The following is a 72,089-nucleotide window of genomic DNA, read 5'->3' as shown; positions in this document are numbered from 1 at the left end:
ATAAAATATTGAAAGAGTACATGTGTTGAATAAGTGAGTGAAAAATAGAGTAACAAATAATCAAATAGGATAAGATCATAAGTTCACTTTCCATTCTTTTTTGTTTACCAATTTAAGCTTACTGATTTTTCAATTTATTTACGAGAATTGGTGAAAGGAAAAATAATGAATCATAGAATAGTGTGATATATATCCATGATACAAAATTGCATTGATCATGCAGTAAATATCTTTTATATGTATCAAATCATATGATTCAAATTGTGAATCATAAGTGTACGAAAGGTAAAAATAGCAATTGTCCAGATTTGCATCTTTGAAACAATATTACAAAGAACATATCAACAACTATTGATATATGGACATAACTTACTAAAATTTGAATGAAATGCACAATATATATATATATATATATATATATATATATATATATATATATATATATATATGCACACAAGATATAACATGGGAATCTACCTTCTCACACTCTGAAAGCCTGTCCACTATTAGGTCTTGCCTTGGAGAATCCCAAAATTCCATCATTGATTTAGGAAACAAAATCCCATTGTCAGCAGCAACAAGGAGGTTACTCTCAGTTCCAACAGGCCCTGGGATGAAATGGTCCAAACCTTTGTGAGCAAATTTCAACAATATAAAACATCAAATTAATCTTCAAAAGAACCAAGAAACAATAGTCAAAGGTAGAAGGCCTACAGCTTATAGTCATCCAATACACAATATAACCAAGTTAGGAGGTAGACAAGCACAATAACAATCAGACTAGGAGGGTCAGCCACATGAATCAGTCAAAGCCAATAACATATATGAAAAAGAAAAATTCCTTTTAAAGGTTAAAAAGCTTGAGGATTGTTAGGAATGAGAAGAGTTGGATAGTTTATGAGAGAAGGAAGAGAAATTCTTAGTTAAGCAACCCAACTGCTTATTGCAGTTGGGAAGGGCGGGAATAACGGTTGTATAAATAGTGGAGGGGTTAGTAGTTAAAGGACTTTTGGTAGTTTGTTTGTTAACAGGATTAAGCCTATGAAAGCGGTTAAGCCCTTGTTCCTGTGATTGTACAGACAATACCTTTGTGAATAATATTCAGCTTTGTTTCCATTCTGGTATTCTTGGTGCCTAAGAGGTGTTTTAGAGGTTCTTGAATAGGTTTCTTAATCGGAAACCTATCAATTGGTCCGACCTGTCGGATCCCAATTGGAGGAGTGACGTGCACGCGTGATGGAGGGAAGAGTAGTGGCAGTTGAAGGTCAGTTAGAGGCGGTGGAGATCGCCGTGGCAGAGACAAAGGCAGATACGGGGGTTTTGAGACAAAACTACAAAGCAATGAGGCAGGATATCCAGGCGATCCTGAAGATGCTGGGGGATCGCAACCGCGATCCAAATGGAAATCGCCAAAGGGCCAGTGAGTTGTCCGTGAACGACAACAGTGGCGGAATCGAAGGAGATAGGGAGCGAAGAGGGGAAGGATATCAAGAAGGCCCTCCCAATTGGAGGAAACGGGTAGAATTACCGGGGTTTGAAGGGGCGACCCATTGATTTGGATAAGTAGAGCAGAGAAATTCTTTGAGGTGCAGAAGGTGGCCGAAGACGAGAAAGTACAGTTGGTGTTCATCAGTATGGAAGGGTATGCAGCGTACTGGTTTCGCTTTTGGAGAGAAAACACAAAGAACAGATCTTGGGAAGGGTTGAAGAGAGCGTTGGTGATCAAATTTGGAGAAGGAGGACGAGGGTCCGTCTACGAGAGATTGGTTAAACAAGTAGGGGCAGTGAACGAGTATGTTAGGGATTTCGAAGTGTTGGTGGGGCAGACGACGAGGATTCCGGAGGAACAACTCTTGGGTTACTTTATGGCAGGGCTGCAAGAGGAGGTGAGCGATCTAATGAGGCCCCATGACCCGCAAGATTTAATGACTGCTATGCGTATTGCTCGGGATGTACAAAAGTTGTGTTCCCAATCGAAGATCGGTGGTGGACAATCGACCAAGAATTCGAACGTTTGGGGAGGGACAGCGAGGGTGGCCACAAGAAGCGAACTCAGTCGCGAGGTACAGGGACGAGGGGGGACCGCGGAGAGTGTGGGGTCGATCAGGCGTGAGACGACCCAGGGAAGTGGTGTTGCCAGGCCTAATGTAGAGGGAAGAGGAAGAAGCATCCGAAACTTACCCTATTCGGAATTCATAAAAAGAAGGGAAGAGGGAAGGTGTTTCCGATGTGGGGGACCTTTTAGCCCAGGTCATTGATGTCCAGAAAGAGGATTAAGGATGTTGATTCTGGCAGAAGAAGAGGAGGAAGATGGGAGTGAAGCAACGGATGAGATGGACCAGTCCTAGATGGAGTTATCAGCTTTTTCAGCAGGGGGTTGACGTCCCCTAAAACAATGAAATTAAGAGGAAGCATAGGGGGTCGAGAAGTGCTGGTTCTCATTCACAGTGGAGCCAGTCACAACTTCATACGCCAGGAGTTAATGGAGGAAATGGGGATGACAATGGTTGATATCCAGCCTTACAGGGTCAGCTTGGGAGACGGCTATCAGAAAAAAAACACAGGGCTGCTGTGAGAAGGTGAAGATTGTGTTGGGCGAAGTGGAAGTGGTAGAGAGGTTCCACTTGTTTGAGCTAGGAGGGGTGGACGTAATATTAGGAGTGGAGTGGTTGGAGAAGTTAGGAGAAGTGACCCTGGACTGGAGTAAATTGACCATGGCGTACCAACAGCTAGGGAGGAAGGTAAGGATTCGGGGGGATACAACATTAGAAAGGAAGATGGTGGAACCGGGTGCTTTACTAAAAATGACCGAGGTAAAGATTTGGTTGTTGGTCTGGGAGTTTGGATCTTTAGATTCAAAGGAGGAAGGTGAGAACTGTCAGAGTTTAACAAGAGAACAAGGAAAAGAAATGGAGTTGTTGTTGAGCCAGTACAAGCGGGTGTCTGCGGATCCAGTGGGGCTACCTCCTGATCGTGGCATGGTGCATCACATACCTCTCAAAGAGGGCATGGATCCTGTAAATGTTAGGCCTTACAGGTACCCCCCATGTGATGAAGGGGGAGATAGAGCAGCAAGTAAAGGAAATGCTCAAAACAGGGGTGATTAGACCCAGCCATAGTCCCTACTCAAGTCCTGTCATCTTAGTGAAGAAGAAAGACGGCAGTTGGAGGTTTTCCGTCGACTATAGGGCGTTGAATCGTGCCACGGTGATAAATTCCCAATACCGGTAGTTGAGGAGCTATTGGATGAGTTGAGGGGGCTTGCTATTTTTTGAAGATTGATTTGAAAGCGGGTTATCATCAAATCCGTATGGGAGAGCAAGATGTCGAGAAGACGGCTTTTAGGACACACCAAGGGCATTATGAATTTATGGTAATGTCCTTCGGCCTTATGAACGCTCCAGCTACATTCCAAAATGCCATGAACAACCTTTTCCAGCCTTATCTAAGGAAATATGTTTTGGTGTTCTTCGACGATATATTGGTTTACAGCACCACATGGGGAGAGCACCTTGAACATGTTGCTATTGTGTTGGCTACTCTAGAGCAGAACATTTGGGTGGCAAACCGAAAGAAGTGTGAATTCGGGCAGACTCAGATTAAGTACTTGGGTCATGCTATATCCTGAGAAGGTGAGAGCTGTGACTGAATGGAGCAGGCCAAAAACGGTAAAAGTAGTGAGGGGATTTTTAGGTTTAACTGGTTATTATAGGAGGTTTGTTAAAGACTATGGGAAGATTGCTAAGCCCCTGACTGAGTTACTGAAGAAAGGAGAGTTCTTATGGAATGAAAGGGCTGAAGAAGCCTTGCAACAACTGAAGAGGGCTATCACGACAGCTCCGGTGTTATCTTTGCCAGACTTCCAACAACTATTTCACATAGAGTGTGATGCCTCGGGTGTGGGCGTGGGGCGGTTTTGACTTAGGGGGGAAGACCCATTGCCTATTTTAGTAAGGCGTTATCAGCAGGGACGTTGAGCAAATCAATTTATGAGAAGGAACTGATGGCTTTGGTATTGGCCATACAGCATTGGAGGCCTTACCTGTTGGGGCAAAGATTTGTGGTGCATACCGACCAGAGGAGCCTTCGCCACTTGTTAGAGCAGCGTATAACTACTCAAAACCAACAGAATTGGATTGCAAAACTATTGGGATACGATTTTGAGATAGTATACAAAGCAGGGGCTACCAACCGAGCGGCGGATGCCCTATCAAGGAGGGAGGAGGGAGACAAGGAGGTAAAAGAATTGGGAGTGATGGTCAGGCCATATTGGCAGGACTTTGGCGAGATCTTAAGAGAGGTGGAGGAAGATGACAGGTTGAAGAAAGTGATGGAGGATCTTAAGAGGGATCCAAATACCCATCCAGCGTATACCATTGAGCAGGACAGGTTACACTATAAAGGAAGGTTGGTTTTGTCAACCAATTCCACATGGATTCCCAGGTTGCTAGCGGAGTTCCATGTTACGCAGACGGGGGCATTCGGGTGTTTACAGAACATATCGGAGGTTGGCCAAATCCTTATATTGGATTGATATGAAGAAGAGGGTAACTGAGTATGTGGCGGGATGCTTGGTGTGTCAGCAGCACAAATACTTGTCCTCTTCTCCTCAAGGACTGCTGCAACCATTGCCAATTCCGAATGCCATTTGGGAAGAGTTAAGCATGGATTTTATAGTAAGGCTTCCAAAATCTCAGGGATTTGATGCTATACTAGTGGTAGTAGATCGCTTGAATAAATACGGTCATTTTCTACCACTCAAGCATCCTTATTCAGCTAAAATGGTAGCGGAGTTATTCATCAAGGAAATTGTTAGGTTGCATGGCATTCTGAAATCAATCGTGAGTGATCGAGACCCCCTCTTCCTAAGCATTTTTTGGCAGGAGCTATTTAAAGGGCAGGGTACACGATTGAAAATGAGTACCGCATATCACCTCGAGACAAACGGCCAAACGGAGGTTCTAAACCGTGTTTTGGAGGGATACCTTCGATGCTTCTGTTCAGAACAACCGAAAGGATGGATGACAGTCTTACCATGGACTGAGTATTGGTATAATACCAGTTATCAGGGAGCAATCCGGTGTACACCGTTTGAAGCGGTCTATGGGCGGCCACCTCCATCCCTGCAACGATTTATATCGAGAGAGTCATTGGTAGAAGCAGTGAATCAGGAGTTGCAGACACGAGATGAAGCTTTAAAGCAGATGAAGTTCCACTTGGAAAGGGCACAAGAGCTGATGGTAAAACAAGCCAACAAAAGGAGGAGACCCTGCAAATGTTGAAGTAGGTGATTGGGTATACTTGAAGATAAGACCCCATTGACAATCTTCCATGCCAACCAGACTTCACCCGAAATTAGCAGCCAGATTTTTTGGTCCATTTCAGGTGATTCAGAGAGTGGGAGCAGTGGCCTATAAACTTCAGTTACCGGAGACAGCACGCATACACCCTGTCTTTCATGTTTCACAATTAAAGAAGGCAATAGGGGAGCAGAGAGTGGAGAAGGAGTTGCCTCCAGACTTGCAGGCCGATGGACCCTCTTTTTGGCCGGGGGAGGAGAGTCACGCAGAGAGGGGAAGAGGACGTGTCACAGTTGTTAATTGAATGGCAGGAAGGAGGACAAGAAGGGGCAACGTGGGAAGATGAAGTTGCTATCAAAGAACAGTACTCTGATTTCAACCTTGGGGACAAGGTTGAACTTCAGGCAGAGGGCAATGTTAGGAATGAGAAGAGTTGGAGAGTTTATGAGAGAAGGAAGAGAAATGCTTAGTTAAGCAACCCAACTGCTTATTACAGTTGGGAAGGGTGGGAATAACGGTTGTATAAAGAGTGGAGGGGTTAGTAGTTAAAGGACTTTTGGTAGTTTGTTTGTTAACAGGATTAAGCCTGTGAAAGGGGTTAAGCCCTTGTTACTGTGATTGTACAGACAATACCTTTGTGAATAATATTCAGCTCTATTTCCCATTCTGGTTTTCTTGGTGCCTAAGAGGTGTTTTAGAGGTTCTTGAATAGGTTTCTTAATCGGAAACCTATCAAGGATGAAGATAAATTGATCAAAATGTCGCATTTAAATTTGTAAAGCCAAACAAAATATAAACTGGAAACTTTATACAACTGAAAGTTCCTCTTTGGATAAGGCATTTTACACAAGCAAAGTAACTCTAGACAGGACAATACAATGATAAATGCATAAAAGCAATGACTAAAGGATTTTCATTCATAAAGCAATTTCTAAATCTTTCCATTAATCCTATTGAACTCCTTTTAAATCCTTTCCCCTTCTCCACTTCTCAATCTCTGTCGCGCTCTTGTGTGTACCACACTTTCACAGACTCCTCCATTTTCAACTCTTCATTTTTTTTCCCTTGTCATGGTCAAATCCTCAAATATTATTACAGCTCTGCTACTGCCAAATTACTCTCTGCAAAGTTGAGTATTAATCGTTCAAAGCCAGAAAACCTTTTCGTTGTGACATCAGAATCTACCTTAAATATATAAAGAGTGCGCCAACCATACTTAGGCAAAAAAGTTAGTTCAAACAACTTAAAAGAGGCTAACAGACTGAAAACACTTTCGTTAACCTACTTTACAACAATTATAATGCCTATTGCACAGTCATCAACTGCCTAATAGGAGTCATAAAAGAATCCTTTCCTTGGGGCTAATGAGCACTTACCTACTCCAAGTGTAGAATTAACCTCTGAAGATGTAGAATTAACCTCTGAAGAATTCTGCTCCAAATTTTCACTCCAATTCTCTTCTTTCTCAGAAGAAGTTGATTCAAGCTCATCTCCAGATACGTTGTCAACTGTCACCAACTCGTCGTGTCCCATCTGACCAAGATCGTTCCTTTCGTTTGCAATCAAAACCTTCTAATGATTCTTTAGAGTTTGAACAAATATTCAATCCCATTACTAACCATCCCAGAATCTTGCCAAACGCATCATACACAAAAGATCAAATATGCATCACCATCTGAACACAACCAAATTTACCACAGAAAACCAAACCCTCCTAACCTCAAGCTCATAAAGATTTGTACCAGTTTCTCCTTTTAACTATTCATAAGCATGGCACATGGGCCTCTAAAAACCGAAACATCACTTAATAATTGAAAACTTTCTTAAAGAGCACACTTAGCCAGCTAGCAAAACCCACCAGTCATTTAAGCACAAAGAACGTTTGGTAAGCATAAAGTCAAAACTTTATGAATTATAACTAGACCCAGATGAAGTATCGAGCTTGATTTCACCTTCAACACAAGAACAAGCTCCAACTTTCAACCCACGGCAGAGAAAACCCAGAACAAGAGTAGTGGAAAGTGCCCAGAAAGGATTCACAGCAAATAAGGGGAATGACACCACAGAAAGTGAAGAGAAAATTAGAAGACCAAAGGAAGCACAATCACCTCGCTCACTCTTCACACCAACCGTGTCACTGCCACAGCTTCAACTCCAGTGGCAATTACACATTGAGATGTGAAAATTAGAAAAGAAAAATAGAATGATTGAGAAGTTATGTCAATAGGTTTGATGTATTTGGGAGAAGGAAGTTAGTATCTGACACATAACAACAAAAATGGACTGCGAAATCCCAGGGAATCCAAGCACGAGTAGTCATATAAAGAAAGTAACCTTTTATATTGGTGGAGGAAAAACAAAAAAATATCTCCGCAGAAAAGTAAAGAAAAGAAACAAAATTTTATTATTATGTCAAATCAAATTTGTTACTCTAACTTTTTAACACGCATTAATTCATACTCACTAAAAAAACACAGACATTGAACTATTTCTCGTATGTTCGACAGAGTCACTACAAATTCTTTTTTATCATATTGGGCATCCATGAGGGTTACATAACATGAAATTTAAATTTTTTTTTCAATTTTAAGTAATCTTAATTCAGTAAGATATATATTAAAATAATATTTTATGTTAATACAATTTTATTGGAGCACGTACCATTTCATTTTAAAGAAGGTAATTCATGTAGTTAAATAAAGTGTTTGTTAGGTGCTACTTAGTAATTATAACATTATCTTTTTTTACAGAAAAACAATTAATATTGAAGGAATGTTTTTTTCTTTTATCATTTGTGATTCTTAATGATTCTTTTAATGCTAATTAATATTGGTGTTTTAATTAACACATATATTAATTATTAAATATTAAATATTTAGTAATTATTAAACTGATTTCTTACCCCACATTTTTTTCTCCTAGATGTTTATTGATATTTAAAAAAATTTAAATAACTATAACATTACATAATTTGTGAAAAATCAATTATTTTTATTTAGTTCAAAAAATATCGCTAAAATAAGATATAGAAGGGGTGATGTTATATAATCGTATTATTCATTCGGAATTCGAATGTATTAGTTGTTTACAAAATAGTAGTTATGTTTAAAAACAAATAAAACATATAAATTATACATAAAATAATTAATTATACTTAAATTAAAATTAAAATGAATAATAAAACTTAAGTGTTAAAAGTACATATTTAATTTTCTTTATCATTTTATTTTTAAATCTTTAAAGGGTCAAAATGGCTCATTATACTGAATCTAAATCAAAAAATATGTAATAAAAACAATTTAAAGAGTTGGTCAAATCAATCAAATACAAACCTTTTCAATAACCGATTAAAAAATATTTACAAATAAAAATTCAGTAAAATATGATAATTTTAAAATATATTTTGCATTATCTCACTTAAACATTAATTCACTCAAGAATTAAAAATGTCTTCTTCACAAATATCTTAACTTGTAGATGAAGAAGTAAACACATGGACACCTAAGAAGAAGACACATCAAGACGCAAGAAAAGAATATCAAGAAAAATACAAATACTATAATCTTAATCATATATTTAACAAAACAAATATATTGGCAATGTTCATTTACAATATATCTTTGAAATTAGGATTATTTCACAAACAAAAATATCTAAACCTCAATTTTCTAGTTAATTTCACAAAGGAAAATGTCAGCAACAAATTTCATTTTCAATCTAATTTTGCATAGTCCATAAAAATATTCATCTTAATAAAATATAGTAATTTTCACTTAAGTATTATTAGTAGTAATAATTTTAAGATAAAAAAATATGATTAAGTTACGTGGTAAGTTAAACAAAAATTTACCGTAACTCAGATGTTAAATAACATGGATTCAACTCTAGTAGAAAACATTTCTTTAATTTATATTTTCATGAAATAAATAAATAAATAAAATATTAAAATAAAAGACAAAGAAACTGCAAGAAAGGAGTGTAGGAAGGAATTTCAGATTCGGGACGTTTATTCTTATATCTATTTTTCTTTTTATCTCCAGCTTTCGAGATAAACTTTGTGCATTACTTTTGGTTTCAAGCCTTCTTTGTTGGCTTGGCTTTGTGACTTGCTTTTGTTGAGTGCTTCAATTATAACTTCTATATTTATATATCATATTTTGTCACCAGATTCATCATTTCTGGTTTATTTAATCACTTCTATATTTACATATCATAATTTTTTTGTCTGTACATAAAATTTGATAAAATGAAAAGCATCCATAGGACTTTGAGGGTATTTCGTCACGTGAACTTTTTAATAAAAGGTCTTTTTAGTCTTGTAGACTTTTTAATCCCAATCTACATGGACTAGGTCAAATCCCATTATATGAGTCGGTCTACTTATGATTCATTTATATTTAAGAGGGGCCTCTGTATATCATATATATCTACAATATATTCAAACCACTTATTTAAAGTTTTTTCTTATATAGAGTAAAAAATCCTAAGATAACACGGGTGGATAGATTTCGAAAAAGTAGAAAGTTTTAAGACAGGTAAAAAGTTAATTAGTACTGTCGTTATTAAATCGTTGATTTTATGATTTTTTGCTTAATGATGGAAATGTATGATTTTGCAGGTAAACTTATCTTTGTTTGTTTGTTGTTGTATATTATATGTGTTTTTTATTATCTTGATTGATAATTTTTGTTTGATACATGTTTATATGATTATGTAATATTTGTATTGGGTTTTTTCTATAAATGTATTATTAATGTTTTTGTTGGTTATCCCAATAAATGGTTTGATGTTAAAGGAGAACAAAATTATGATGCTTAGAGGTTTCCATGCAAACATATATTGTAAGTGTTGGGTTATTGGATCCCTTGTGGATAATAGGACAAATAATATGGATACTATGTCTCACTTTGTTTTATTAGAGATGAGTCGGATTAGTACGACACATTAGAGTCATTTGAAGAGAGAAAAACCAAGTGAGAGAGAAAGGAAGAAAACAAACTTCATTCCCGCATAACATAAAACTTCTACTGATGTTTCTTTCGTTGTGAAGTCGTTCACAGTTGAATCGGCTGATTTTACCGTTGAACATTAAAAACAAGTTCATGTTTTTTTAAGGTTTAATCCTTTCGGATATCCCTATTTGTGTAGGTTTGTTTCAAATAGGTCCTCGTATTCTAAATGGTCTCAATTAGGTCCTTTATTGTGTAAAATTGAATCAATTTGGGTCTCTCCGTTAATTACGTTGGACGGCGTTAAAAATTGTGATTGATTGATTGGTGACTGAGCAAATTTTATTCACGTGGCAACATTTCAGCGCCTGAGCTGGATTTTATTTATTTACAGTTTTAAAAAACTTTATTTTAATCAAAACACAACGTTTAGTTAAGGAATACTGATTTAAAGTTAGGATTGGTGGTTTGATTATTGAGTGCGTTGGGGAAATTTAGGAAACCACAACAACCAAGCCTCGAAAAAACCACAACACCGTCATCCTCCATCGCCGCCACTACCTCGCACCACCACCACGCACACGCTGCCGCAAGGCCACCACCACCATTGTCGTGCTGCAAAGCCCTTTTCAGACTGTTGCCGCTGTAAGAATTGCGCCACTCAACATGAGAACCTACAACCACTGCACCGGAAACCTGTTCGAAACCCAAATGAAGTGAATCGCGTCTCCGCCATTCTCTAATCACCTTTACCTGCCACCTACATCACCACCATGAATCTTTATCTTCTCCAACAGAACCACCATGATTCCACCCTGAAACCCACAAAAAAATCCCAAACTGAAAGAACCCTAAAAACCTAAATCACCACCATGGCAACCTCTACATTCTCGCTCCTTGCCACCACCAGCAGTAACGCGAACCCATGCAACCATTCAAACCTTCATCTCGCCACCACAGTGCATCAGCAGCGCCGCGGAGGAGAAGAGGCGAAACCCTATCGCGAAGAGAGCCAAGGGTTTGAACCCTAACGCGACCTTCCTTGCCGCTGTCGCGCAACCTGCCTCCATCAACCTTCATCTTTGTGCTTCTCAACCATCAACAACCTGAACCTACAAGAAGAAACCCAGAGAAGAAACCCCCAATTTCCAACCACAACAACCAAGCCAAAAAAACCTTCTTCTTTTTTCGAATTTCCCTAATCTACGTATCAAACTACTAATCCCTAACTTTTAATTAGTTTCCCCTAAGTAAAATGTTGTTTTTTTATTAAAATAAAGTTTTTTAAAATTATAAATAAATAAAATTCAGCTAAGGTGTCCAAATGTTGTCACGTGAATAAAATTTATTGAGTCACCAAGTCACGAACCATAATTTTTAACGTCGTCCAGCGTAATTAACAGCGATTCAATTTTACATAATAAGAGAACTAATTAAGACCATTTAAAATAAAGGAATCTATTTGAGACAAACCTAGACAAATATTAAACCTTTTTTAACATATGAAGCTTATAGAATCCATAAAAAGTAAAACTGTTATTATTTATGAATAAAAACACAATTAACCTAAATATAATATTATGTAATACTTGAAATGACGAAAAGAATAGAATAGATGAATGAGTTACAAAAGTATTAAAAGGAAACATATAATCATTGATAAAATCTTACATTAATTCATACTTAATGTCAAAGTGGCCGTTAAATAAAGATGGTTATAGATTGCATTTCATTTTAGGATCTTAACTACCCACCCCAGGCCAACAAGGGATCATACAATTGTTTATTATAGGGTTAAATATGTTTTTGATCCCTTAACTTTCACTGAAAATTGGAATTAGTCCCTCTTCAAAATTTTGGACTAATTTAGTCCCCAAACTTTAGAAATGTATGAATTTAATCCTTTTAACCAAAATTTGTTAACTTTATTTGATGTTTCAAACGCATTTCTCAGTTAACATTGAAGCAAAAATGTGTCAAACGGTATAAACAACTCAAATGCTATCATGAAACGCACTTGAAACATCAAATAAAGTTAACAAAATTTGGTTAAAAGGACTAAATTCACACATTTATAAAGTTTGGGGACTAAATTAGGCCAAAGTTTTAAAGAGGGACTAATTTCAATTTTCACTAAAAGTTAAGGGACCAAAAACATATTTAACCCTTTATTATATTGTCTGTATTCCAGAATTTAAATTACATTTTATTTTCCTTCATGTCAACTCATTTCACTTAGTTTTCGTATGCATACATCATCTATTAGACTATAAGATTATATACCATCATCCACCAAATTATAAAATTACGTTACAGTTGAATTTGGTTTACGTTGGAATCCTGAACTGTTATAAGCTACTATAAATAGGAGATTATACTATAAATAGGAGACTAGAAAAAAAGAATGATGATGTATAAAATCATATATATCATATTGATTTATGACGGTGATGTAGTCATATAATAATTTTGACCAAAAAATTTATTTCAAATATATGTAAAAATGAAAGAAGAAAAAGGGGAATTGTGGATGTTTCCAGAGATAAGACTCTTACAATGTTTCCATAGATAAGACCCTTACAATGTTGCCCTTATCCAATAAAATTCAAAGTACTAGATTGGTTACACGTTACATGTACAAATATTCCAGCACCTTCCTCATCCTCATATTTTAATTTCAATATATTATATATGCTGAGATTTTCCTATTTGAGAATTTAATTGCACACATAACGGGATCTTTTTAAATTCTTTCAAAATTAATGATTTTTCTTTTATTTCTATACATTACATTGTAATAATTGTATTTTTATTTAAACACAATGTTTCATATTTTTTAATATAATCTTTTAGAGTTTATTGTTAAGGAAGTTGAAAATTTACCTTTTTTTTCTGGGCTTTTTCTTATGTTTTTAATAATTTTTATTTATTTCCATTATGCTATATTAAAGTAATATCTGTCTTTCTTGTTTTATTTTTAAATTAAATATTGAATAAAAATTTAGTTAAAAGTATAAAAAAATATTAAAAATGAATCATAGTATTACATATCAAGAATATACAATATTATATTATCCCTTGATTATAAATTATTTATAAAAATATCAAATTATGTTTTAAAGAAATCGTTGCTTTAATATAAATAAAAAATTATGAAATATATAATATAATATTTGACTTATTATAATATTCGTATATTTGAATTATGAGAGCTATTTTATTAATAATAAAGAAATAAATATCTATTTTAAAATTAGAGAGTATAAATTCCACAATTTTTTTAAGGAGAAAAATGACTACACTTTTCTCCATAACTAGATCATTTAATATTTTAATTCAAAAGTTATTTAATTGTTATAATGCAAAACTTTAGTTTTTAGTTTTCATATATTTTATTTGAAATTAATTCCTATGTTATTTTATGGAAAATGATTGATAAAGATGAAGTAAGAAAGTTTGGTTGTCATTTATTAAATATATAAAAGAAATGAATTGTTATTAAAAAATAAAGGGATTATTACAAATGAAATTAATGTGAGTGAAAGGAGAGAGGAGAAAAAGATTTGATATTTTCATATTCTTTAACGTCCTGACAATTTACAGGGAATATTGACTACCCTCACACATCAACACGAGGCTAAGTACGCTTAACCATGAAATTCTTATGGGTTAGGCTACCGAAAAGCAAATGCATTTTGGTGATATGAGTAGCCAAATCAATCTCTTTAAGCTATCCTTCAACTGTATAGTCCCATACCTATACAATCTCTAGATCTCTCTCATTCCGGTGTATGTTTGATTCATCCATGTGCCCCTTCCACTGGAAGCCTGTTAGGAGTCGTTCCTTGTTTGTACCCCTTACACTTCGTGCCTAGCACTGGCGATCACTCCCCGCCCTCGTCAGTGCCCGGGTGTCACATGCCCACCAGCTTCCGCTTGGTTCGTCCTCAAACCACACCGTACTGGGAGAGGCTAGGCTCTGATGAGTGTATATATTTTGTGTGGATGAACAGTTCAATGTATTATAAAGTATGAGAACATATAACATATTAGTTTAGATGTTAATTTTTTTTCTATTGGTTGATCATTCGTATAGATGTCGTCAACACCCCTTATGATTTTCAAATTAAATTGGAAGTCTCTAACCCCACCTAATTTTCAATTCTTTATGTATAATTGTCACATCTATGCACGATCTACTTAAAATTTTGTAATATTTCAGAAATTTGCACATATTCGAAATTTATTTGAAAATTCCCTAGTACAAAAATATACGTCATTTTTTTTGGCCTTTTATGTCGAATTGGAGATTGACATCATATCGGAAGACATTAAATTGACATCAATTCAACGTTAATCAAATTGAAATTGAATTTTGTTAATATTCGACATTAAACAATTTTTTTGTTTTTTTTAATTAATTGTAATCCTTTTTTACAACTCTATGAGACCTGAAAAGCAAAAAAACAACAAATTTTAATTTTTGGTATTTTATATAGCATGAACTATGAACGTGTAGTATGTAAGACCCTTTGAAAACTCAAAATTTACCAAGTTGTAAAAAGTTCAAGTTGTAATGCAAAATAGAATGCTATCAAAATTTGACATGGTTTACTATTTTACTTATAACTTTTTCTACATTTAAGATTTTGGGTTGATTCTTTTTCGATTAGAAAGTATACTCGAAGAGCTTCGATTCGAGTACTCATACGCATATTTTCGACCTCGGGAAGGGCCTCAACCAAATCAAACAAATCACGAAAAATGTTATTTTGAGTTTTTCGCTGGTTAATCGATTAACCACTGTAGTTAATCGATTAATACAGAGAGATTCGTGTTTTTGGCCTCTGAGCTCAAGTTAATCGATTAAAACTTGAGTTAATCGATTAACTACGTCAGATATGGAAACATAACAGCCTAGAACACGTTTTGTGAGCATGGAAAGGTGGGGCATCTTCCCACAAACCATTATTTCCGAATTTTGGGGCTGGAAAATGGATTAGGATGGCTAGATGTTGGTCCTTTATTACTAAATTACAAGAGCTTGGGTCCTTGCTTGTCTTGGAGCCATTTTCTTTTAATTCCAAATCATATTTGGAATTTTGGAGAGAGGAGAGAGCTTTTTGGTGTGAGGAGAACGAAACTCTAAGTGTGTAGAGGTGTTAGAGCTTGCTTGGTCTACCAAGGAAGGAAGGAGTTACTCTCACGGAAGAAGAAGTTAAAGTCTTCAAGAGGTAAGGGGAGCTAATCCATGTATTTTACCTTGTGGAAAATTTGTATGAATTGGATGAAATGTTTTAAGCATATGAAGATGATGTTAGATTTATCCTTGATCTTTATTTTTTTTTAATCTATGGATTTGTTATTATCAATATGGTAAGGGGAGATAATCAAATGATGGATTGAGAATTTTGAATATGAAAGAGGTTTGAAGGTAAGATTGTATATGCTTTGGTTGGTAAAAGTTTGCTCTATATTATGATGAATCTGTAATTTTATTGTAGACATGATGATGAGTTGAAGTTATGGATTTATGGAAAATTTGGATTTAAGTAGGATTGAATTCTAAATTTTTTTGAAAGCATGTGAGTTTTAGCCAAGTTTGTTGCTATGTACAAAAATCACATATTTTGGGGGGATGATTATATGAGAATGATGATTTCTTAGTTGGTAAGAGATGAGTAATGAGAATTACTCCTCACTTTGTTTTTCTAAGATTAGAGTTTGGTGTGGTATGAGTATGGAAGTAAGAGATGATTATTGGATGACAATGAAAATGTTGGATCTATGATGGACTTAAGTTTATTGATGTTTGAGGATTTATTATCATGAATATGAGAAGAGTCATGGTTGAGAGTGAAAGGATTCATAGTGTTGGCTTGAAAGGCATGTGTTGAAAAGTTTAAGGTTGGGTTGTTTAATCTTGATTTTTGTGATGTAAAGTGTTTGACAAATGTAGTTTTTGATGAAAAGAGGTTTTGGAATCATATTATATGTGGTTATGATGAAAACTTTTGGTTTTATACCACTATGAGAAAGATATTGCGAAAAATAGGAAGTCTTGGAGTCTTGTATGTTGTCTAGACGTGTTTCTGGGTAAATTACGAACAGTTAATCGATTAACCTGATAAGCTCACTTGATGAGTGGTAGGAGTTGCCCTGATAAGCTCTTTGAGTGGTGGGAATTGTCCTGATAAGCTCACTAGACGAGTGGTGGGAGGCAACACTACACATCGAGGAGGATGTGTAACGACCCTAATAAGCTCTTGTGTAGAGTGGTGGGAGTGACGCAGAGTGCTAGTATGGTGAAGCTTGTTATAACTGAGGTGGCGTTGTGATTCATGGCCCTGATAAGCTCTTGTATAGAGTGGTGGGAGTGACACTGAACATTGGTCTGCAAATGATTATGTTGTATTGAGGCGTATGTGACATGGTTTAATGTGATACATATTGGTGTATGTAGTGTGGTATGGTGTGCGATTCATACTAATGTATGTGGTTTGGTGTGCGATTCATACTAATGTATGTCGTTTGATCTGGCTAAGTTGCAAATAGTAGTATTTTGTGGTATATTGTGGTATATGAGACTTGTTGGGTGTGCAGTGTACTTGTAATATGAGTATGTTTATGATGTATGCTTATCGTATTTTCGTTAGCTTACCCTTGCTTGTGTGTGCATGTGAATGCGATGATCGTATAATGCGTGATGTTATACGAGAGCAGATGTTATTACAGATGTGATGGTTGATGCTTCTGAACATGCATAAAGGAAGATGAGAGAAGGGATAGATGTAAGACTTTTATACCTAGTATAGATAGAGCAAGTGTAAAAAATCAATTTTTTATACCTAATCAAGAACCGGTGTAAAAAAATGAAAACTTTTTATACCCCATGTTTCAATACCTACTCGAAAACCGGTGTAAAAAGCTTTTTTTAACAGGTATAAAAAACCTTTTTTGACATAGTGAAAGAAAAAAAATAATTAAAAAGGGGTTACGTTTTGGCTTCTAGCTGACAAATAATATGTCGAAGCCCTTATAAAATTTGACGTATTATTTGTTGTTTAAAAGGAAAAAGGAAAAAAAATTAAAAAGGGTGACTCTTTAGCTTCTAACTAACAAATATTACGTCCAACCCCTACTGGATTCGACATACTATTGGTGGTTTAAAAGAAAGAAGAAAGAGAATGACGCGCTGGTTTAAATAATTACCATCATAAAATGTCGAATTGAATGAGGCTTCGACGTTCTACAATTTCATTTATTTACAAAAATGTCACCGGTCATTTTTAACGTTGGCTATTCAGTGGTTGAAAGTTGAACGCGTGACATTATACGCTATTTTTGCACTAGAGACTGCCTAATTATAGTAAAAGAACCATTCATCAAATAATGTGTTCTTTTTAATAGTAGTTTATTCTTGGTCATGTTTAATAGTAGTTAATACTTCAAAGCGTTTTCTCTTCAATAACAACTTTCTTCAGCAATAACTTCTTACAAATGAACTTTATCATGTAGAACTTTATCAACTTCAGCTACAACTTTATCACAAAGAACTTCAACTTCAACTCCCTTTTGCTTTCTAGATAAAAGGATATACTTTTTCTATTTACTTACCACTAACCAAACTTTTCTTATGTGTTACTAATATTAATTCAATCAAAGTACCTAATATTTTCCTTGCATTATCATTACCCATACAACTTCTACATATGAAACTATTGTTGTTAATTGATGCATGCCTTCCTACTTAGCTTCATTTATCCTTGTCCATCCTTATTGGAATATGTTGTGAAAGATTATTATTTCAAAAGGTTCTCGTTTGAATCTTAACTGCATCGAAAAGTGGTGCCTTATCTTGTTAAGAAAATCTCACATTACACACACTTAAATATTTTTCTAAAAATGAGTCTACTATTCATTGATAATTGAAGGGCTTTAAATAACCGTGACACTTACAATATTACGGGAATAAAAATAAAAACTGAAAATAAAATAAAACTGAAAATATGCTTAATCTATCATAAAATAATATTGTATCTAGATAAACAGAAAATCATAAGTACATATCCTTATTTTATCTCTATCAAAATCAAACAAAATATTACTAGACCAAAAATAATGAAATAAGATTTAAACAAATATATTAATAAAATCCTAAAATTTAAGTTTATCCCAACAAACTCCCCCATAAACTTAAATTCTTCCTTCCTTCTGGCTTTCCGTGTGCATCATCCCACACCGGGTTTAATTCTTTCAACCAGATTTGACTTCTTCTTTTTCCTTATGGCCCTCCTATCTTTTACCTTGGTTGACCTCTTTGAGCTTTGACCGACTTTGTTATGCTCGCATTCTCAATAACTTCGACCTACTCGTTTTTGACCTTAGGTGATTTCTCAATAATCTCTGACGACTTCTTCATCGAGTTCTTCTCAACATCTTCCTCTTTGTCTGGTTGAAGAAGACTAGATGTTTTATCTTCCTTTTCAAGAGCCGCCTTCTTCAGCTCCCCAAGCTCAGCCTTTGTTTATTCACAATTTCATTAGCTTCATCCGGAAGCCTTCCTATTTGTTGAATTTCTTCATCTTTTTGTTTGAGTTCTTTCTCCAAGTTTTCCTTCTCCACAATTGTTGCATCCTTTACCGAGATCACTCCATCCATTGTTGGGATCGAGCTCTCCATGTCCACTGAATCCGAGCTCTTTGCCAGCAACAAGATTCCATATTCTTCTTTCGCATTTTTAGTAGGGAGATTCGTCTCCTCCTTTGTCTCGGTCTTGCAATACTTTGCAATATGGCCAGCCTTACCACAATTGTAGCACTTACTTGATCTACACTTGTTTGCATAGTAGTCGTACTTGCCACACTTAAAACACTCAACCTCTGATCGATCTCCTCGGCCTTTCCCTTGTCCTTGGTCACGCCAATTCTGCTGACCGGTTCGCTCTTCACTATCATTCTCAAAATTACCTCGCCTACGTCCACCTTGTCCTCAACCTCCTCGCCCTCTGTCGTAGGACCTCGGCTATAAGTAATTTGAGTTTTATTTGAGTTAAACTGTATCTGTAGTGCTTGATCATCGAGTTCAACCTGATCATCCAAACTCCCTCCTTCATTCATGGGCTTCTAATGACCCAGCAAGTTCATCCACTGTGAGAATCGGCAAGTCCTTCGATTCTTCGATGATGCACACGATACTTTCGAAATCTTTTGTAAGGGATCTCAAAATTTTTCCCACAACCCAGCTAGATGGCATTTGTTCTCCATTCCTGCCAAGTTGGTTGGCCACCTTCTCCACCTAAGTTATGTACTCAGTTATATGCTCTTTGGACTCCATCTTCAACTGTTCAAACTCTCCTTTGAGAGTTTGTATTCAAACTTGTCTAACGCGGTTGTCACCTTTATACGCACCTCCAATATCTCATAGGCTTCCTTTGTTGATTTAGCATTCGCTATTTTTTCGAATCTCGACTCGTCTACTGCATTATAGAAAAAAATACAATGTTGACTCATCTCTTGCATATGTTTTCTTCAATGTTGTCGTCTGTGCTACCATCTGATGTTCGTCCTTATCAAGTTCAACGTACTCGTCTTCCACCATATCCCAAACGTCTTAGGATGTCAATAACGCCTTCATCCGTAGGCACCAATTATTATAATTGGTTTTCCTTGTCAATTGTGGCACACGCATACCATTGACAACCTTTGTCATCTCTTTCACAAAAAAAAAAATCAAGCACTCACTTTTCTCTCACGATGTTTGACTCTCTCCTCTCTCTTTTTTTTGTCTCTCTGTCGGTATTCAGAGCATAAAACTCTGATACAACTATTAAGAAAATCTCATATTACACATTCATATATTTTTCTAAAATTAAGTCTACTATTCATTGATAATTGAAGGGCTTTAAATAGTCGTGTCACTGACAATATTAAGAAAATAAAAATAAAAAATAAAAAAAAAATATTAACTATCTTAAAAAGAAAATATACTTAATCTATCATAAAATAATATTATACCTAGATAAATAGAAAATAAAAAAATATTACTAGACGCAAATCTTTCTTGAAATTTGTTTTAAATATAAAAGTTGTGTTATAGGCTCGACTGCTCTTATGACGATTATATTATAAGCTTGAATCTTTTAAACAATAAGTAATAGACAAGATAAATATGTCATATTGCCCATTTATATAAAAGGGTGCCTTTTAGGGATTGACATCATTTTTGTCTATATGTTTGATTCCGATGTTCTAAAAAGGTTAAAAAAAATTTAACCATTTTCACACATCCCACGATCTATAACTTTTCAGTGTATTACAACAATAATATGAGAGACAGAGTCAACATCAAGCTCATTCTACGGTAGAGTATGGAATAAGTAGAAATAACAAGAGCTTATAAACTAGTTACCAACCGTATAGATTCAATGATATAAATTTGAACGAAAGCAAAGGAGAAGAAGGCAAAGTAAATTATCTTATCATTTATGGGTGATGTTACATCATTTAGAGATAAATAATATTATATAAATAAATGTAAATTTTATTTTAAATGTAAGTTTTATAAAATTGAATAAGTTTTGTAAAATTGAATTAAACAACTTTTTAAAATGACATGAAAATCATCCAACATCTTTATTAATGAAATTTATTGTTGGTCGAATCTATAATAACACAAAATAATAAAATAGAAAAAAATTAAAAAAATTGTGTATATTATAACACATATTTATTTAAAACCATTACTTTTTATAATATATTACGACAGTTAAATATTTATCACTTTTTACATATAAAATATATGATTTTTTTAACTGATATATAAAAATATGACATTTTTAACTATATTTTTATAATAAATTTCTATATTTTCTTTTCACTTTTCCCTCACTTTCCCTCTTAAATTAAATATGATTTTTTGATTTGTCCCAAAAATTTGAAATCTCGCGCTAACATGTAGAAACGAGCTGGAACCCGCCAACTGTGCACTCCGCTTCCGTCTAAGATCGCCACCGGCGAAGCTGGTTGCTCTTAGAGTAGTGGGTGGCACGGTCAGTGTCCCCTTTCCTTGTTGCGAGCGAAACCCCTTTCTTCTTCATGTTCTACAGATTGTGTGGTTGAGCCGCTGTGACTGGAAACCACAATTATAGAAGTTTCCTGCTAACATATGATGTGTTGTTTGTGTGAAATTGTAGGCTTCGAGATATTACATAAGACTATACTCCCATTTTTTTTTTTTTTTAAATTCTTGGGTGTTGCTCCCTACACCACCCCACTTTGCTCTATGTACCACTACATTTTTCTAAAATTTCAAAACTATCCTTTATATTTTAAAATATCCTACACCCCCACCTCTTTTCTTCAATGGATGTCAACATCCGAGGAAGAAAAAATTCTTCAACGGATGTGACACATCCGTTGAGTTTTTTATTTTTTTAATTTATTGTATTTTAAATTAATATATAAATATTATTTAATTTTTTTTAAAATTATTACGTAATTATTTATAATTTAATTTTATTTTATTTAATAAAATAATTATTATTAATTTTAATTTATGTATTATTATTCAAATAATAATTAAAAAATTTGTTATAAATATATTAAAATGGATGTGCCACATCCGTTAACGGATGTGGCGACATCCGTTGCATTTTTTTTTGGTTTTTAGTCTTTTTTTAAAATTTTTTTTATTTTAAATTAATGTATAAATATTATTTAATTATTTTAAAATTATTACTTAATTATTTATAAATTAATTTTATTTTATTTAATAAAATAATTATTATTAAATTTAATTTATGTATTATTATTTAAATAATAATTAAAAAATTTGTTATAAATATATTAAAACGGATGTGGCGACATCCATTAACGGATGTGGCCACATCCGTTGCCTTTTTTTGTTTTTTTGTTTTTAATTTTTTATATTTTAAATTAATATATAAATGTTATTTAATTTTTTAAAAATTATTATTTAATTATTTATAAATTAATTTTATTTTATTTAATAAAATAATTATTATTAATTTAATGTATATATTATTATTTAAATAATAAATAAAATACTTTTTAAAAATTTATTAAGCGGATGTCAACATCCGTTGAAGGTGAAACGGATGTTGACATCCGTTTTATAGAAGGGCAAATTAGGTATGGGGAGGTGCAGGGAGTAGTTGGTGGTGGTGGAGGGAGCAACTCCCTAAATTCTTTTATGCCATTCACGGAAGGCCCACACTTGCATCACATTCAAATCAAATTTGGGCTCAATCGCGTGACCTGATTCGGCAGCAACATTTCTATCCATACCCCTGTTCCATTGCACCCTCTTATTACGACTTCTCCTGTAGTCTGGCATTAATTTTTTTTTTCAAAAATATTAAAAATAAATAAAATTTTTAAAACTAAAAATATTCATCTACACTGAAATAGTTTTTTTTAAGAACTGTGATGATTTTCTACTGTAAATGAAGATATTTAAGAATGAGGTTAGAGTTTGCATTTAAAAAATAAAAGATTTTCAAAAATGTTTTCGGAATAGTTTTTTCAGTATTGTGTGGTTCTTAATTTTTCATTTTGATTGTAATTAAATGAGATTAATCCTTTTTGGACCTAAAATTTTAAAAGCAATATTCCTTAATGCAATTTTTTATTCTTATTTTTGGTGAAAATAAACATTTACAAAAATTACATATTTTTATATGCGTAATCGATTTTCAAATTCAAAATCCAGTTCTCACATATCATATCTTATTTTTCGGTTTTTTCTATAATTTTTAATAATAAACTAAAAATGGAAACTTCAAATCTCTGTTTCTGTTCTTAAATAATCAATTTTTTTTCTCCGTCCCATTACTATTTCCATTCTGAGATTCGATAATCAATATGTTTTATTAGTAGAATCATTCAAGTGTATTATTGTAAACCTATATAAAATTTTGTGTTGTTCTTCTAATTTTCTCTTTGACTTTATTTAGAAAAGCATTAATATGTTTTAGCGGGTTGTTTTGATGAAAAAAAAAAGATTTTGTTGTCTTTCTATGTAAATCTAATTAAAACATTACATTTGACATTATTTTAGTTAAAAGTCAAACTATATTTAATGATAAAAAATGAAGAGATTGTTGTCAATATCACCTTCCATGCATCTTCGTAGCATTGATTGAGTAAAGAAACAAATCATGGATATTGGAAGACAGGATGACCAATTGAGTTATGCACAAGTATTGCCCCACCTTAAAGGATGGTGAAGCTGCTATCGACAAAGATTGGATGATCGGCGAGGTGGGTTGAATGGCGGGGCACCTAGTCTCTTCCTTTCCTAGGTCTAAATTTAGTTTGATTATCAACTAAAATATTAATGTTACATGTCATGTTTTCATTGGATCTATAGAAGGACACCAAAATCATTTCTTTTAAAAGGACACAGGAGTAACACCCTTTTTTTTATCTCATAAATAAAAAATATATTATTACATATTTTTATGCTCTTTATAATCTTGTCATATCACATATGCATCTATTACTTCACTCTTCCATCTGTTTTTCCTCAAATGTATTATCACATAAAAATATTTCTTAAACAATTTCTTTTGAAAAATAAAAAGAAGTTTATTCTCCTCAGTTTCACCTTTAAGAAGCATCAGTTTAATCTTTAAGAAGTACTTTTATCTAATATAAATTAATCTTTAAGAAGTACTTTTATCTAATATAAATTAATCTCAGGTGAACTTTTAATAAATCTCTCACAAAAAGTTATATACATTTATTGTATAAGACTAGACATTAATGATAATTTGCGATAATGATTTTATAGTAAATAAAATAATAAATCAATAAACAACAAACTTTGTAGAATAAACTCTAGTTCATGATTCTTTAATACTATTTTAAAAAGTAGATTCTAAGTCTAATTCATCTTACAAAATTAATATGTAAGACGAGATTTGAATCTACTTATATGTTATAAATTAACCTTATCTTTAGTTGATATAAAACTTCCAATAAACAATAATATTCTATGTGAAAATATATAGAAACAAATTCTCCTAGAACAATTTATAAAACAATAAACTAATCTTAACCACATTGTACAATATTTTTTTTATCACATATACATGTCTAGATTCCAATGCCTTACGTTTCCATTTTTTCCATTTCCTTAGTGACCAAATCTCTTGATCGGTTAATCGTCACAAGGCACAAGCACGCATGCTCTTTGAGTTCTTCCACTTTTTTCCCAAATCCAGCATCACTTTTCCTAAGCTCCTTCACTATTTGCATAGATAATTTATCAATCTTCTTGTTCAAACAGAGCTGCATCATTGCCCTCACGTGTTCAATGTCATCGTAAAGCCGATCCACAAGTCTACTCATTGTATCAAAGTCTTTGTTTAATATATAAGATCCCTTAGCTGCCATATCAAGCTGCTCACAAACTTTACCAAGAAACCTTCTTGAAAACCTCAAGTGTGGAAGCTCCTTCTCAAGACTCTTACATGTAAATTTCAGAACCGTTGGCGTGACTACTGAAGTTAAAGCATGTGTTGTTACAGCAACCATGTCACACAGCACAGTAACACAACATGCTGACGTCTTCAAATATCTCTTTAGCTTGAAGTTTCTTTCCAGCGTTTTTCTCATTGATTTCAAACGATTCAACACTGATGAATTTTCATCACTGATGAGCTTGAAGTCATGATACTCGAGATTTGAAAAAGGGTTAGTCAAGATGAATGAGTTGAGCTCAAAAATGATAAGCTTCAACTTTTCTTTTGAGTCATCATCATCATTGTCCATGATTTGTAGAGCTCTTTGAATGAACTGGTAATTACAGTGAACTTGATTGATGTTTTTGAGAAGATGGCTGCAAATGAGGGAAGCCTCAGCACTGACGTGAAAGTAATCGAGAATGAGTTTCTTTAGTTCTGGTTTCTGTGAAAGGATCGTTGCATCAATGATGGTGTGTACAGTTTCTTGGTCTGGTTGAAGGAGGGTTTCTGAATATTTATTCTGGTTGGAATGAATGCAATGTTGGTGAGCAAGTAATTGAGCTTTGTCAAAGAAATCAACGTAGGATTTTGACCTTAAAGCCCTTAGATACTCTTCATGGAAGTTTACACTTTTTGATACATCTTTAGGTTGGTTGGCATCTGAAACTAGAAATGTAATTTTATTATGATAGAAATCAAATAGTTATGTCACACGATTATATAATATAAATAAAAAGTATTGTTAAAAGAGGTTTAATTAAAGATATAATTCTAAATCATTATATTTAATTGGGTTTATTATAGAAGAATTCAGCTTATCAGAATAAATTTAATCTGATTAAAAGTAGGCTGCTTTGATTCTTCTTTTTGGGTTATAATAATTATAGTGATTATTTTGAATAATGTAATTGTAATAAGAACATGATAATACAATACTTTGTTATCCAAATTAATTAATAATACTTATATATATATATATATATATATATATATATATATATATGTTAGTTTTAATTTAAATTAGGAGATTTTGTGATATTTATCTTGGCAAATGCATCTCAGGGTCGACTGAAGGCCTAAAAAAAGCCAAAAAGTTTTCTATTAATTACTAATGATTTTAGACCTCTAAGAAAACAGATTTAAAAATAATTTTTTTAATACTAATATATAGCTTTAGGTCTTAAAAAATCAAAAAATAAATTTGTAATTAAAATGTTTCATTTTTAAGTTTATTTTAAACCTTTTAAACTCTTGAATCATCTATCTAAAAAATTATTTTCCTTGTATGCAAGCAAATTTTCATTTTTAATTCATCACAATTGTACATAACTACGCTATTAAGATAATTATAATCAATGTATTTTCATATTGAAATTGACATTACAAATATAAATGTATATTTTGATTCTTAGTACTTATTTAAATTAAAGAAAAAGTCATTCATTCTTCAAGTTTCATAAAAAAAAAAAGATATGGATTTTTTCTTTGTATTTCTATTATGGTTTCAATCATATATCATATTTCTCTAGGAGTAATATTATCTTCTTTATTTTCTTTAATCAAAGCCTATAAAGACAACAATTGCTATACAAACAGCTCATCGCAGGTGAGAAGCTTTGGCTCTGTTAGAACTAACTTAATAAGTACGCATATGCATACAAAAAAAAAGTATTAATAAAGAAATATCAAATAGAAATGAAGACACCTCAGTTTAAGGAAACTTTTTTTATTAATTTATCTTTGTTTGCGGAAAATTGTACTAAATATTGATATTTCCATTGTCTTAAATCTAAATATATCAATAAATGTGAGTTACGTAATATATAAGTTATTTAGAGCGCCAAATTATATAAAAGTAAGTAATAAATAAATAAAATAGTTTGGAAAATTCTTAAATACAATTGAATTTAACTTTAACAAAAAATATATATATTTTTATATAAAAATATTGTAAATTTCTTTCATAAACTTATTATATGATTATTTTAATTATATTATCAAAATAAATCAAGAAAATATTAGTATAACTACGGTCAATTTATATTAAAAAAAATGCATATAACTACTATATAAGTTTATGTAAAATTTTAAAATTGACGGAAATATGTTAAAAATGGGAAGTTGTCAAATATTCTGTTTATTTAAAATAAATATAATTATTTTTGCATCATTTTAAATTTTAATAATTTGCATATATTAAATATTATATATGAAAATATTCTAACTTAAATAAAAAAAAGTCTCATTAAAATACTACCTAAATGTCTCAGTTAAACTATAAAGTTTACGAAAAAAATGTAATAAAGTATTAGATAAAAAAATAATAAGTGCTTTGTATGTAATCAGTAAGTTAAGTTTAAATATTGATAAGTTCATATTTAAATTTAAAAAGACATGACTAATATGATTTTTTTATAGAAAAACTAAATACTGAATTGAATAATTGGAAATTTTATCGTATGCTCACAAAAATCTCCTGTTTAAGAATTAATGTTAGACATTTATTTTTTATTTTTAATGGAATCAAATTTTTAAAGAAAAAACTTTGAATTATAATATAAGTATTTTTATTACGAACGGTGCTGGAAATTATGCATATATTGAAGTTCTACAAAATTTTAACTCATTTAGATAAACAAGAAAGCTAAAAGATATCACATGCATATATTGAAATTATGCATTTATTTATCTAGAAAAAAAATGACTTCTACAACAACAAAATAATCGAATCAAGTCTTTCCCTCAACCTCTCAAGTTCTTCATTTCAAAAACAAAATAATTCAACTGATCCTGGAAAACTTCCTAATTAGGACCAGAACATCTAAGTTTTTTTTTTTTTCTTATTGTTCTTCGTTGCCTTTAATAAAGACAGAAATAGGTTAAGTGACGCAAAAGAATGTTTTGCAGATCATAGGTTGTAAGGACTATGAATTTGTAATGTTTTTGGACATTAGTCAAATGAAAAAGATGAAGTGATAAGAAGATACCTTGGCTAGACTTATTAAGAGCTCTTAATATTTGTAGCATGGTTGGTTGATCTTCGATTCTGATATTAACAAGTCTTTATGAGAATGAAGAATGATCCATTAATTGTATTGTGTTGAAGTTGATAAACATGTTTGCAATCTTTGTTTTTAAAGCCTCTCTCCATGGAGATTGTTCAATGATTGCAGTTTAAGCTTTCTTTCTTTAGTCATAATCACATTTAAGTTCTCTTTAATATTCTCATTACTTCTCCCAGTTCAAATGCTCATAAATATCCCTATTCTGTTACTAGATCTTTTCCAATATTTTAATTTTATTTATGTGCTATTGTTAATCTACTTACATTCGTTTGCAAGCTAACACAACTATGTAATGATGTGAACATATAGGCCTCTTGATATTTTTTAATTAAAATAATTAACCCTTCCAATATTTTTGTATATTTTTATTTGAAGTCATTTAATAAATCAGTACATTATTAATTTTATGTTAGTAAAATACCAAAACTGACAATATGCTTGTCCAAATGAAAATATTCTCAAGGTTTTAAGAAAAAGTTTATATTCTAATCATATAAAAAAAAATCGAAAATGAATTTTACTAGTAAAGTTCATAGTATGTTTTCTTTATAGTAAAAACAATTCTTAAAAGGAAAAAATGCATTAAATTATTAAGCAATTGATAATATTATTAATATATATATATATATATATATATAATATTTTTATTTATTTAGGTTAATATTTAGTTTTAAAATTTACGTAGATTAGACAATTTAATTTAATTTTAATAATTAGTAAAATTAAAATTATTTTAGTCAAAAATATTCATTTTATTTAATTTTAATATTTATCTTTATTTAATTTAATATTAATTATAGTTAGTCTAATCATTTTTAGCATTAATTTTAAGTAATTATAAATCTAAATGTTTCTAATATATTTTTATACTATCTATTTATGTTAATATCAATTAAGTGCATACTAATATTATTTATGTATTAAATTGGTGTATTAATTATTTAAAATAGAGAAAGTCTCAATCCAAATACTTATAAAGTTATATTTAAACAATAATATAATATAATTTGTGAAACTAATTTGTACTAATGTGAATTTAGAATTTTACTTTCCTATTTTTCATTTATAAACACTCTTACATTCAAAGTGGCTTATCACTTTTTTTTTTATTTACATAAGACAAAAGCCTCTTTTCACCAAGAAAAAAGAGTCTTTTTCCTTACTAAGAGTTATTATTATAATAATCCCTTCAACCTTGCTCTCCAATAAGAAAGCAACTTCATCACAATGAGTTTAACCTCCTTCAACTTCTTCTGCAACATATATACTACTTTACTATCATTATTATGTTATATTTCGCAGGAAATATTGAATTATTTAAAATATATAAAACACTTAACATAACATATAAACTAGTTAATATCTTATTTTATATTAATTTATAAATTTTCAAATTTAAATATATTATATTTGACTTAATTATAATTAGTTTTTTATTTCAGATATAGTAACTCATTAAATATTTAACATACTTTAGTTTCATGGTGTTAAAATTTCAAAATCAATTTATATAATAATGTTAACTTAGTTATCATTATTTAGAGTCAACTTATCCAATACTATTTAGAATCAATTATGAAAGTTGGTATTATAATAAATTATAGTGTTTATTATTATAGTTTGAATATTGACCGAGTCTAAATATCCATTTTTTTGAAGTGTACACAACTTAATAAAAAATATCCATGTTTTGTTAATTGTCTATTATGGTGCAATTATGACAACTTGGAGAACCAACAACATAATCGGATAAGCTACTCAACCAATGATTTTGTTACTTTTGAGATTGAATTTCCCTAATTTGGATATTGAATCATTCAATCATTTCATGATCCAACACTTATTTTCTGACGTGCAAAATACTTTGCCACGCAATCCCCGGCAATGAAAGAAACTCCAAACATACTAAAAAAATCATAACCACAAACCAATTGAATGAGTTAGTATGAATTAATTCTTCCAAAATCTTCACTTTAAATGTTGTGATGAAAAAGATTTTAATAAATTTAATTAATTCGCTAGATTTATTGATGAAAATTAATGAACAATATTTAACATTAGTGTATACTATACATTATTATCATAATGATCCAAAGAAAATATATAGGGCAAGTGTTTGAAAACGCTTTAACTTTCATTGATAAAGTTTATTAAAGAGTATAAAAGGTGAAATATTTGTTAATAGAAATGTCTTTTTTATAGTTGGTAGATACTCTCCATTGTGATCTAGATGTGAATCATGTGAATTTCGAATAGGTTTCGATCAATAGAATAAAATTGTTAAAAAGAACACATTGTATCCGGAGATAATGTATACAGGAGATAATATTCTTATTACTTCTTATCTTATATTTTGTATATGTAAGACTCCTTTTTCTTTCATTGTGAATAAATTGTTGTATAAATAAGATATTCTTTTAATGCATTTTACGATAAATAATTAATTTAGTATAATAAATATCAACATATTTTGCTTTTACTATGATAAGAAACAAATATTGTTTTAATATAAAATTTTCAATTTTTTATAATGTTGTTTTTACTGATTTTTTATACGTTACATGTGTTTATTGTAAGGGCATGTAAAATGAATAAGGGGCCATTGGGCCTTATGTGGGGCAACCAAGCCCATCAGCCTAAGGCCAGCTTAACCTTAGGAAGGGCTCCTCAGTGTTCTTTTTCATTTTCCTGAGCTCTTTCCCTTTCTCTCTCTAAAACCCTTTCCCTAAAGATTTTCTCTGACTTTTCTTTAGATTCCCAGCTCCTTGAACCGTTGGAATTCGATTTAGGAGCTACCCAAGCGTCCGCGACGTAGAGGGCTTCATTTCTACCGAACATTTTCTTCATTCCGACCGGTAAGTCATTTTTTCCCTTCTCTTTCACTGTCTTTGAACCTAGGGCATGCGACGTCACTGGTGGCATGTTACTAGTGGGGTTTCATCTTCATATTTTCTGTCAAATCAAGCTCTAAGAGTTGTACCCTACCCCAATTTGGTGGTTTGTAGGTCTTGTTGAACTTGTCTCTGTGCGGGGTTACCATTTAGGGCTTCTTCCAAAGTGCTGTGATTTTAACCACCAAGGTAAGGGGAGCTGAATACTTCTTTAAATTTCTTGCATGAAGTGTATGTATATTGGATTTTGACTTTGTGCACTGTTTGGAGTTGTATTTTGCGTTTTAAGTATGTTGTATGGTATGTGTTGATATGTGAAATCCATGAAACTGTGTTGAGCTGTTTTGAATTGAATTGGATGGGTTTGAATTGCTATAATTGACCAATTCGAAGTAATTTAAGTGTGAAAATCTGGTATACTCTAGTTGGGTAGAAAATTTGGGGTTTTAATAGTTTTTAGGTCATTTTGAAAGGAAGTGAGGTAGTGATTTTGAGTAAATGAGGGCTGCAGCGTTCTTGGACTGTTGGGGCAGCCTAGATAAGTCCATTGCGACTTGTTAGAAGCATAAAAATGGTCTAAAACATGTGCCAAGTAGAAAATTCGGATTTGGGTCCCTAAGTTGTTGAAATTGGTGTTTTAGAGTTAAAATTGAACTTTAATCACTTTAAAATGGTAGTAGAAAGGTTTAGAATCATTTAGATAAGTTTAATTAAGTATAAAACAAGAATTAAGGGTGTTAGAAGTTAGTAAAAATGGTTAGAAATGGTCATGTTGGGTTCTAGTAGCAATTATGCAGAATTCTGTAAAATTATGCAGAACGCTACAGTTGACCATTCAGTCTTAGTGGGTGGTATTGGTAGCATTCGGTTTTAGTGAGTGGTCTTGGTAGCATTCGGTCTTAATGGGTGGTATTGGTAGCATTCAGTTTTAGTGAGTGGTCTTGGTAGCGTTCGGTCTTAGTGGGTGGTATTGGTAACGTTCGGTTTTAGTGAGTGGTCTTGATAGCGTTCGGTCTCTCTTAGTGGTCGATCCTAAATAGTGCTCAGCCACTTCTTCAGTCTTTCCTTTATGGACCGTTCGGTCATGTCCTTTGGGAAGTGAAATAAGTGCTCAGTCAAAGTCTAAGCGTTCGGCCAAGGCCCTAAACGTTCGGCCAAGGTTTTTAGTGTTCGGCCAAGGCTCTAGGTGTTCGTCCAAGACTCTAAGTGTTCGGCCAAGGTTCTAAGCGTTCGGCCAAGGTTCTAAGTGTTCGGCCAAGGCTCTAGGTGTTCGACAAAGGCTCTAGGTGTTCGGCCAAGGCTCTAGGTGTTCGGCCAAGGCTCCTAGTGTTCAGCCAAAGGTCTAGGTGTTCGGCCAAAGCTCATAGCGTTCGGCCAAAGCTCTCAGTGCTCGGCCAAAGCTTCCAGCGTTCTGTTCAAGCTCATTTGCTCTTGTTTTGGTTTGAATTAAGTGTGCGGAATGATTGAAATGCATAGTATGATCGTGGTAATGTTATTATACTGAAAGTATGTGAATGTATGAGACATGTTTGGTGGTTGAATGTAACAAGTATGTGTAATGAACGTAATTCCATGGCCTCAAGGTGAGGATTCATGGTGATGCCCTCAGTGTTTGTAATGATTGCATGGTAGCTCAGTTTTGGGGGTTTTCCTGACGCTCCAATGGTCTTTCATTCTCAAGTACAGAGGATTGATCCATGTGGTGAGGAGTAGCAGGAGGTCCTAGTTTGGGAGGCTTCCAGTATGCTCCAGGGTGCGGAACGGACTAACCTCGTGAGTGTGGTAGGGTGGAACCCATTGACAACGACTTTGGAAAGCAGTAGAGGCCACCATGAGTGCATAACCCGCCATAGCTCGGCAATCATTATAGTCCGGACGAGTCGGTTTATAAAGCAACAAGTCTTTTGATGTCATGTTACCATGTTTGAGTGAATTTTGCATGTCGATAAGTGTGATTGAATAACATGCTTTTTATATCTAGCTCACCCTTGCTTGTTTGTGCTTATTTGTGTATGTTTCCTTTGCGATGATCATCCACTTGGATGGGAGCAGACGACGAGGAGGTTCTTTTGGAGACAGCTTTGGAAGATGATGACAATGCTGTTGCCTAGTCTCCTAGGATGTTATTAGTTATTTCCTGCATTTTGAAATACTCATACTTTTAAGTTTTCAGTTTAGATTCTATTGTGTTTAAGCTCAAAAATTCTGGAGCTATTTCGAGGATGACTGCTTTCCTATATTATGCATGATGACGTCTTTATTATATATGCTTTTCTATATAATTGGGATGTCACATTTATGGTATCAGAGCAGTTTCTGTTCTAAGAGAATCCTGTAGGGTATGTGTATGCCTTGTTTGTGCAGGTGTGCTCTTATTCATGTCCAGGATTTGTTGTTCCTATTTTCCTTGCTCGAACTGATGGTATTTTCCTTTTTGTGTAAGCAAAAAAATGGCACCTAAGCCTCCTCTACCTCCTCCTCAGCCTGAGCCTTCTAAGAACAACAGAGGACTAGAGGATGTACTTGAGACTATGCAGCTTCAGAATGCTATCCTGGTGCAACAAAACACCATCGCTTTAAACTCTAAACATACTAACAAAATCATAACCACAAACCAATTGAATGAGTTAGTATGAATCTAATTCTTCCAAAATCTTCACTTTAAATGTTGTGATGAAAAAGAATTTAATAAATTTAATTAATTCGCTAGATTTATTGATGAAAATTAATGAACAATATTTAACATTGGTGAATACTACACATTATTATCATAATGATCCAAAGAAAATATATAGGGCAAGGGTTTGAAAACGCTTTAACTTTCATTGATAAAGTTATTAAAGAGTATAAAAGGTGAAATATTTGTTAATATGATGTCTTTTTTATAGTTGGTAGATATTCTCCATTGTGATCTATATGTGAATTATAATGTGAATTTTGAATAAGTTTCAATTAATAGAACAAAATTATTAAAAAGAACACATTATATACAGGAGATAATATTCTTATTACTTCTTATCTTATATTTTGTATATGTAGGATTTCCTTTTTCTTTCATTATGAATAATTGTTGTATAAATAAGATATTCTTTTAATACATTTTACGATAAATAATTAATTTAGTATAATAAATATCAACATAATTTGTTTTTACTATGATAAGAAACAAATATTGTTTTAATATAAAATTTTCAATTTTTTATAATGTTGTCTTTACTGATTTTTTATACGTTACATGTGTTTATTAAAAAAAATCATGTCTTTACTAATGACAAAACACATGTTAATTATCCCAAAAAAAGTCACATGAAATTAGTAAATATATCAGTGTTATTAAATGTTATTTTAGACTCGGCTTAACTAATTCTAGTTTTTGTTTTTTAGAAAACATGTTTAAGTTGTGTAAAATTATTTTTAACTTTTTTAATAAATACATATTTGTGTTAGTGTCAAATTATCATAAGTTAAGTTGATGTTAATTGAGTCTACTTAGTGTTTGACACTAATACAATATTAAATTGATTATAATTGGACACAAAATGCTAATTTTTTAAAAGGAAAATTAAAAAGAAATGCAAAAATATTTTTAATTTTTGTTATAAGTAAATATTTGTGTAACAAATGCTAATTACAATACATATTAAAAGTAAATATTTAATTTTAATAAATATTAAAAATAAATAAGTTTAGTTACTTAAGTAATTGACATTAAGTTATATATTACAAATTTATGATTACAAATATGAGCTATAGATTTCTTTCAATTCAAAAGTCTAAATCTTAAGATAGCAAATCTTTTCACTCAAGTTTTTCCCATACTTTGTATATAAATTTTGTCACACTTATCTTCTTCATTCACATTCATAAATATCTCTTTATCCACATTCATCTCCTTCACTTTATATGACACTTATCATTTTCACCCACACATGTGACGTCCCAAAATATATATAGAAAGCATATATAATAAAGACGTCATCATTTCATAATATAAGAAAGCAGTCAAGAGTAATTTAAGGATTACAATCATCCTTAGAATAGCGTGGAATTGAAAACTAGAGTATTAGGGTTTCTTCCTAGAAATTACATTGAATTTAAAACTTTAAATGCACAAAAGATTTTCAAAGTTAGCTAATAAAAGCTAGCGAATCTAAGCTGCAGCGTTGTCGTCCCCATCAAGTACTGTTTCCAACGTATCCTCCTTGCCATATGCTCCCGTATAACGAATTATACGATCATCGCACATACCCAAACACAAACAAGTAGGGGTGAGCTAGACATAAAAGCATGTTATACAACCTCACACGACATGCAAAAATAATCACTCAAACATGGTAAAATCACATCACAGGACTTGTTACTTTATAAACCGACTCGACTTGTTACTTTATAAACCGACTCGTCCGGACTAGAATGATTACCGAGCTATGGTGGGTCTTGCACTCGTGGTGGCTTATGAAACTTGGACTCCCCCACCCTACCACACTCACGAGGTTAATCCGTTATCACTCACCCTGAGCCATACTAGAAGCACCCAAGACTAGGACCTCCTACTACTCCTCACCATATGCTTCAATCCTCTCTACGTGAGAAGAAAGACCATTGGAGTTTCAGGATGACCCCCAAAACTGAGCTACCATGCAATCACTCTACACACTACCAGGGCACCACCATGTATGCTCTCCTTGAGGATCATGGAATTACGTCCATGAACCATACTGTTACTTTGAAACTTAACCCAAGACATGAATAACCGAATACCATCATATTATCACAGTGAATCCAACATATCTCATACATTCACATACTTTCCACATAAATCACATCATACTATGCATTCCAAACATTCCACTCTTCAAAATAAAACTACACATACAACTTAAGAATATAATTATTCAAGAATTTACTCAATTCAAATAAATTTACTATTTCGTAAAAACATTTCTCTTCACTCATATCATTAATTAAATATCTGAACCCATCAAACTAATTAACAACATGTTTAGATCATGTGGTAAAATTTGTAGTCCAATCCAACGGTTAATAAGGTAGAACTCATAATTTTTGTATAAATGGTCCAAAGACAGAAATTAAGCAATATTGAGATCCCTGAGAAGATACGAAATTAATATCTCTAAATATGTAACTCTAATTCAAATCTGAACGGTCAAAGTAATTTAGTATGTGTTAGAAACTACATACTAAAATTTCATGTTGATCTAACGGTTAACTAGGTAGATACTGAGGTTTTACCGAGGTAACTCACGGAGAGAATTTTAAGTGGTTTTCGGTTATACTCAAAATGCGGAACGAATTTCTCTAAGCACAGACATCTAATTACAAATCTGAACGGTCAAGATGACTTAATACGTCTTATGAACTACATAATAAAGTTTGGGCTTAATCTAACGGTAAATGAAATATATATGGAGTTTTTTTTACCATGATAACTTAAGAACAGAAATATATTGTTCATCAGATTTTTCAAACCTTCAAAATTAATTTCTCAAAACATAGACTTCCAATTACAAATCCGATCGGTCAAAGTATAGTAATATATCTTAGGGATAATATATCCAATTTTCAGGTTGATCTAACGGTCAAATAGGTCAGAATCTATATTTTACCGAGAGGACTCAGTAACCAAATTATAGGGGTAATTAATTTACTCAAACATGCAAGATTTATTTCTCCAATTAGAGACTTCTAATTGATGATCCGAACGGTCAAAGTGAAGAAATAGGTCTTAGGATTCATATATTAAATTTTTAGCTAAATCCAATGGTAAAAACAATTAAAAGGAAGGTTTTACCACAATAATTCGAAAATAAGAAAATTATAATCATGAAAACTAAATTTATACAAATGAATAGATAACTACCATTACCAAAATTTTAACATGTTCATAACTCATATTCATGATCATAACATGTATAAAAATCATATATAAGAAGGATTAGCTCCCCTACCTCTATTCCAGACTTAATCTCGTACTTAGAAATTGTTCCCCGAAAACTTCCAGAATTTCCCCTTTGCAACTAGAATTTCCTCTAACTCTCTTCTCTCAAAATTTTTCTAAATTTTTGGTGCAAGTTTTAGCCTTCCCCATGCTTGCTATTTATAGTCCAAAATTTTACTATTCATCATTTTTTTAATATTATTTATTATTTTAATTTCACCACTTACATAATGGATTCACCACTTACATAATGGATTCCTTAATAATGACTTCAAATATGAATGCTTTCTCCATTAAATTTTATTTTACTTTTTTTTTTACAAAGAAGTAGAAAAGAGTTTGAACCCATCACCAAAATTTTCTACCAATTAAGCTACCAAAATTTCTTATTTAACTTTTCACATTTTATATTATAAACTTATTATATTTTCCATTCCTAAAGAAATATATTTTTACTAGTAATAAAATTGTAAATATTTTTCATGGGTCTTACAACACACATCTTTGTTACATTTGTTTTTTCATTTCCTTCATCCATATCCTTTTCCTCATCTTTTTCATTGATACTCATTTCTTTCATTTACATTCATTTTCTTGGTCTATTTATCTTCTTCATCTACACTCATGTTTTATCTATCATAATTTGTTTTCATTTGTTGAACATGAAAACATCATATATGAAATTGTTTTAAAGTTGCTCTCGTTAGCATTGACCAAACCATTACAAATTAAACTAATATGAAAATTTATTTTATTTAATGTCGACACTAAATAAAATAAAATTTAAAACAAAAGTGCATTAGATTAGATTGACTTGACCAATGTTAAACTACTTGAAAATTCTATTGAAAAACTAATGATGAATTAATATTCACTAAGTCAATATTATTTAGAATCAACTCTCAAAAACTTTATCTTCTACGATTTTAGATGACTGACACATGCAATACATATACGATACTAATAACTATTTAATATATATCAGATTTTTCTATTTAACGTGACAAACATCTAATTTTTAGTATGAGTTCAAACTAAATTAATAAAATTTAAATTTTTATATCAAGAATATAGCTTTTCTTTTTTTTATTATACTAAAAATGAAATATGTCTCTTATACTAAACAAACTATTTTACCCTATATTTTATTTTGGCAGAGAAGAAATTAAAAAACTAACATTTTAAAGAATTGTATGGTCAAATTATAACGTTAACATTGCCAACATCGAACATATGAAGCTTCAACTTTGAAACCTTCCAAGATGTTTTTCTTTTTCTTTTGTTATTGGAAATTGAAACTTTAACGCAAGCGTTATATAAACTGTGTTGTTTACAATCTTTTATGGATAAAATAAACAGCAGATACAGTGTTCCTTCTCTTTCCCTAATATTTCTTTTAGGGAATTAAGTTTAGAAAACGGTCTCAAAAAGCCTACGTTGCATGAATGTGTACTTCATGCGTTAAAAATTCTCATAGTGACACATTTTTAACTAATTCTTGTAATAACTTGTTTATATATTATATATTATTTCCTATCATTTAACAAAACTATCATAATAATTAAAACTTTATAAATAAACATTGAACTCACAAAATGTTAGATATTTTTAAATAAAAATATAAAAACAAATCCATGTATAACCACAAAATATTAACATCGATTGAAAAATAAAAGTGACGAATCACCAAATCAATAAACCTATATATAGAAGCAACCCTTAGATATCCAATCCACTCACAACATGATTTCTTAAAGACTCCTTGAGGCAGCAAAACATAAACAAAGTAAATGAATAACTACATGCGCATGCGTGAAGAGTCCGAATTGTGTTATTTGAAAGGTTCTAACATAATGTGTCAGTTCTTGTGCCTAATGTGTTCTTTTGTAATTTTAACTTACCAATTTCAATGGTTAATTATAATAAAATTAATAAACAAATTTTAAAAATATAAAATTTAAAAAATTCAAATAAAAGCTAATGTGTCAACTCGTTAACTTGTCAACATGTAACATGACATGTTAGGATTTTCAATTTATTTTCTTGCACCATGTCTCATACTGTTTTTGACAGACCTGGACCTTGATAGACGAGTCAAAATAGGACAAGCTGGTACATTTGGGCACCTAAATTAAATAAACAAAATAAAGGTATTATATAAATATTTATCCAAAATGACATGTAAAAGAATAAAATGATTTTTTTGAAGAGAATAATTTCCTACTCTACCATTCACTAATGTCAAGCACGAAATTGAATTAGAGTATGTGTTTTATAGAGGTGTTGTTACATTTGTCTTCGTTTTAGCTGATTTTACTATTCATGAGAGAGTGAAAGCGAAGATTTGCAAGATGCGTTATGTTTGTTTGTACTGATTTGGGAGGAATGATTTTAGTGAATTTGCAGGTTATGTACTTTCATAGTTTGAGGAAATACCACGTTCAAATTTAGGTATTTGAATTCAAAAATTTTATAATCGATTCCAATTCATGTTTTCATGTCTAATAATAAATAAAACATGGTTTTAGATTCATGGTGCATAGGTTGGAGGAATGTTTGGTTGAAGATGATGAAGGTTGATGGGTGAAGACGAAGATGAAAAGCTCGAACATGAAGATATGAGGTTGAAGAAGGCGTTGGGAGAATAAATGCATATTTGGATCCTACCTATTTGTATTCGATTCCAGTTAATTGAAGAAATGAAGTAATGCGTGTATTCAGTTCCATATTGTGGTATTCGATTACACCAGAGAGAAGAAATGTAGGCAATGAGTGTATTTGTTTCCCTGAGAGCTGTATTGGGTTCCTCTCTCAAATTAACATGTTCTTCTAGCAACAATTTTTTGGGGTGGACTATCACCACCAACCACCCATATACCCACAGCAAAGCCATTACCTTGTGGGTAAAAACCGAAAGCAAAGTGGCCAGAAGTGATACCCATGAACTATTATTCCCAAATTCAGTAGAATAGACCCTGACTTTATGATGCTCTCACCTTTTTTCATATCATAAACTTCTTTGCTTCTTTGCTAGCTTTTTTCATTCTTTTTTATTTATTTGTTAATATTGTTAGCTGAATTTTGGTTAGTTATTTTTTTATAAATATTAAATTTCATTCAATAATAAATAAAATCATAAAACTTAGTAGTAAATTATATTAAAAAAATATTATATTCATTTTACTAAATTACAATTTTCTTACATTTTTAAAATTAATTTTAATAATTATTTTTAATTTTTTACTTTTTATAAACATTTTTACAATTAAATATAACATTAACAATTATTATTTTATATTACTTTAATAACTAGGGATATTTTAGTAATCTTTAATTTCTACCAATTAAACAAATTTTTTAAATTTGTCACATCAATCAAATTCTACACTAATTCTTACAAACTTTACTTCTAAATCTACTCTCAATTACCCACAAATCCACTAAAAAAAACAACAAAAATATTACTTTCAAATCCACTCAAATCCATTCAAATCATTTCCCCAGATCACCTCAAAAGAACAACTAAATAATTTATTTATCTCCTAATTCATAACTTTAAATGGACCGTATATTTTTATATAATATTATTGTAGAATTAAATTTAATTTAATAATAGGGTAATCTCACTTTAGTTATTCGTAGTTTATATTATAATTAAACATAGTTTGTATTATGATTAATCTATTAAGTGATTTTTTTTTTCAAGATTCAAGGGAAAAATTTAAATCATTACAAAATATCATTACAAAACAAATATTAAATTAACTTTTGATGAAAACGAAGTATATCATGATAACTTTTGATGAAAACGAAGTATATAATGATATAGTCACAGTTTTGAAAATTTGACAAACTTATAAGTTTCAAGTTAGAAAGGAATTAACGTAATGTACTTTTTAAGTTTCAATTGTTATAGCCAACACTGAAAACAATGTGAAAAGTGTTCAATTAGAAAGGAATCAAGGTAATGTACTTTTTAAGTTTCGATTGTTATAGCCAAGACTGAAAACTACGTGAAAAGTGTGACAGTGTGTGTGACAGTGTGTGTGACAATGTGTGTGTGTGATAGTATGTGTGACAGTGTGTGTGTGATAGTATGTGTGACAGTGTGTGTGTGTTCGCGTGCGTGTATGTGTGTGCGTGTGTGTATGCGTGTGTGTGTGCGTGCGTGTGTGCTTGTGTGTGTGTATCTGTGTGTGTGTGTGTCTGTGTGTGTCTATGTGTGTGTGTCTGTGTGTGTGTGTGTGCGAGTGTGTGTGGGTGTGTGCAGGTGTATGTGTGTGCGCGTGCATTTGGGTTTGTGTGTGGGTGTGTATGTGTATGTGTGTTTGTGTGTTCATGCGTGTGTGTGTGTATGTGTGTGTTTGTGTGTGTATGTGTGTGTTTGCATATTTGTGTGTGTGTGTGTGTTTGCTTGTGTGTGTTTGTGTGTGTGTGGGTGTGTTGATGAGTGGGTGAGTGTATCATAGAGTGTGTGCGTTGGTGTGTGTGGGTATGTGTTTGTGTGTGTGCGTGTGTGTGTGCACGTGTGTGTGTGTTTCTTTAGCAAAATTACAAAACTTTGGCAATTGTAACATCTAACTTTCTTCTTATGAAATTTCTAACCACCATCAGAATTGTGCAAGATGTTTTATTTTTACCTTTGATTGAATCACTAATCTTCACTTTGTCGTTCGAGTGATTCTTTATGCTTAGTGCTGTCTTTGTTACCTTTCTTGAACCTTTTCTTGTCCTTATATTGAAACCGGGCCTGTAGTGCTTGTTCTTGGTAATGTAGTGTTGAAAATTTGAAAAACTTATAAGTTTCAGTTAGAAATGAATCAAGGTAATGTACTTTTTAAGTTTCAATTGTTATAGCCGAGACTGAAAACAATGTGAAAAGTTTTCAATTAGAAAGGAATCAAGGTAATGTACTTTTTAAGTTTCGATTGTTATAGCCGAGACTGAAAACTACGTGAAAAGTGTGACAGTGTGACGGTGTGTGACAGTGTGTGTGATAGTATGTGTGATAGTGTGTGTGTACGTGTGTGTGTGTGTGTGTGTGTTTGTGTGTGTGTGTGTTTGTGTGTGTGTGTCTGTTTGTGTGTGTGTATGTCTGTGTGTGTGTGTGTGTGTGTGTGGGTGTATGTGTGTGCACGTGCGTTTGGGTTTGTGTGTGGGTGTGTATGTCTGTATGTGTTTGTGTGTGTGTGCGGGTGTGTGTGTTTATGTGTGTGCGTGCGAGTTTGTGTGTGTGGGTGTGTGAGTGTGTGTGCGTGTGCGTGTGGGTGTTCATGCATGTGTGTGTTTGTGTTTATGTGTGTGTGTTTGCGTGTGTGTGTGTTTGTGTGTGTGTGTGTGGGTGTGTGGGTGTGTGGATGGGTGGGTGAGTGTGTGAGTGTGTGAGAGAGAGTGTGTGTGTGTGTGGGTGTGTGTGTGGGTGTGGGTATGGGTGTGGGTGTGTGGGTGTGGGTGTGCGTGTGTGTGTGCGCGTGTGTGTAGGTGCGTGTAGGTGCGTGTGTGTGTAGGTGCATGTTTTTGCGTGTGTGTGTGCGCGTATGTGTGCGTGTGTGTGGGTCCGTGTGTGTGCGTTCGTGTGTGTGTGAGTGCGTGTGTGTGCGTGGGTGTGTGTGTGTGCGCGTGGGTGTATGTCTGAATGTACGTGTGTGTGTGTGCATGAGTGTGTGCGTGAGTGTGTGTGCATGTGTGTGGGTGGGTGGGTGTGTGTGTTTTTCTTTAGCAAAATTACCAAACTTTTCGCAATTGTAACATCTAACTTTCTTCTTATGAAATTTCCAACCACCATCAGAATTGTGCAAGATGTTTTATTCTTACCTTTGATTGAATCACTAATCTTCACCTTGTTGTTCGAGTGATTCTTTATGCTTAGTGCTGCCTTTGTTACCTTTCTTGAACCTTTTCTTGTCCTTATATTGAAATCGGGCTTGCAGTGCTTGTTCTTGTTACTGCTTACGTTCATTGATGCGATACTCATGTGCTTGTAATGGATGTTGAAATTCCTCAATCTCTAATGTCTCCAAATCACGAGTCTACTCAATAGCAACAACCACATGATCAAATGTTGGAGTTATGGTTCTTAGGATTTTTTCCACCACATATTGGTATGTAATACCATCCTTACATGCTCTCATAGTATAACAAGTTCCTACACACCTTGTCAAAATACTCTGCCACAATTTCACCCTCATCCATGGTTAGAATTTCAACTTTTCTTCTCAAAGTCTGTAGCCTTACCTTCTTGTTTTTATCACCATCACCATAAGTTTTCATCAAAATCTCTCAGATTTCCTTGGCAGTTGCTGCCTTGGAGATTTTGTTGAAAATCTTTGGGCTCACACATTGACAGAGCATAAATCTAGCCTTTATATCCAATTTCTTCTACAACTTGTAGTTTCATTTCTCCTCATCTATTGCTTTGCTACCTGGTTTCTCCAAATCACACTCTATCACCTCTGTCATGTCCTGAAAACCAAAAATAGCCAACATTTTGGTTTTCCAGTCATCAAACATCTTCCTATAAAAAATTGGAAGTGGTCCCTCGTATTCCACCAAACCCTCCTACCATACTGCACTATTTCTTGATCAAATCTTTGAAGCTTCTTGGACCTCCTTATTCACCTCTAAGGATTTTTCACTTCCAAAGAACATTGCTTGCTGGATATACACACTCCTTCCATACCTTGATCACACCCACACACCACACAGATCATGTTTCTTCTGGCTCTTGATATTATCTTAGGGTTCATATAGAGAGAAAGGGAAAAAAGACTTTTAGGGGTCAGAGAGAAAAGCACCAGAAGGGAAGAGAAAGCTAAGAATAAGCACAAACAGAGGATGATAAACAGGAGCAAAGCAAAAGCTCACAACAAGGTATTGTATATTTCTAATAATATAGACATGTTGATCATCGCAATAAAATTAAAGCTCTTTTTAATGATTTGTGTCTTTTTTTTAAGGGAAATTTGCATCCTGATAGTAATATTGTGCTTAAGGGCTTTAGCTGAACTTGGTTTTGCCACTTTATCACATTATATTTTCACGTTCAGATATCATAAATGTATGGTTGTGGTAAAACAAGTTTTGACCATCACTTTTGTGTAGGTTTGAAGATTTGAATGTGTTAGTTTATTTTGATTTGGTTTGTGCAACTTATTAATTTGATAGGTCAAAAGATGAGTTAATTTGATTAGATTAATTAGCTCTTTTCTAATAAGGAAATTAAAATTAAAAAAAAATAATTAAAAAAATAATTTTTTATATTATAATTTTTAAAAATATAAATATATAATAGTATTGTAATTTAAATGATTAACACTTACTGATAGGTTGTCGTTGAAGCTATCAAATTAATATTACTTTTCAAGGAAACTTCAGTATTGCCAAGTAGTATTCAAGAAGGTAGATAGGGCTAAAGTAACCCTGAGTTGTCTCGCAACGAACACGGAATTGCTTTTGAATATCTGTGACTCTTACGAATGCTATGCAATGCTTATGAATAAAAGTAATGGTTGAAGAGTGTTTAAAGAATAAATAAGAAACTTAAAAACAGTTACGATGAAATAGGCTAATTCCACTGCTTTTCCAAGATAGATTCATCATCGGTTATTCACGGATAATTGTTCAATTGATTATTGTTTAAGTTTCAAATTAATTAAAGTACATTCTTAATTAATTTGAGGGCGATCATGCATTTAACCAAAGTAAATTCTCAATCAAAATGCAAAACCTTTCTAGATTATTCACAATAAATTCAACCAAAGTGCATTCTCAATTAAATTCAACCAAAGTGCATTCTCAATCAAATTCTATTGTGTTTAATCATGTCTATTCTTAAATCTCCTAACCAAATTAAAAGCTAATCAATCAAAGTAAATTCTCAATTGATTATAGTTGAAATTATTACTAATCAATCAAAGTACATTCTCAATTGATAGTAAAAACCATTTAATCATATGAAAGTTCCTAAATTAAATCAAAGTAGATTCTCAATTTAAACCTAGAAACCCTAAAACTCATATAATCAATATGCATGTAGATTCAAACATATTATGATGCAAAAATCTTTGCTTTTAACAAGATAGAGAGATGAAAGACATAGAGAGAACAACTTAAATCAATAATCAAAGTAAACAATTGTATTAACTGAACGTAACCTCAGAATCCGTCGTGGAATTACAGTAGAATAACCCTAGATGCTTAGCTCTCCATGAATGGAGTTGAATACAAGATGAAAGAAAAGTGAGAGGAGTATGAGAGAATGAAAATATGAAGTCTCCTGGGTATCTTAATATAGGGCTTGCTTGGGCTTGGACTCTGAATATTCAGTTGAAAGAATATTTTATCTCATATCTTCCAAATAACTAAAAGATTTAGATAATTATAACATTATTTGGAAGATATTTTCTGTTGATATTCACAAATTAAATTAATTTAACAACTGAATTTTATTTTTTAGTTTTTCTGACTTTTCAAAATTGCGCAAATGTCCTAAAATTTCCTCTATCTGCACTTTAGCCCCTTCTAAGTTTCTGAAATTGCAAGAAAGCCCCTCAGTTGACCAGACTTTGACCAGAGAAGGCTTATTGACCAGCTTTGACCAGAGGAGGACGCACCAATGGGAGCTCGCCACGTGGCTTCCCTCTTCCTTCCCCAATTAGGGTTTCAGGTTTGGGGAAAGGGCTTCCCCTTTTTCCGTCTGCGTGCCGTGAGGAAAAGAGGAGAGGCTCTAGATTGTGGAGCTGCCACGGTGGTTGTAGTGGCGATTTCTTGTTCTGGGTTTTGCTGTGTGATTTTTCTGAGTGCAGGTGCGACGTTGGAGAAGATGAACGAAGCTTGGATGGCAGCGGCAAGGAAGCTCGCGAGGTGATGGAGGTTAGTGGTGGTCGCGGCATGGTTGGTGAAGATCACGAGTGAAGATCCGAGATGAAGGTGCGATTGGGTTCCGAGAATGGAGAAGATGAAGATGGTGACGGAGTGGTGACCGGCGACATGACATCTATGGCAGAATCGCGATTGGGTTCCGAGAATGGAGAAGATGAACGAAGGTTGCGGATGATGCGGTGCAGAGCTTGCATCAATGGAGGAGATGCGCGACATGGTGGAGCGTTGGTCGCGGTGGAGGTTGACGGCAAGGTTGGAGATGGTGGCGGCGCGGATGGAGAGGCGGCTTGTGGTTTCACGGTGATGTTGCGGCGTCTTGGTTGAGGCACCGTGGTGGTTTGATGCGCCGGTGAGAAAGGAAGGAGATGGTGTTCTGGCCGTGGCAGCAACTTGCGGCATTGTCGGGAGCGGCGGAACTGCGGCTGACGGCACTGGAGGCTAGGGTTTCTGTGGAGAAGGTGGAAGATGATGCTCATGGTTAGGGCTGACGTGGCGGAACATGGTTGGCTAGATCTGTGTGGGGAGGATTTGGACACGTGGCATGATCTGGTGGAGTCTAGCTTAGGAGGGGTATGGGTAGGAAAATTTAGGAGGTGTATTTAGAATAGGGTTACTATTTGGCTTAGTATTGGGCCTGTTTAAGAGAATAGGGGTGTATGTAAGGAAATTGGGAGGTGCAAGGGTAAAAGTTGCCTGTTTGGCCCATCTGTACATTATTTTCCAAATAAAATATGATTTTTGGGTCTTGAATTGTCATTTGGACCAATAAAACTTATATTCTCAGCTGCACAAATAAACATTAAAACATCCAAGAATAATTTATGTGCTAAAACTTACTTTTTACGTCTCTTTATTTTCAAAACCCAATAATTCCAATCATCACAAATTCACTTAAAATCAACCATTTAAACACAATTATCCCATCAAAATTTTAATTTTCAAACATAAATGTGGACATAAATATGCACTCATCACTTACAAATTAAATTCTAATTATTACTTATAATAAAATAATTTAACATCTAAAATGTAATAACTATTTTAATTTAACTAATTGAAAACATTAAGTAATTAGTTAAAAATTTTAAAAATACTTTATATGATTAAATATATTTTTAATATTCATTTGTAGATATATATATAAACAAATTTTAAAAATAAGATTAAAAAATTTGAAAAACAAATTAAAATATTAAAAAATAAAAAAGAAATGACAGTCTAGTCTAACTTGTTAAACCGTCCTATACTATATGAGTTATAATCATTGGTGCGTTTTGTAACATCCCAAAATTATACAGTCAACAACTATATACTTAGAATAATCACATATATTAATATGGCAAAACAGTTTTAAAATTAAAGGGAGCAGAATTCATAAATGGCCGAACGGCCTAATATATATACATATGAATTCGCGAGCGTTCACAAAACAATGAGGACGAACGGTTTACAAAATCATTACCGAACGTCCAAATATTTACAACCAGCAAAAGAGCGCTCGCTCACAGCCACTCGCTCTCCTAACTAAACTAACTAAAACCGAACGCCTTTACTGTTCGGCCTTCACTTCCACGTCTACTAGATTCTCTTCAACTAGGATTTCTTCTTCAAGCGATTGCTCCAGAGAAGCATCTCCATCTGCTCACATCCACACGGATGATCATTGCAAGGACATGACGGATATACATATACAGACAACACAATGGAAAATGCAAGGGTAAGCTTATTGAATTTAATTCAAGTCAACAGATATTTCATACTTATCAAATCTAGAAAGTACGTTCACAACATATACATTCAATTCATACATAAATTTCATCCAAAATCCTGATGCTAGACAGACCGTCCGGAATGTATGAATCCTGTGTAGCTAAGGCGTCCGTGCACTCAGGTGGGGTAACTGGAATGCTCATCAGTAGCCACCTGAGGTTAGTCTGTTCTGTCCAAGTTACAGTTATGGACTAGACCTCCTGCCATTCCCACGCATGACATACTCCTCTCTACTTGAGAACGAGCACTCACGGAATATCAGGATGAACCACCATCTAAGCTTACCACGTTCATACTTACAAATCTCAATTTCAAACCAAGAGTCGTTCCTCCCTGGAACGCTCGTTCAAATTCCACAATCACAATTTCAACTCTTATAGTATTCGCACATCTTAATTCAACCTCTTATTAACACTTTCATTCTTTGTTCCAATTGTATAAAAAGACGAACGTTTAATCCTCTTCATAACGAGGACGAACGTCAAGAACGAGACCAAAGGGACTTCATTTACAAAGGAATCAAGCTGACTCATCTTTCATGACGAACATTATTAAAATTTGAATCAGTTAAATGAACTGATTCTAGAACAATTAAACTTAGAATAATTCACTTGGCAAGATTTCAGATTCAATTCAACTGAATGAGGATAAAATACGAGTACTAAATGTACTAAGAACAATTTGACTGGAATAACCGCCTGCCAGTAAATGACCGAACGCGGTACACAAATTTACTGAAAGTTAGGACGAACGCTATTTAAGTTTTTAGGACGAACGCTAGGAGAATTTATGGACGAACGCTATTTCCGTTCGTTGATAATTAAAGAAGGAACGAACGTTCGGTATATGACCGAGCGTTCTTTTTCCACATACACATTTGGACGAGCGTTCGGTATAAGACCGAGCGCTCCTTAGGACGTACGCTTTTGAGTCTAAACTTATTTGCTGATTCAAAATCATTGAAGTTTGGAATTTATATATGATGAGATACTTAAAGTTCATGCTTTAACAATTTGACTAAGTGTACAAAGGTAGATTTTTCAAGCTTCTCAATTCCTCACACAACACTCATGAGGTCTACGTTTGGCCGAACGCTCAAACGTAAATTATGTATAAGAGGGCGTTCGTTCTCAAAGGGAAATCTTTTCCAAATGAAAGGGTTCAGCTATTTCATAAATGACACTGATAATACCGAACGGTCAAAGACCGTTTCGATAACGAGCGTTCTTAACACAGAATTTCATATTCAGATTCATCTTACAAAAATTACCTTTTTCAGTATAAACTTTCATACATTTAATTGCTCATATCATAGCACAAAATCCATACTTCTTCATACATCATCTCATCATACAGTTCATTTTTCAATTTAATCAAACCATAGAACATTTCATCACTTTCACCCATCATTTCAGAATCATATTCATATACTCAAAAGTCCAATATCATAAATCATATTTTCAAGCATCACATAACGCGCATGCAGTACAGAAATCACATGAGTTAAATCTAATAAGCTTCCCTTACCCGGATTAAGCAGTGTGCGTTCGTTCTTCAGAAAGAAAACAAGATTCCAGTATACTCTTCTACCCTTAACGTTCAAACCCCAAAAACTCCTCAAACCGTTTCAGAATCCAAAACTGTTCGGTTTGATGGAAAGCTCACGGTGCAGGGATGGTTCTCACAGTGCTGAAACGCGAACGGAGCAGCGTAGGGTGAGTTACAAAAGAGAGAAGGAGAGGGGTTCTAGAGAGAAGGAGGAGAAAAATGGAGATTTTGAATTTCTGAGGAAGATGAAAGTGCACGCAGAGGAGGGGAAGAGTGTTTCAGAAAAATTTAATTCTCTTACCAAATCATACGGACGTTCCTTCCTGTGCTGACACCTGGCTTCCAGAATTGAGTGCAGAACCTTCCGATGTGACACATGTCGGAGAGATTCAGAGAATGAAAGTGCACATTAATGGCACCGCACGTGGGGGGCGTGGGTGTATTAATGAGGACACAGTGGCATTAAATGGGGCGTGACACGTTTCATTTGAAATGTTAGTCTAATCTAACTCATTTTTAATGAACGAGTGATACGTTAAATTAAAACGAATTATATTGATCCATTTAGCTACTTCTATGATAAAGTAAGATATGAAATAATTTTTTTGTTTAAAATTAAATAAAATTTAAAAAACATATATTTGTAGATATAGATTGTGAGTGTTTATCTCTGCATTTATATGTGGTTGGAAAAGAAAAAAAAAGAATGGAGATGTTAGGGTGACGAAGGACTTTAAGAATGTTATTAACATGTCTTTTAAGTCATGGTGATTTTATGTTAGTGTGAATATGGTTGGTTGATCATCTCATCATACAAATACAATGTGTGAATCACAACCCTTTTAGTTGAGAAATTGATTGCAAAACCAAGTGATTCTAATTCTAATTAATGGATAATTATGTACATTAAGACAACTACTACTATTATATTTCAATAATTATAGACGTGTGATCTTAATACTACTACTAAGACTGATAAATAATAATAATAATAATAATAATAATAATAATAATAATAATAATAATAATAATAATATATTAAATATTCAAGTGACTCAACTCAAAATTACTTATTTTTCAATTGAACATAAATAATATATCGTTTTGACTACAATGTCTTATAATTTAGCATATTATTTTTTATATTCTCATCATTCACGTCTTTCATAAATTTAGAAAAATCATAAAATGTGCACTTAAACAAGTAAAATAATTTATTTGCATCCTCTACAAAATTGGAAATTCTTAACAAAAAGAAATTGTCTTTATACTGCATGATAGGCGACCACATTACTATAATTGGACGGGATGATCAATTGAGAAGGAGCAACCAATTACATATGTATGAGTTTGCGAATTTAGGAAGTAGAAGATAAAGGCTGCTTGGCTGATAGGGGTAAAGGCCGAACGAACAATCTCAGCAGTCAAACATCTCTCATGAGCTACTGTAAACTAAGGTTAAGAGTAAGTGTTAATTTATAATGGACCGAGATTAGACCGTAATTAGAGTTTTGATAATCATAGACTCATATAAAAAACTATAAATAAAGGTCAAAGGTAAGAGGTAGGTGATCGCATTTATTGTGAATTTCAAACTTTACTCTAACCACCGTCTGGACTAATTACTGACTTGAGCATCAGAGTGTTTTTAGCAGTACACCCGAATGGTTAGGAGCATTGATAAAAGAGGACTTGGACTAAAAGTGAACAGAGTTACCTGAGTTGCTAAGGATTAAAGTGTGAAGGTGTGTTATGTGGAGTTACTCGACCCTACACCCGAAACATGTTGGTGCCCACCGTGGGACCGAGTGATTCTGAATACCAAATGGTGACCACAAGGAACATGAGTTTAAAGGATCCGACAAAGATCATTATAGTACTTCAGCAACAAATGATGGAAATGCAGCAACGTTATGAAGGGGAGTTGTCCACCCTAAGAGCCAAGAATTCGATGAGCGTCGCCAAAGAAAAGGTCATCGAAGAAGGTGACAAGACTGTTCACGTGGAATATACAAGGTAGACCTTTGAGCTGGGCAACACCCATCAGGCCACCGACACGAAGGTTAGGGAAAGTGGGATGAAGACTGTGCTAGAAGAAAGCACTACTATTAGTTGGGAGTATCACATGGTGAAGAAGGAGCACACGACTACAATGTTGTCATTCGTCCCAGCCATCATGGAAAATATCAGAGTAGTTCGGTCTTCCCAACTTTAAGATGTATGATGGTTTGATAGATCCGGAGGACTATTTGAAGATGTTTATCAACCAAATGGCGTTCCACATTACTAACAACGCCATCTAGTGTCGCTTTTGAGTGTTTCAACTCTTTGCCGCCCAATTCAATTGAGAACTTCTCTAGCATCAAGTGCATGTTCGACCACTAATTTGCTGGTAATCGGGCATATGATCTGACTATCCTCTCCCTTATGAGTCTTAAGCAGGAGAAGGAGGAGTCACTAAAGGCCTTCATGCATCGATACTAGAAGAACCATACGACGAGTAAAAGTCCTTAACCCTGAGTTCGCCCTCTAACATGTGGTGACTGCACTCAAACCAGGAAAATTCATTGATAGCCTCTATCAGTGACCCTCGAAAACGATGTAGGAGCTTAAGGAGCGAGTGATAGAGGATATTAGGCTGGAAGAAATGAGAGAGTATGACAAGAAACAGATTCAATAGGTTGCGGGTGAAAAGAAAGAAGGGAAGAAGCTAGGAGGTCAAGGAGAGAAGTCGGGCAGTTCTAGACCAAGGGATCCCTCCTAAGGGCCGCATTTTCAACAATATACGTCTTTGAACGCCTCCTAGGAAAAGAATTTATGCAGTGCCCAAGAGACGTCCGACTTCTCTAGGAGCCGGCGCCAACAAACATTGCCTCTACCTAAAAAATATGGACTACAACATAGAGGAATGTGTGACTCTTTGAGATAAGATAGAAGAGTTGATATGGGCGGGACACCTAAAAAAGTATGTAAAATAAGAGAACAGGGAGAGGAGCCCAAGGCGGAGGAGCCAAGGAAGGAGGAGTCCGGACAAGAGAACATACCGAGAAAGGCAACATGGAGGGACCGGCAGGCCACAACAGAAAAAGAGGCAGAGTCAAAGCAGAAGTAGAAGTTGTGACCGCCCGTTGCATAGTCACATCAACACCATTTTGTGCGAGTTCGCTGGAGGAGGGCCGACTTTCTCTGCAAGGAAGCGCCATGTCCGAGCTCTCCGGTCGGTCAACTTGGTTGATAAGCCAAGAAGGACAATCTCTCCCATCACTTTCACAGATGACGACTTTCAAGCACTAGAATCGGACCAGGAAGACCCGATGGTGGTGACTATTGAGATAACTTGATATGGGATAAGTAAGGTCTTGGTTGACCAAGGCAGATCAACCAACATCTTATACTGGAAGACATTCTAGAAGATGGACTTGTAGGATGACATAATCGTGCCTTATAATGAGGAAATTTTGGGGTTCGTTGGCGAATAGGTAGACATGCGGGGCTACATGGAGTTGTGGATGAAGATAAGGGTCGAACGGGACAGAGTAGAAAGGAGGGTAAGGTATCTCTCCTGGTCGAGGACTTGAAGCGACAGGCTTAAAGTCGCCATGATAGAATTCGACCCCCGAATGAACGTAGAGGATAGATTGCAGCCCTAGGGGGAGGTTAAGCCCATCGTTCTTGATAATGATAACATGCAGACCACGACGGGAGCCAAAGGTCTGGATGATGAAACTAAACGATCACTCGTGAAAATCATGAGGAAGAACCGGAACCTGTTTGCATGGAGAGTCACGAACATGCCAGGCATCCAGCCATTTGTCATGTCCCAAAAATTGGTCCTCTTTAAGGAGGCACGAGCGGTCGCTCAGAACAAGCCCCATCTAGGATAATAGAAGAGGAAAGTGGTTAAGGAAGAAGTCATCAAGCCCAGGAAGACCGGTTTTGTCAGGGATTTCACCTATATCACGTGGCTAACTAATGTGGTAATGGTGCATAAGGCCAACGAACAATGTTGTATGTGTACCGACTACACAGATCTTAACAAAGCGTGTTCCAAGGATGCGTACTCGTTACCGAGCATTGACAAGTTGATGGATGGAGCCTTAGGGCAAAAAATCTTAAGTTTCTTGGATGCCTACTTAGGGTATAACCAATTCCCAATGTACAAACCTGACCAGGTCAAGTTGGCCTTCATAACTGAACGGGTTATTTTCTGTTATGAAATTATGTTGTTTGGTCTGAACAATGCAGTGTGAAATATCAGAGGCTCATGGGCAAAATCTTTCGCGAACAGATCGACTGGTGTATGGAGGTATACGTAAATGATATGGTAGTGTGATCTAGTTCTGTTGCCAGGCACATCCAGGACTTGGAGGAGGTGTTTAGCTAGGTCAGGCGGTACAACATGAGAGTGAACTCGGCCAATTGTACTTTCAACGTGGGGACAAGGAAGTTTCTGGGTTTCATGTTGACGAATAGGGGAATTGAGGCCAACCCGAACAAGCGTTTGATTATCTTAGACATGCAAAGGCCCCAAAACTTGAAGATGACGCCATTATCATGCTTCATCCAAAACTAGCCAAACACATTAGGCTAGTGCTAAAGAAAATGAAGAAAGGCTCCCAGGAGAAATGGGACGACGGGTATGAAAAAGCCTTTTTTTTAGAGGTCAAAGCCATCCTAGCTAGCCTACCCATGATGACAAGTCTGGTGGCTCATAGAGAGCTGCAATTATGCTTTGGCATGTCCAAGGAGGCCATCAGTGTTGCCTTGGTGCAAGAACATCAAGACCTAGGGATTGAACCCAAAGGTAGTTTATTTCGTTAGTCGAGTGATTCAGGACGCGGAAACTGGGTACCAACAGGTGCAAAATATTGTGCTAGACTTATTAAATGCGGCCAGGAGGCTTAGGCCTTACATCCAAAGCCACTAGGTTGTCATTTGGACGGACCACCCCATAACAAAAATTTTGAGAAAGCTAGACCTCACTAGAAGGATGGTGACCAGGGCAGCAAAATTGTTCGAGTTTGGTTTATGATACAAACCAAGGGGTTCGGTCAAAGGGAAGCATTTGGCAGAGTTCGCAATTGAACTACTCAAAGTCGTACCTACTCCGTTCAATGGCGCGTTCGGTAGAAAGGGAGGAGGTGTGGGCATTATCTTGGAAGGATCGAACGGGTTCTTGCTTGAGCACTCCCTCGTATTCAAATTTAAAGTCTCCAATAACCATGCATAATATGAAAAACTGGTGGTAGGACTGGAGCTAGTAAGGGATATCGGTGCCTGACACTTAACGTGTCGTATGGACTCACAAATGGTGACCAGACAGATGAACGATGAGTTCCAAGTCAAGGACGATCACGTCTTGCAATATTTTCACAAACTCTCGACATTGATCAAAGATTTTGAAACAGTGGAGATAACGCTCATTCCTTAGGAAGAGAACGCCCGAGCCGATATGCTTTCCAAGCTATCTACCGGGAAGGAGAAAGGATAGTTATCCACGATCATTAGACAAGTATTACTGAAAGCATTAGTAGAGCGTTTGGAAACATCCCTACCGAGCGGTGATGATTGGAGAACGGAGATCAGAAAGTCGGTGGAGTACTAGGAGGCGGGACAAATAATTCAACTGGCTGAGACGCAAAAGATTGCGCGTTATGTACTGATAGGAGGGGAGCTGTATATAAGAGGTTTCACACAACGGGATTTGCGAGTTCCATACTGGTCGCCGAACGTTGAAGACTAGAGCAATCTGGGTCGGCTACTACTGGCCCACCATGGCAGAGGACGCAAAGTGTTTCGTACAGAATTGTCCGACATGCTAGGCGCACGCCAATAATGTCAACTTCCTTTCGTCCATCCTTCACAGGATTGTATCCCCACGGTTGTTCGCGTAGTGGGGGATGGACATAGTAGGACCCTACCCAATGAGTAGAGCCCAAAAGAAGTTCCTACTGGTGGCCATCGATTACTTCACCAAGTGTGAAAATTTGAATCAATTTAGACCTCGTCGTTAGTTTTGTACTAACACCGTTAAAGGAGGTGACACGTGTCAGTTCGTGATTTTTTTGAATTTTTTAATTATTTTTAATTTTTTTAAAAAAATAAAATTAAAAAACAAGCCACGTGTCAAACTGATATTGTACCACGTGGCAATGACAATGTGACAGGGCACTGATAGTGCCACATGCCATTGTCAGGCCACGTGTCATTGCATTAGTCTCAATTTGATCCCTTTATCTTTACTGTGTCTCAATTTGATCCTTGTATTTTTATTTTGTCTCAATTTAGTCTTAATTTTAAAAATTAAACAATTTTGTCCCTCCTCAAATTCAAACAAAATTTTAATTGTATATAAATTTTAACAAATATTTTTATTAAAATTGATATTTTTATTAAATATTTTTAACAAGATTAAGTTTAATTATATTTATATTTACTTAATTATATAAATGTTAATTATGTTATTTAAATATACCTATAAGGTTTAAAAAAAACAGTGACATAACATGGTGGTGTGAATTTTCTAAATGAATCAGCTCATTGACAAAAATATCAATTTTAACAAAAATATTTGTTAAGATTTATATACAATTTAAATTTTGTTTGAATTTGAAAAGGGACAAAATTGTTTAATTTTTAAAATTAAGACTAAATTGAGACAAAATAAAAATACAGGGATCATATTGAGACATAATAAAAATACAGGGACCATATTGAGACTAATATAATGACAGGTGGCCTGACAATGACACGTGGCTGTGTCAGTGTCATGTCACACTGTCATTGCCACGTGACACAATATCAGTTTGACACGTCGCATTTTTTTTTCAATTTTATTTTTTAAAAAAATTAAAAATAAATAAAAAATAATTCAAAAAAACCACGAACTGACATGTGTCACCTCCTTTAACGATGTTAGTACGGAACTAACGGTGATGTCTAAATTGATTCAATTTTTCAGAATAAGGGACCTAATCGAGATCATTTACAATACGAGGACCTATTTGAGAAAATCCTACATAAATAGGGATGTCCGAGATGATTAAACCTTATTTTAAACTTACATATATCTAAGCTTTATTGTGTTTATTTTAAAATTTTGTATTTTTATAAGCAATAGTTTGTTTAAATGAGAATTAATGTTGAGTAATTTAAAGTTAATTAAATACAATGAATTTAATTGAAATAAATTGCATTTAATTAATGACTATTATAAAAGTTTAAATTTTGATTAATGGTTCATATTTCAATCAAGTAAATCGTGGACCAAAACATGATATAAATACACGATAAAAAGAATTGGAATGGATTAATGAAAACATTGATTGAAATTGATCTAAATATACCAGAATTAACCAATTTTTGAAAAAATGAGTCAAATTTAAAATTATTAAAAATTACATTATTATATTAAAATATTTACATGTGTTAGAATTTACAAACCCCAATATTATATCTCATTGATAAAATTGATTTAATGATGTAATTCAAAATTAAAATATATCTATTTTATTTTTAAATTGAAACATTTTTAATTTCACATTCATTTTTTTATAAGAGAAAAATGTAAAGATCTAGAAAATGATATTTTAGTAGTGATAATATTTTAAAAATAGTGAGACTTGAATATTTTAATAATAAATAGTTTTAATATAAATAGTTTCGTTATAAACGAGTTTCATTATTTTAAAACACATAATCTCTCTAGAAATTACTTTTCTAGAGTCTTCTACCCTCTCTATAAGGGTTCTGGCACCTTGTTTATGTGTTTAAAGATCAGAGACTGCTTGTGTGATTCTCGCGGTGAGATCTTCAACTCTACTCGATCAATTTCTCAAATAGATTAAGTCAGATTTATATTCTTTTCTCTGGTTTCACATTTTCCAATGCATGTGGGGTTTTGCTCTGTCACATGTATTGTTTGAGTTTGATTTTAAACTTTGTACTGATTAGTTGTTCTAACGGAGTACCTGATCATGATTTCGTTGTTTGTAGATGCAAATAAAGCTCTTTGAGCTATAAAACCGTTATAGGGTTGATGAGTGCATATTTATGCCCATATTTATGCTTTAAAATTCAAATTTTTTATGAGTGTATAAATGATTGATTTAGAGTGAATTTGTGATGATCGGAATTATTGGGTTTGGGAATTAAAGAGACATAAAAAAATGAGTTTTAGCACATAAATTATTCTTGGATCTTCTAATATTTATTTGTGCAGCTGAAATTATAAGTTTTATTGGTCCAAATGGCAATTCAAGGCCCAAAATCAGATTTTGTTTGCAACATAACATACAAATGGGCCAAACAGGTAGACTTTACCATTGCACCTCCTAAATTTCCCTACATACACTCATATTTCTCAAACAAGCCCAACAAGTAAACCCAAACACTAAGCCTTTTTCTCCTACACCCCTAAAATTTCCTACCCATACCCCTCCTAAGCCAAACTCCACCAAATTCTGCCACGTGTCCAAATCCTCTACACACAGATCTAACCACTAAGAAGCTGCCACGTCATTAATCCTCTGCACACCAAATAGACCAACCACATGCTGCCACATCATTCCCCTTTACCACATCATCATCTTCTCCCCATAAACCCTAATTCCTAAATCCAAACCCTAGGTCATGCACAGCTGCCGTCGCAACCGTCCACACCACCGGACTACTTCATCTTTTTCGCAAGTTTTTGCTGCCACATCGCGCACCATTCCTCATGTCACCGTGAAGGTGCCACCATCGCTAGAGCACTGTCTCCTTCACGCAAGAGTTCGAAGTCGCCGAAACATCCACCTTCATCGCGCCTCTCCTCCATTGGCGCAAGCTCTGCACCACACCATCCACAACCACACCGTGACCTCCATCGCGCACATCCAAAATCGTGTTGCCAACACCAAAGCGCCACCTCCATATCACGAGTCCCAAACGCATAGCGTCGTCGCACAACAATCGTGCTTGTCTTCGCGTACCATCTGCGCCTCCACCATCTTCAACCCAGCAACCTCCATAGCCAACATCAACACGCACCTGCATTCAGAAAACCTAGAAACAGAACACAATCACGACTTCTTCCTTGAGCCATCACCACCACGAGTATCTTCTCCACAACGGCAGAAGCAAGAGCAAGAATTTTCTCCATTCTCCAATTCACGACGCAAACCCTCAACAATCTGGAAACCCTAATTTTTGGGTGAGAATGAGGGCTGCCATGTGGCAGACCTTCATTGGGCGCGCCCTTTCTCTGGTCAAAGCTGGTCAACAAGGGTTCTGTTGCAATTTTGGGAAATTCAGTTGGGGCTAAAGTGTAGATAGAAGAAATTTCAGGGCATTTGTGCAATTTTGGAAAGTCAGAAAAGCCAAAAGATAAAATTCAGTTGTTTAATTAATTTAATTTGGGAATATCAACAGAAAATATCTTCCAAATGATGTAATAATTATCTAAATCTTTTAGTTATTTGGAAGATATAAGATAAAAGATTATGTCAACTGAATATTCAAAGTCCAAGCCCTATCGAGCCCTATATAAAGAGACCCAGTGGAGGCAGAAAAGGGACTTCACTTCACTTCATTCATTCACCACTTATCTTTCTTATTTCATCTTGTATTCAACTCCATTCATGGAGTGCTAAGCATCTAGGACTATTCTGTTGTAATTCCATTATGGATTCTGAGGTTAGATTGAGTTAATGCAATTGTTTATTTTGATTATTGATTTAAGTTGTTCTCTCTCTATGTCTTTCATCTCTCTATCAAATTAAAAGCAAAGATTTTTGAATCATAATGTGTTAGAATCTACATGCATATTGATTATATGAGTTCTAGGGTTTCTAGGTTTAATTGTGAATCTACTTTGATTTAATTTAGGAACTTTCATATGATTAAATGGTTTTTACTATTATTGAGAATGTACTTTGATTACTAGTAATAATTTCAACTATAATCAATTGAGAATTTACTTTGATTGATTAGTTTTTAATTTGGTTAGACGATTTAAGAATAGACATGATTAAACACAATAGGATTTGATTGAGAATGTACTTTGGTTGAATTCATTGTGAATAATCTAGAAAGGTTTTGCATTTGATTGAAAATTTACTTTGGTTAAGTGCATGATCGCCCTCAAATTAATTAAGAATGTACTTTAACTAATTTGAAACTTAAATAATAATCAATTGAACAATTATCTGTGAATAACCGATGATGAATCTATCTTGGAAAATCAGTGTAATTAGCCTATTTCATTATAATCGTTTTTAAGTTTCTTATTTGTTCTTTAAACCTTCTCCAAACATCATTTTTATTCTTGAACATTGCATTGCATTCATAAGATTCAAATATTAAAAGGCAATTCCGTATTCGTTGGGAGACGACTCAGGGTTACTTTAACCCTATCTACTTTCTTGAATACTACTTGGCAATACTGAAGTTTCCTTGAAAAGTAGTATTAATTTGATAACTTCAATCTCTAGAACGGTTTGGTCTTCTAAAAAGGTAAGGGAAGCTAATATTTGTTTTATTTCGGGCTAAGAAGTACATAATTATGTTTGGTTGAGTGTGAGATGTATGCTTAGTTGAATTTGTTAAAAATTGAGATGATTGTTGAGTGATGTTTATATCTTGATGAGCGAATAGTTGCCTATTGATAAATGTTGATGTGAATGATTGTGAATTGGTACTTGCTTAATCAATTGATGTTGTTGTTTTAGAGTTTAATTAGGTACAAAGTTGATGTAGAATTGAAAGTGGTTATAAGGAACTGTTGTTGGGCTTATTTATGGTCCAAATTGGGGTTTTGGAATGTGAAATTCTAGATAAATGACTTTGGAGCGATAACTACGGTTTGGGATCTAGTTTTGGGTCATTTAAAACTTGTCTAAAACCTTAGTTAACCAAAAGTATGAAGTTGATAAATGAAATTTTGATAAGTGAAATTTTGAGATAAGGGTTGGATGGAGAAACCTGAGGTTTATGGTCTGTTTTTTTATTTCATTTAAAACTTCTTTGAACACTTAGTTTACCAAAATGTGATTATAAATGGGTAGAATTGAGTTGGGAGCTTTTAAATGTTGATTTTATGGTTGGTAAGTCTAGATGATGGTGAAATTAATCATAGTGGTGCTTAAGTTGAATCATAAATATGTTGGCGAGTTAAACTAAGGTCTAAAATAGAAATTTGGTTCATATATACATTGAAGGTATGGTTGAGCAAGAAAGTCTAAGGTTGGTAAGTCTAGATTCTGCATAATTAATGTTCTGCAAAATTCTGCAGACTTGTTGGGCGAGTAACTAGGCAAGCAAAGCCAACTGTTTTTGGGTACACATGGCGAGTCTATGGTGGCTGGAAGACTTCTTAGAGATTTTAAATCTCTAAGTTCCAGTGGTTTTCTTATTGAGCGAGCAGATTGGTCGTTTGGTGAGTGTGTTGTTTGATCCTTTTAGCTGACTGAGCAAATCTGGTGGTTGAGCGAGTGGGCTTTCGCTGAGCAAGTAGATCTGGCGACTGAATGAGTGTGTTGTTAGATACTTTTAGTTGAGCAAGTAGATCCGATGGTTGAACAAAGTACCATAATTTTAACTAAGTTTACCCATGCCTTTTGTGATGTGTTTAATATGTGTGATTATGTAAGTGATGAAACAATGGTTGGTTAATAACATGATAGGAAACATGTATGATGTTTATTTAAATATGAGTTTGTGATGAGAATGAGTGTTTTTTGGTTGTTTTATTTGTATTTCTCTTATATGTTTGGAAGGAATTGGTATGATTATTACTTTTATGTTCAATGAAGTGGTTTGAAATAAATGATGGTATGGATTTAACCTTTTGATAAGAGTTCTAAGGAGGATTCTTAATGGTTGTATCAAAGTGTTGTTGGTATGAATGTAGGGAGCTCAGTCTTGGGGTCATCCTGACACTCTAATGGTCATCCATTCAAAAGTAGAGAGAGGTGAGGCATGTGGTGAGAATAGTAAAAGGTCCTAGTTTAGGGGTTTTACCTTGCCCTAATGCATTGTTTAACAGACCAACCTTGTGAATATGATAAGGCGAAACTCATTGATAATGGCTCTATGGAGCAGTAAAGGCCACCACAAGTGCATGACCCGCCATAGCTTGACATTCATACCTTATCTAGATAGTTAATCTAGAATTGTATGCTTAGGATTGCTTGGTTCATTTATGGTGTGTAGTATTTACGCTTTAATTTTAACTATGTTTTTTTGTATATTAGTTTATCCTTGCTTTAATATTGTCTGTATTTTGTTTTCTCTTTTGCAATGATCACTTTAATAGTATGAGCTTAGGAGATATTGGAAGTAAGCAAGTGCTACTAAGCATATAATAGGACATATAATTTTTTATCATTCTCTTGTTTTATGTAAAGTCAATTCTTAAGTTTAGTTTTGTTAAACTTTTGGGATGTTATCATGTGGCTGGACATGTAAATCAATGCTACCTAACATTACTTCACAAGTACAGTTTTACACCTCATATAAATTTATGGTAAAAATTAGAGTTTATATTAAATGCAGTTATAAATAAAATTATTGCATTATCTTAATTTTTCACAACATACCACTAGTGCAGAAAAGACCTTTAACGTCACTCTTTAAACGTCTGACCCTCGAATATCCAACGTAAAAATGACTGGTGACATTTTTCATAAATAAAACAACTATTTAGACGTTTGTTATGGGGGCTTTGATGGACAAATTTATGATCACCAAAATATGATGTCACAAACTTGTTGAACAATCGGCAAGTATGACCGAATCATTTCAAGTAATAAACTCGGTAAGACCAAGTATTGTTCTCCCAAAGGACTCACGGCCTAGTTTAGTTGTGTGGTTCGTTGATTAGCTAAGACTTAAGAACGAAATAATTGGATTTTACTATGCAAAAGACGAAAATAAACATGTATGCATGAGTGTGATCAATGGCTAAAGCAAAATACAAACACTTTGAATGGAATATATGGGTGAGTATGTTGTTGGGGTTATCAATTTCATCTTATCCACTCTCATATACTTTAGGAATTCAACATTCCATTCATCATTGTTAATGCCACTCTCTAAATTACCTTTCAAGAAGGCTTCTCCCTAATTACGATTTCATACGATTCCTAGCATTCCTAATAATTAGTTTTTTTAGCACAGGAGCTTAACGACAACCAATATAATATTAGGAGTAATTCCCCGGATCTAGACTTTCCCGTACGTTCCTGTATCGACAAAATCAATAATCATGCATTGAATGAGTTAAACAAAGCAAGCATTAGGCAAAGAGAAAAAACCCTAACTAATGATGAAGGAAAGCATAAATCTTAGATTAAGATGCAAGCACAAATTCCATATATGAGAGCTTCAAAAGATTACATTGATTCCCTAACAAACATACAAGGTTTAGTTCACCATATTCATGGTGAACCTAGATGAACAATAATGAAAGAATGAAAGATAAAACCCTAGAAAGGTGAAGAGGTAGCCTGAGCATCCAAGATCCTCCTTCAAAGGGGTGGAAGAGAGAGTGTTTGCTTTGTTTCTGCCAAAGATACCAAACCCTAAGACATCTAGGTCTTTAAATAGGACATAAAAATAATAGAAAATGGGTCCAGGCCCAAACAGATCATAAAATCGCATAAAACTGGCCCAAAACTCGTCTGGTTGACTTTTTTCGTATTCTGGTTGACTGGTTGACTTTTTGGTTGACTGGTTGACTTTTCTGGTTGACTGGTGACTTTTCTGATTCCATCTCTCTCCTTCTTCACTTCTTTCACTAAATTCACCTTAAAACCTGCACAAAAACACTGAAATCAAGCATAAATCTGTCTAGCTCTCTTATTTCTGAAAATATGGATAAAAGCATGATTTCAAGCTAGTTTCTAACTGTAAAGGTTGCTTTTTGTGTCAATTTTAAGCATGAAAATAACAGTTTTTCAACTGTTATCACAACCCCAAACTTAGAACTTTGCTTGTCCTCAAGCAAACAAGATGTAACTCAATCTTCAACCAATTCATATGATGGTTCACTCATTCAAAAATCCTCTTTTTCAAGATAAGTAACAACTTCACTCAAACTTATGACCAAGAGTTCAATCAAGATGTGCACATGCTTTAGTGTTCACAAAGTCATTTAAATTTCAACAAATGTTATTTTTCATGAATGATCAATCAATTAAGCATGGATGTTCATGTGCTTATGGAATATTTCCTCACTAGGTAAAGTGTTTCACTCAACACACAAGTGTATAAGAGGTAAAGTGTTTCACTCATTCACTCCACTATCACAATGTTACATGAATCCACTTTGCCTTTCATTTTACCACAATCAAAAACATTCACAAGCATGCATCATCACAAGGACTTTTCAATGGCTTATAATGTGGCTGGGCTAACAAGAAAATTGGTTTTTCTGGATCACAAAATCCTTGAGTTAAGAGAATCATAACAACACAATTTTTCTTATTCTTCCCAACTTGCCTTTGCATTTGCATTGAGCTTTGCTTCTTTTTCTTTTCTTTTCTTTTTCTTTTTTTTTTTGCATATTCTTACTTTTTAGCTCTTAGCTCAATGATTTTCCTTTTTCATGTTTTCCCAACAACCCCAAACTTGAACATTTAACAATACCACACAAGATCTTCTACTTAACTCAAGATAAGGATTTTCAATCAAGGGTTTCAGTGTATGTTCAAGGCTAAGGGTTCAAAGGATAGAACACAAAGTGTTCTCTTTTAGTGGGCTAACTTTATGAATTTGGCCAATAAAAAGGGTTCCAACAAACGGCCTTGATCATATGATGCAAAACAAGCAATTGATTCAATCATAGAAAACCTGGGCAAAGTCATTCATGCTTTCAAAGTAATAGCATTCAATCATACCAAAAACTCTGGAGCTCAAAACCTCACATATAAGCTCATTCACATTTGACATACAAATCCTGCTTAATTTCACAATCACAATCATGATATTCTGCATTTGTTCACAAAGCTTGTGAATCACCTGTATAAGCATTTTAATGTGCACATCTTCTCAACATCAATCAATCAATAAGCATCATCAAGCATTACTTATCAAACAATCACAGTTAATAGCAAACCATCATAACAAACCATGTCTCCAATAGAGTACATCAAACCCTAATCTAAAACAAAAAATAAATAAGTTTAGAAAACTTAAACCAACAAAAGCATAAGTCCTGCTCTAGTTATGATAGCATTCATCAGTAAATGCTATCTCAACTCCTCATCAATCTGAGCTGTCCTCTGTATCTTCCTCTTCTTGGATCTTATAGTCTTGATTCTTTTTGCCCGATGAGGAGGCCATTCCTGCATCAAACATAATTCACAAAACCAAAAGATACATTGTTAAGCATTAGTAAACCACAATGAAGAAATCAGCCCCTTCAATGATGCTCTCTCCCAACCCCAAACTTAGATGGAAAACTAGTGAGCAAGTGAGTGGAAGGGAGATTTTCTAAAGAGAGATGAGGGAAAAGTTGTAGAGAACCTTTGAAAAGGTATGTAGGAGTGTGTGTGCAGAGAGGAGTCTGAAAGTATGAGCAAATGCGCAGCTTAGGGTATAAAAATACCCTAATGGGCTCGGGTCCCGCTAAGGGGAACTAAAGCCCATTCTGCGAGAGTACCGCTCAGCGGTAAGTTGCCGCTCAGCGGCACTTTCGTGAAGTGCTCTTCTCCTTCTTTTCTTAACCTACGTGCCTCCTAGACATGCCCCTCACTGGTTCCCTGCAATTCAATGTTTAAAATACTTATGCAAACCCTAACTAAAATAAAACAAACAAAAACAATCAATCAACTGGGTTGCCTCCCAGGTAGCGCTTGTTTAACGTCACGAGCCTGACCCAAAATCCACCAACACCCATCAGTAGGTGTTACAACTTACCAACACCCATCAGTAGGTGCTAAATTTTCTCACCAGCACCCATCAGTAGGTGTTACAACTTAGCATCCTTCAGTAGATGCTATGTCAAACTAGCATCCTTCAGTAGATGCTATCTCCAAAAATAATGACAAAGTAATGTTCAACAGATTAAATATTTACAAACCAAAGAAAACTTAAAAAGTTCTTAAATCCACTAGGTTGCCTCCCAGCAAGCGCTCTTTTAACGTCATTAGCTTGACCCAGTAAAGCTCAAGTTCCTTCTTTATAGTTGATGTTGTCATCCCACCAACTCCTCAGCTGTTTCCTGTGAACTATTTTGGTCCTTCTAGAATGTGGAGACTCTATCTCTATCATCTCCTTCTCTTTAAAGCCCTTCACAACCCACAACTTGTTTTTGATTCTCACAGGTGTACCAAGTTGGGGTCTTCTTTTCTCCCAGTCATCAGGAATTTCTCCTCCTCTTCCAATCTTTTCTTCCTTGTGTACCTGAAACAACAAACAATGGTTACCTGCAACCTTGGGATTTTCATCTTTATGGCTAGTCATGTGTGCATCTTGAAATGCAGCTTTATAACTAGCTTCCTCCTCCTGTGCTTGCGTCTCATCTTTGAAGACGTCTACAACCACTCTCTCCTCTCTGTCCTAGAGCACTACTATACCTTCATTTACATCAATGATAGCTCTGGCCGTTTTCATAAACGGTCTTCCAAGTATGATAGGTATCTTCTCTGTCTCCATCTTCATCACCACAAAGTCTGCCAGGAATTGAAGTTTGCCAACACAAACTATAATGTCCTATACAATCCCACATGGCTCCTTTGAAGATCCATCGGCCATTACTAGATTAACCTTTACAGGTTTCACATTAACATTGTCGATTTGCTCCAGTAAAGAGTAAGGTATCAAGTTAACACTTGAACCTAGATCAAGAAGAGCTTTCTTCACCCTTTTCTTCCCTATGGTACAAGGGATAGAAAAACTGCCTGGGTCTGTTGCTTTAGGAGGGAATGACTCTTTTTTAACAGTTATACACTCTTTTGCCTCATCATCTCTACGTCTCTTCTTTGTAGAGATTTCTTCATTAGATTTAGTGTAAACCGTAATCTGTTGCAGAATCTGTTCCTAAGGTGCATCATTATCCACCATGTTGAATAACTCTGTGAAGTCCAGTTGTTTCCCTTGATGGATTGGAAAAGGAAAAGTGCTATTGCTCTCTATTTCTCTTCTCTCTTCTGTATCTAACTCAACTTTCTCATCATCAACACTCTCTACCACCTTGCACTCTTCTCTGGGGTTAACCTCAGTATTAGCCCCAAAATTTCTATTTGGCCTTTCTTCCACCTGTTTGGTGATCTGCCCCATCTAAGTCTCCAAATTTTTGATAGCAGCTTCAGTGCTCTTTTGGGTAGACTCAATTTTTTGTATGAAATTGCTAAGAGTTTCCTCCATCCTCATGGATCTTTCATTAAGCATAGATAATTGTTGCCATAAGGTGGGTTGCTGCTGCTGCTTATTATATTGACCAACTTGCCCAGTTTGCCCTTGACCAATACTTGGGTGAGGTTTCCACCCCTGATTGTAGCTTCCTTGACGGTACTGATTGGTCATGTAGTTTACATCCTCTACGGCTTCAACTGGAAAGGCACATTGACCATTGATATGGTCGCCTCCACACAATTCGCACAACTGGGTTTGTACCTGTGCAGCAGTTTTCAACTCTTTGGGTAATTGTGCAAGAGTTTTAGTCAGAGTCTCCAGCTGTTGAGTTAGAATTTTGTTTTGAGCTAGCAGGGCATCATGTGTCTGTAATTGGAGGACTCCTTTTTGCATAGGAGCTCCTCTCTCACTGTGTAGCTCATTATCACTAGTAGCCATGTTTTCTATAATCTCTATTGCTTCCTCTGGAGTTTTCCATTTAATATTGCCTCCTGCTAAGGCGTCCAGCATCATCTTGGTTTGTGAACCAAGCCCTCCAAGGAAAGTTAAGACTACTTCCTGATCTTCAAAGCCATGCGTGGGTGTTTTTCTTAGCAAGCTTTTGTATCTGTCCCATGCATGCCCCAGTGATTCTTCCATACCCTGCTTAAATGAAGAAATCTCTTGCTTGCCTTTTGTCACCTTAGATTGTGGGAAGTACTTGTTTAAAAATTTTGTGACCACTGCTTCCCACTCTGTGAAACTTTCTTCTGGGAAAGAATTCAACCAAAGCTTAGCATTGCCTCCCAATGAGAAAGGAAACAAGCTAAGTTTGATAGCTTCGTCTGGCACCCCATTATTTTTTACTGTGTTGCAAATCTCATTGAAGGTAGTGAGGTGCTCATATGGGCTTTCATGAGATAACCCATTAAATTGGTTGCTTTTCACCAGTTGAATCAGTGCTGGTTTGACCTCCATATTAGCTGCATTGAATCTAGGTCTAGCTATACTGTTAAAGTGCTGAGGTCCAGCTATATTGGTGTAGTCAGCAAGAGTTCTTCTAACATTGTTGTTCTCCATATTTTCTGTGCTATGAACAGAACCTTGTGGTGGTGATTGTAAGAGAGTTTCTGGAGAAGGGAAAAGTTCTCTAGATGTTCGGATTCTTCTCCTCCGTCTACTCTCGTCTAGACCTTCAAGCAGAGGTTCTGTTGTTTTCTTGCTCCTTGTTCTAATTGCTTCCTGCATGCACAAGAAAACAAAACCCTAGAAAAGATTTGTTAGCACAAAAAGATATAGGAGAAGATATAGATTCAGAAGATAAAAGATTCAGAGAATAAGATAAAATAAAATCTAACCTAATCAAATCAAATAAAATCTAATCTAATCAAATAAAATAAAATAAAATAAAATAAAATCAAATAAGATAAAATCAAATAAAATCAAATCAAATAAAATAAAATCAAATAAAATCAAATAAAATAAAACCAAATCAAATAAAAACCGAAAATAAAAACAGAAATTCAAAATTAAAGTCAAAGATAATCAATAATCACACAAATTAACTAGTTAAACCACGAGTCCCCGGCAACGGCGCCAAAAACTTGATGGACAAATTTATGATCACCAAAATATGATGTCACAAACTTGTTGAACAATCGGCAAGTATGACCGAATCGTTTCAAGTAATAAACTCGGTAAGACCAAGTATCGTTCTCCCAAAGGACTCACGGCCTAGTTTAGTTGTGTGGTTCGTTGATTAGCTAAGACTTAAGAACGAAATAATTGGATTTTACTATGCAAAAGACGAAAATAAACATGTATGCATGAGTGTGATCAATGGCTAAAGCAAAATACAAACACTTTGAATGGAATATATGGGTGAGTATGTTGTTGGGGTTATCAATTTCATCTTATCCACTCTCATATACTTTAGGAATTCAACATTCCATTCATCATTGTTAATGCCACTCTCTAAATTACCTTTCAAGAAGGCTTCTCCCTAATTACGATTTCATACGATTCCTAGCATTCCTAATAATTAGTTTTTTTAGCACAGGAGCTTAACGACGACCAATATAATATTGGGAGTAATTCCCCGGATCTAGACTTTCCCGTACGTTTCCGTATCGACAAAATCAATAATCATGCATTGAATGAGTTAAACAAAGCAAGCATTAGGCAAAGAGAAAAAACCCTAACTAATGATGAAGGAAAGCATAAATCTTAGATTAAGATGCAAGCACAAATTCCATATATGAGAGCTTCAAAAGATTACATTGATTCCCTAACAAACATACAAGGTTTAGTTCACCATATTCATGGTGAACCTAGATGAACAATAATGAAAGAATGAAAGATAAAACCCTAGAAAGGTGAAGAGGTAGCCTGAGCATCCAAGATCCTCCTTCAAAGGGGTGGAAGAGAGAGTGTTTGCTTTGTTTCTGCCAAAGATACCAAACCCTAAGACATCTAGGTCTTTAAATAGGACATAAAAATAATAGAAAACGGGTCCAGGCCCAAACAGATCATAAAATCGCATAAAACTGGCCCAAAACTCGTCTGATTGACTTTTTTCGTATTCTGGTTGACTGGTTGACTTTTTGGTTGACTGGTTGACTTTTCTGGTTGACTGGTTGACTTTTGTGGTTGCCTTTTCTGATTCCATCTCTCTCCTTCTTCACTTCTTTCACTAAATTCACCTTAAAACGTGCACAAAAACACTGAAATCAAGCATAAACCTGTCCAGCTCTCTTATTTCTGAAAATATGGATAAAAGCATGATTTCAAGCTAGTTTCTAACTGTAAAGGTTGCTTTTTGTGTCAATTTTAACCATGAAAATAACAGTTTTTCAACTGTTATCAGGCTTCGACTTCTAAAGCCATTTAGACATCTGTTATAGGGGGAACCGACTTCTAAATACTCAGGCCAGAAATTTAAAAAGTCACTTTTTGACTCCATTTAGACGTTTGATCCCGCCACTTCGACTTTTAAAGTCATTTAGATGTCTGTAATGGGGAACCGAGTTCTAAATACTCAGTCCAGAAATTTGAAACGTCACTTTTTGACTCCATTTAGACGTCTGATCTCGTCACTCCGACTTCTAAAGCCATTTAGACGTCTGTTATGGGGGGAACTGACTTCTAAATGTCTGCATTAAAACACCGTGAACGCGAGGTAGCTGTTACGCGCACTCACTGTTCATTATCTTCCTCGCGTTTTCTCTCCACTGGCTATGTTTTTCAAGTTTGTTTTCTCACTTTTGCACCGTTTTAAATGAATTTTACTTTGATTAAAATGCGTTTTCGTTGGGTTTTGCTGCAGTTTTGCTCGTATCCTTGGGCGACGTTCTTGGGCGGTGATTTCTTGCGCTTTACACTCCTCCAATTCCCTCCACTAAGTTTTTAAAACCATCCAATAGAAAAAGAAAACATATATTCCATTCTCTTCAACTAAAATATAAAGTTTTAAACTCGAATCACCATGAGTTAGGAGCAACCCGAGAGGCCTCAAGCAGAGAAAGATTCAATCAAATACGGCGACATTTTAGACGTCTGATCTGTTCAGGTCCAACGTTTATATAGACGTTCGATTTGTACAAGTCAAACGTCTATATAGACGTTTAACTAGGGTCCGACATCCCATCAACGTCACTCGAATAGATGTCAGGTCGGAATCAGACGTAAAAAACCCAAAATAACATACGTCTAAAGTCTTTTCTGCACTAGTGTATGATTAATTTCTTTAAAGTCAACTATATTCCACCAAATCTTAATGTGTGTATGTAACTTTATTCTTAAATACTAACTTTTTACACTAATGAAAAAGTTTCTTTAACCTTGACTTTGAGGGATAAATATTTTTTAATATTTCGTAGTTTTTTTTTAAATGTTAAGTAAAGTCTTTTAAGACATTAATTTCTAATTTTTATCTTTCGCAGAGTATTTACCAAAATTTTATTACTATTTTTACGTAAGTTAAAAGTTTATTTTATTTTCACTTCTTTTTAATCAACATAATAAAAATTTACTGGACTCTACACTTATTTATTTACTTCATTCTATACGCATTGGAAAATTTTACGATATAATATCGGTTTAATCATCTCGGACATCCTTATTTCTATAAGATTTTCTCAAATAAGTCCTCGTATTGTAAATGCTCTCGATTAGGTCCCTTATTGTGAAAATTTGAATCAATTTAGACCTCGTCGTTAGTTCCGTACTAAGGAGGTGACATGTGTCAGTTCGTGGTTTTGAAACATATATGTCGATTTTGAAAAATACTAAAACATTAAAAAATACTTCTTCAAAACCATAAATTTCAATATTTAATAAAATTTCAATTTAAAAAATAAAAAAATGGTTTGACAAGCCGTTCCATCTTCATTTATCAGTTACTTTTTGTTGAATTGATATTTCAATTAAACTAAGTGTTAATCATCATTTTAAATAATTGAAAGGTGAATCTCAATATATATAAAATTCACAAGGGTGTTGCTCCCTCCACCACCCCTCCACCTTCCCACTATTTTCTTTATTCCAAAAATACTTTACACCGTGTTAGCAAAAATCAAAGATAAAGTTTTGATGATGAACAGATTTGCACAAGTCAAGATTCATAAAGACAAATTGAAGATCTCTGTATTTTATAAAGCTTTTATAATAATCAAAGTTGATGTAATAGTGCTCAAATATGTATTAGGGTTGATTCTTGTAATTTATATTTGATTTATTTAGTTAATTGATTATTCCTGAGAATAATCAATTAACACTAGTCGTTGGGGGTTTCAGATTTGAAAAACTAGCCGTTGGGGGTTTCAGATTTGAAAAACTAGCCGTTGTACTCATTATTAATCGATTAATATTTATGTTAATCGATTAAATGTGTTAGATGGCCCGTTTTCGAAGAATGGAAGGGTATTAGGCTGAGTCTATAAAATGGCTCACTCTTTATCTCAAAAATAACTCTTCCCTTGTGCTAAAGATCTCTGAACTCTTTGAGAACTCTGTGAGATTGTTGAAGCTAAGGAAAATCTTGTCTGCAAAGTCCTGAAGTGCTAGTGCGGTGACAGAGGAATAGCTTGTTCATCCTTGGTGTGTCCGAGGAAGTGCCTGGAAGAGAATCATCCTTCGTGAAGCATTCGAAGGAGGTGGTCATCCTTTGTGAAGATTCAAAGGAAGTGTAAGTTCATCTCTTGTGGTTTCAAGAGAGGTGGTATTTCTAAACTCTTACAAGTTGTTTTTCTTTGTGACTAATATTTGTAAGTGTTTTGTGTTAGTGAAAAAGGTTTATCTTGTTTGAGATAAGCGACTGGACGTAGGATCCTAGTGATCTGAACCAGGATAAAATCACCTGTGTAATTTTTCTCTTTCCCTTACTCTGTCATTTATATTTAATCATTCGCCCAGTAAGAAAAATTAAGAGAAAAATAATAAAAGGCACAATAAAAGTATATAACCAATTCACCCCCCCCCCCTCTCTTGGTTTGTTCCACCCTAATAATTCCGTTGCAGTGATTCTAACAATTGGTATCAGAGCTTGCTTTGATAGTCATTCAAATGGCAGGATCACATCAAACCTTTGCGGAGGGTGCATCAATCAATAGACCCCCACTATTCACAGGTGAGAACTATGCATTCTGGAAGGTAAGAATGCAAATATTTATTGAATCTATTGATTGAAATTTGGGATGTTATTGCGTCTGGCTCTTCTGTTCCTACTAACAATACACAGGAACCAAAGCCCCGTGGTCAATGGACCATTGAAGAAAAGAAAAGATTTCAGAATGACGTAAAAGCCCGGAATATCATTGCATCAGCGTTGACTGTTGATGAGTTCTACAGGGTCTCTGTCTGCAAAACTGCTCAAGAAATGTGGGACGTACTCAGAGTGACGCAGGAAGGAACAGATGATGTA

The 72,089-nt window shown here is 34.2% G+C and overlaps 2 protein-coding genes across 5 annotated transcripts in view; both read right to left on the bottom strand.

Moving 5' to 3' along the window:
* Positions 1–7,604, bottom strand: part of LOC124847739 (sterol 3-beta-glucosyltransferase UGT80B1-like) — a 20,742-nt gene extending 13,138 nt beyond the window's left edge. The window contains exons 1-2 of one of the 4 annotated variants that reach the window (XM_088111619.1): positions 6,677–7,604; positions 478–608 (exon numbers count right to left, since the gene is read on the bottom strand). In XM_088111619.1, coding sequence (XP_087967745.1) covers positions 478–608; positions 6,677–6,833 — 288 coding nt within the window. In that variant the 5' untranslated portion in view covers positions 6,834–7,604. The remainder of the gene's footprint in view (positions 1–477; positions 609–6,676) is intronic. The other 3 variants (XM_088111618.1, XM_088111620.1, XM_088111621.1) reach the window with 3 other exon arrangements.
* Positions 7,605–24,299: 16,695 nt separating this feature from the next.
* Positions 24,300–42,847, bottom strand: LOC148199353 (UPF0496 protein At1g20180-like). The gene is made up of 3 exons (XM_088112632.1): positions 42,809–42,847; positions 42,609–42,684; positions 24,300–25,406 (listed from the first exon to the last, which is right to left on the bottom strand). The coding sequence occupies exons 1-3, from the start codon at positions 42,845–42,847 to the stop codon at positions 24,385–24,387; spliced, it is 1,137 nt and encodes a 378-aa protein (XP_087968758.1). The 3' UTR covers positions 24,300–24,384.
* Positions 42,848–72,089: the final 29,242 nt, after the last annotated feature.

Source organism: Vigna umbellata, chromosome 4 (genome assembly GCF_029865625.1).
Source record: "Vigna umbellata cultivar VRB3 chromosome 4, Vumbellata_1.0, whole genome shotgun sequence".
NCBI lineage: Eukaryota > Viridiplantae > Streptophyta > Magnoliopsida > Fabales > Fabaceae > Vigna > Vigna umbellata.
The sequence above is the reverse complement of the archived record's forward strand: the minus strand, read 5'-3'. Positions and strand labels throughout refer to the sequence as shown.

Excerpts from the sequence above, each read along its gene's own strand:
- LOC148199353 (XM_088112632.1), bottom strand. The coding sequence starts at position 42,847 with ATGGATGAGGGTGAAATTGTGGCAGAGTATTTTGACAAG. Across the intron at positions 42,685-42,808 it reads TGGCAGAGTATTTTGACAAG|ACTCGTGATTTGGAGACATT; the intron begins GTGTGTAGGAAC and ends GCTATTGAGTAG. Across the intron at positions 25,407-42,608 it reads TGAGTATCGCATCAATGAAC|TTTCAGATGCCAACCAACCT; the intron begins GTAAGCAGTAAC and ends TTACATTTCTAG.